This window comes from Saimiri boliviensis, chromosome 2, assembly GCF_048565385.1.
Source record: "Saimiri boliviensis isolate mSaiBol1 chromosome 2, mSaiBol1.pri, whole genome shotgun sequence".
Classification (NCBI taxonomy): Eukaryota; Metazoa; Chordata; class Mammalia; order Primates; family Cebidae; genus Saimiri; species Saimiri boliviensis.
The window spans coordinates 110,006,128-110,078,216 of record NC_133450.1 but is presented as its reverse complement, the minus strand read 5'-3'; the positions used below and the strand labels follow the sequence as shown (position 1 = coordinate 110,078,216).

The following is a 72,089-nucleotide window of genomic DNA, read 5'->3' as shown; positions in this document are numbered from 1 at the left end:
CATCTAGTCTAGATGTACAGCGTACATCTAGTCTAGATGTACAGCGTGCCGAGCTGATGTACATCTAGTCTAGATGTACAGCGTACATCTAGTCTAGATGTACAGCGTACATCTCGTCTAGATGTACAGCGTGCCGAGCTGATGAACATCTAGTCTAGATGTACAGCGTACATCTAGTCTAGATGTACAGCGTACATCTAGTCTAGATGTACAGCGTACATCTAGTCTAGATGTACAGCGTACATCTAGTCTAGATGTACAGCGTACATCTAGTCTAGATGTACAGCGTACATCTAGTCTAGATGTACAGCGTGCCGAGCTGATGTACATCTAGTCTAGATGTACAGCGTACATCTAGTCTAGATGTACAGCGTACATCTAGTCTAGATGTACAGCGTGCCGAGCTGATGTACATCTAGTCTAGATGTACAGCGTACATCTAGACTTTGGGAGGCTAAGGCAGGGGGACTGCTTGAAGCCAGGTGTTTGAGACCAGCGTGCATAACATAGAGGGACCCAGTCTCTACAAAAAACACAAAAAAATTAGCCAGGCATGTTGGCATGGTCTTGTAGCCAGCTACTCACGAGGCTGAAGGGGGAGGATCGTTTGAATCCAGGGAAGGTGGAGGCTGCAGTGAGCCATTATGTCACTTCTGCACTCCAGCCTGTGTGCAGTAATACAGTCAGAACTCAGCACAGCCTGCACCTCCACAGAGCGAGACCCTCTCTCAAAAAAAAAAAAAAAAAAAAAAAAAGCTGTGGCTCATGCCTGTAATCCCATCACTTTGGGAGGCTGCGGTGGGCAGATCATGAGGTCAGGAGATCGACACCATCCTCCCCAACATGGTGAAACTCCATCTCTACTAATAATACAAAAAAAAAAAAAATGGTGGGCATGGTGGTACACACCTGTAGTCCTAGCTACTTGGGAGGCTGAGGCAGGAGAACTACTTGAACCCAGGAGGCAGAGATTGCAGTGAGCCAAGACTGAACCACTGCACTATAGTCTGGGATTACAGGTGTGTGCCACCAGGCCTGGCTAATTTTTGTATTTTAGTAGAGATGGGGTTTCACCATGTTAACCAGGCTGGTCTCCAACTCCTGATCTCAGGTGATCCTCCCACTTTAGCCTCCCAAAGTGCTGGGATTGCAGGTGTGAGCCACTGTGCCCAGTCTGATTTTTTTCAAGTATTTAAAAATATAAAACCAATAAACATTCTTGGGCAGCTCATGAGCTGTATAAAAACAGATGGTGAGCTGGGCGCAGTGGCTCAAGCCTGTAATCCCAGCACTTTGGGAGGCCGAGGCGGGTGGATCACGAGGTTGAGAGATCGAGACCATCCTGGTCAACATGGTGAAACCCTGTCTCTACTAAAAATACAAAAAATTAGCTGGGCATGGTGGCACATGCCTGTAATCTCAGCTACTGAGGAGGCTGAGGCAGGAGAATTGCCTGAACCCAGGAGGCGGAGGTTGCGGTGAGCCGAGACAGCGCCATTGCACTCCAGCCTGGGTAACAAGAGCGAAACTCCGTCTCAAAAAAAAAAAAAAAAAAAAAAAAAAAAAAACAGATGGTGGGATCTCTATGTCTCCTGTGTAGATACTATATGCCATGGTTTCCAGAGCCCTGGCTAGATGTTTGTTTGTTTGAGACAGGGTCTCCCTCTGTTGGCCAGGCTGATGCAATGGTGTGATCTCAGCTCACTGCAACCTCCACCTCCAACGTTCAAGCAATTCATGTGCCTCAGCCTCCCTAGTAGCTGGGATTACAGGCACTACCACACCCAGATAATTTTTTTGTATTTTTAGTAGAGATGTGGTTTCAGTACGTTGGGCAGGTGCTCTCAAGCTCCTGGCCTCAGGTGATCATCCTACCTTGGCTTCCCAAAGTACTGGGATCACAGGTATAGGTGATTCTGGCTAAGTACATTTAAATACTAAGTACATTTAAGTACTAAGCCCTGGCTAGGTACCATTAAGGTATAATGGCATATGGAGGCTGAGGTGGGAGGATCACTGGATGCCAGGAGATCAAGGCTAGTCTGAGTAACATACCAACCAGAGAGATCTTATCTTTACAAAAAAAAAAAAATTTATATTAACTGGGCATGTTGGTTATAGTGTGCACCTATAGTACTAACTACTTGGGAGGCTGAGGCAGGAGGATCCCTTGAGCCCAGCAGTTCAAGGTTTCAGTGAACTGTGATCACGCCACTGAATTCCAGCTCTGAGACAGAGCAAGACACTCTTTCTAAAAATAGTAAAAAATGTTTTATTTTCTTGAGACAGAGTCTGGCTACATCACCCAGGCTGGAGTGCAGTGGTACAATCTCAGTTCACTGCAACCTCTGCCTCTTGGGTTCAAACAGTTCTCCAGTCTCGGCCCCCTGAGGAGCTGGGATTATAGGCGTGTGCCACTGGGTTTGGCTCATTTTTGTATTTTTAGTAGACACCAGGTTTCACCACGTCAGCCAGGCTGGCCTCCAACTCCTGACCTCAAATGATACACCCATCTTGGCCTCTCAAAGTGCTGAGATTACAGGTGTGAGCCACTGCGCCTGACCTTGTGAAAATGTTAGTGGCATTTTGATTATAATTGAATACTTTTTAAAAAATCAAATGCGCATACATATGATTGTTTTTGGCAGGACTAGGGGCCAGGACTTTTTTCTAATTCCTTCACCTTGTATTCTAGGGCCTTGCAAACATTAGGTGCTTAGCAAATGCAATAGAAGGCACTCAGACAGTGATTGATGTGTAGTGCATACTTGTCTTCATTAGGAAGAAAGAGACAGACAGGAAGAACAAGGGAAAATTCAGGGCAATTGATCAGGTCGACACCATCATTGCTAAAATCAGAGGAGACCAGGCTGTGTGTGGTTGCTCATGCCTGTAATTTCAGCACTTTAGGAGTCTGAGGCAGGTGGATCACTTGATGTCAGGATTTCAAGACCAGCCTGGACAACATGGCAAATCCTCATCTCTACTGAAAATACAAAACTTAGCCAGGCATGGTGTGGCAGGCCCCTGTAATCCCAGCTACTAAGGAGGCTGAGGCAGGAGAATCAGTTGAACCCCGGAGGTGTAAGTTGCAGTTAGATGAGATTACACCACTGCACTCCAGCCTGAGGGACATTGCAAGACTCCACCAAAAAAAAAAAAAAAAAAATCAGAGAAGACCAAGATACCTGCAGATAATGCACTGTGTCACTTTCCCTGTGCATTTTTCCTGCCTCTTGGTAGACAGCTCCGAACATCACCATGAGATCCTGGTGAAGGAGGTGTGGATACTGGGGTTGCTACAGTTTATTGAACCATTTTTTCTCCCAGAGATGCTAATCTTCTGTCAGATTCCTTTGAGTGTTTTTCCGATCCCTGCTGCGGGCAGTTTACCCTCAGGGCACTTCTCCATGGAGCCACCAGCTGGCTCCATTGCTGCTTAAGTGAAACTGACTCAAGATTAGAAAGTAGTGTTCCATTGTCTTTGAGCTGGGTGGGGTGGGTCAAACCTGTAATCCCAGTACTTAGGGAGGCTGAGATGGGTAGTTCACTTGAGGCCAGTAGTTCGAGACCAGCCTGGCAACATGGTGAAACCCTATATGGTGAAACCCTAATTTTTATACTAAAAATATAAAAAATAGCCAGGCATAATGATTCACGCCTATAATCCCAGCTACTCGGGAGGCTGAGACAGCATTGGTTGGGAAGCAGAGGTTGCAGTGAGCCAAGATCGGGACACTGCCCTTTAGCCTGGGTAACAAAGCGAGACTCCAGTTTTTTTTTAAAAAAACAGTATTCTTAAGGACTGAGAGGGGAAACTGAGGCATGCAGACTGGAGTTGGGGTGGGGCTTGGGCTTGGCAAGAGAATGGGTTCAAGTAACATGTGAAGGACTCTCAGAAAGTCACAGCAACTTCAAAATCATTTATTCTACCTCCCACTTCCACATTTTCCAGATATAGAAACCAAAGCTGAGAGCGGGAGATAACTATCCCAAAAGTACCACGTCGGTGGGGAGCCGGGTTGCCAGAGAAAACACAGGACATCCAGTGAAGTGTGAGTTTTGGACTCTTCGTGTATGTCTCAAATAATGCACGAGACTTAAACTAAAACCTTATTTACTCTTTGTCTTCGAAGGTAACTGTGCATCTGTATGATGCTTTGCTAAGTCTGACAACCCTCATGAGGGTAAAATGAAGATTAGGGAAATAATTAAATGTAATAAGCAAACATGCAAAATAAAGACAACTCTGTTCCCATTGTACAGACCAGAGAATTGCACATTAGGGAGGTGGCTTGCCCCAAGGCCACACTCACAAGCGTCAGAGTCAGGATTTGAACCTGGTCCTGATTCCAGAGGTCCCAATTTCACTGTTGTGGCCAGGAACATCTCATAGTCTGCCATGTGCGTGCATGTTCTGTCTTGAATATAACCCTCTCCCCATCGTGTAAGTGGACCATTCCCCTCCCTGACATTGAAGAACCCCATATTCAGCAGGTGCCTCCTGACCCAGCAGACCCCCATGAGCCCAGATCCCTGAGACCTGGTGGCTGCCATTATGACATTCCCCGACTGCATCTTAGGACCCAAGTCTGACCCCCTGCAGGATCTGCAGCTGTGTTACAGGAAAGGGGACCCGATCCAGACCCCAAGGGAGGGTTCTTGAATCTCGTGCAAGAAACAACTCGGGGTGAGTACATAAAGTGAAAACACATTTTTTTTTTTTTTTGGTTGGTTGGTGGTTTTTTTTGTTTGTTTGTTTTTCAGATGGAGTCTCACTCTGTTGCCCAGGCTAGATAGAGGGCAGTGGTGTGATCTTGGCTCACTACAACCTACTCCTCTGGGGTTCAAGTGATTTTTCTGCTTCAGTCTCTTAAGTAGCTGGGATCACAGGTGCTTGCCACCACACCTGGCTAATTTTTATATTTTTAGTAGAGATGGAGTTTCACCATGTTGGCCAGGCTGCTCTCAAACTCTTGACCTCAGGTGATCCGCCTCCCTCAGCCTCCCAAAGTGCTGGGGTTACAGGTGTGAGCCACAGAGCAAGTTTATGCTTTCCTAGACAAGCAAGTTTTTTAGGAAAGTAAAGATAGAATGGTTACTCCATAGAGCAGCCCAGAGGGCACTGGTGCCCATCTTTAGGGTTATTTCTTCATGACATGCTGAATGGGGGGGTAGATTATTCATGACTCCCCTTTTTTAGATCATACAGGGCAACTTTCTGATATTGCCATGACATTTATAAACTGTCAAGGCACTGGTGGCAATGTGGCAGCGAGGACGACCAGAGGTCACTCTCCTGGCCATCTTGGTTTTGATGGGTTTTGGATTGGCTTCTTTACTGCAGCCTGTTTTATCGACAATGTCTCTGTGACCTGTATCTTGTGCTGACCTCCTATGTCATCCTGTGACTTAGAATGCCTTCCCCGCCTGGGAACGCAGCCCAGTAGGTCTCAGCCTCCTTTTACCCATCTCCTATTCAAGATGCAGTTGCTGTGGTTCACACACCTCTGGCAGCTGGGCTCCTTGGGATCTCCTGACATTCTGTGCCCTCTGTGCCCTCCTCCCTCACTGCCATCGCTGTCTTCCTGAGCCTCCTCCTTCTGAATTTCTTCATCACCAAGAAGAGGAATCGCTGTTAGGTTTGGCTTTTGGGAAAGGGATGGACCAGGCAGGCAGTAGGGAGGGAGACACAGGCCCTGGCATGGGCGATGGGGAGGGGAGAGCTGAGTGGGAGCCGGTGGGTCTGTCTTTGTTCTTGTCTCTGTGAGTTGCCCATTGTGCAGATCTGCCCCGCTCCTTCCCCATCGCAATGGATGGGGACTCCTCTCTCTAGTGTTCAGGCCCTGGGCCCTGGGTCAGATCAATGCCTTTTTCTCCTGCACTCCGTTAGTCAGAAGATGTGCTTGGCATCACCTTGAAAATGCATCCAGAAGCAAGGCCCTGGCTCACTCCCTACTTCTGTCCCAGCCTCTCTGCCCTTCCAGCCACAGGAGACCTGTGTGAGCTGAATCCATTGCACCCTCCTCTGCTCAGACCCACAGCGGCCCCATTTTTCTCGATCTGAGCCAAAGGCCCCAGAGTGGCCCACCAGGCTCACCCTGGGCTGCCTCATTGCCTCCAGCCTCACCTTCCACCAGTCTCCCTCCGTTTTCCACCTACCATTCTTCCCCATCCTCACACCTGCCTGATGTTCACACATCCCTCCAGGCATCTGCTTTAGCTGTTCCCTCCACCTGGACCACCCTCCTTCCAGAAGACCATTGTCCCCTCCAGCACCCCCTGCAGTCAGGGCTGCCTCCCTCACCACCATCCAGCAAGGACATGGCCCGCCCATCCCTCTCCTCCCAGCAGCTCCCTTCCTTGGCCTGTCCTGGGTTTGTTTTTGCTTTTCCCCAGCACTTCGCACTTCCTAAAGGGCCCTGCAGGAGGCTCCTGGCAGGGGCCGATGGCCTCGCTCTCCTTAGACTGGAAGCTCCACAGCAGCACGGGCCACTCCCTGTGGCAGACTCAGTATCTAGTTAGTGCTCCTCATGCAGAAGGTGCTGGATCAGTGTTTGAGAACTACAGAAGATAGGAGGGTGGAGAGAAGGGAGGGAGAGATGAAGGGAAGAAAGGAGGGAGGGGAGAAAGGAGAGGAGGGGAGGAGTGAAGAGGAGGGAGGCAAGGACACATAGGAAAGGGGAGGACAGATGGAGGGAAGGAAAGAGTTGAAGGAGGAAGAGAAGGAATGAGGGAGAGAAGGAAGAGAGGGGGGAGGGAGGAAAGGAAAAAAGGGAAGAAAGAAAGGGCGGGAGAGCAGAAGAAAGGAGTAGGGAAGAAAGGAAAGAAAGGCGGGAGAGAGGGAGGGAGGCAAGGGGCATGAAGGGAAGGAGTTTATTTCCTCTCTATGCCCAGCTGTCCCAATGTCCATCTGTCACTTGGACTGTTTCTCCAGCCTCCTGCGTGGCCTCCTTCAGGCATGGTGGCTCACACCTGTAATCCCAGCACTTTGGGAGGTGGAGGCAGGCGGATCACCTGAGATCAGGAGTTCAAAAGCAGCCTGGCCAACATGGCAAAATGCTATTTCTATTAAAAACTACAAAGATTATCTAAGCATGGTGGCAGGCACCTATCATCTCAGCTACTCCAGAATCTCAGGCAGGAGAACCGCTTGAACACAGGAGGCGGAGGTTGCAGTGAGCTGAGATTGCATCACTACACTCCAGCCTGGTAAGAGCAAGACTCCATCTCAAAAAATAAAAATTCTTCTCCAGGCAGCTGCCTTCTGATGATGCCCCCCTCACCCAGTGAAGCACAGGAGACCCCAAATTCCTGCCTGACCCGAAAGTGCCAAGTGACCCTTCCCACACACTCCTCTGGCCGCACTGTGTCCTCTGAGTCATGCTGTTCCCTGTCTCAAAGCCTCCCCTCCCTCTTCCCAGCCCCATCCTCTGCCTTCCTGGTGTCCACCTCCTGGTCATTTTATGTGTAGCTCAGGCTGTAATCCCAGCACTTTAGGAGGCCTAGGGCAGAGGATCACTTGAGCTCAAGAGCTTGAGGCCAGCCAGAGCAACATAGTGAGATCTCCCCCCTCCCCAAACCCCACCAAAAATGTGAAAGGAAGAAAAAAAGATGTAGCTCAGGCATTACTCACCTCCAGGTAGCCTTTCTGATAGTGCCATCCACAGGTGGGCTCAGGGGCAGCCTCTGTTCTCTGGGCATCAGAAGCTGCCTCCCTGGGGAAACGCTCCTGGGTCAGCTCCTGCAGGAGTCCAGACACAGGATAACGGTGGATGGATCAGGACTGAGGGTCAGAGATGCGGAGAGGCAGGCAGCTTTGGGACACACTTGGTGAGATCAGTGGGATTTTCTGCAGGGTGACTGTCAGGGTGCAGCGGATAATTCTAGACCAGCCGTGTCTTCATCTCTCTCTCCCCTCCAATCCCAGGAGAGCAAATGAGGCAGAAGGACTTGAGGGCCCGGCTCAGCAGCTCCATCCTCAGGAACTTGAGGACTATCAAGTTCCATGGCTGGTGAGGTCTGCTGTTCTGAGAGTTCCAGGCTTTTACCGATGTGGGGAGGAGGGTTCAGGTGCAGGTGGGCTGCAGAGGTAGAATCCAGGGTCTGAGTGGCCATATTGGCCAAGCTGGTCTTGAACTCCGAATGTTAAATGATTTGTCCGTCTCAGCCTAGCAAAGTGCTGGGATTACAGGTGTGTGTCACCATGAACTGGCTAATTTGGGCATTTTCAGTAGAGAGGTGGTTTTGCTATGTCGTCCTTGCTGGTCTTGAACTCCTGGAGTCACATGATGCACCTGCATCAGCTTCCCCTTGTGCTGGGATTACAGGCATGAACCACCATGGCCATGCTTTCTTTTTTGAGACAGGATCTTATGCTGGCACCCAAGCTGGACTGAAGGTGTGTGCCACTATGAACTGGCTAATTTTTGTATTTCCAGTAGAGAGGTGGTTTTGCTTTGTCATCCTTGCTGGTCTTGAACTCCTGGAGTCACGCAATGCACCTGCCTCAGCTTCCCCTTGTGCTGGGATTACAGGCATCAACTGATGTGCCCAGCTAGTTTTTTTTTCTTTTTGAGGAATTACCGAACTATGTGAAACACAGGATGCACCGATTTTGTTCCCTGTACAGTATTTAAAGATTGTGGTTTCTCTCTCACCTTGCCAACACTTGTTAATTAACATTTGTTGGATTATATCCTTTCTAGTGTGTGTGCGGGAGTATGTCATAGTTTCAGTTTAGATGGCCATAGTCATGATAGTGATCATCTTTTTATGTGCTTGTTTTCCATTAACATGTATTTTTGGCAAAGCGTGTGTATGTCATTGTGTATGACATTGAGTATGTCATACAGTTAAGATGGCCCTAATGATAATGATATTACCCATCTCTTATGTGCCTGTTTTACATTTCAGTGTTTTATTGGCGGAGTGTGGGTTCAGCTGTTTCTCCATTTAGTAATTTGGTTGTTTTTGTTGTTGATTTATACAAATAACACATCGTGGCTAACAGACTGTTAGACATGTAATGCACAAATATTTTCTTCCTTTCTGTGGGTTGTGTTCCACCTATCTTTTTTTTTTTTTTTTTTCATGAGATGGACAGAGTCTAGCTCTGTTTCCCTGGCTGGAGTGCAGTAGTGTGATCTCGGCTCATGGCAACCTCTACCTCCTGGTTTCAGATGATTCTCCTGCCTCAGCCTGCCAAGTAGCTGACATTACACACTCCCAGTACCATGCCCAGCCAATTTTCTGTATTTATTTATTGATTTTTGAGATGGTGTATTACTGTTGCTGTGTCACCCAGGCAGGAGTGCATTAGTGCAATATCGGCTCACTGCAACTTCCACCTCCAGGGTTCATGCGATTCTTCTCCCTGAGCCTTCTGACCAGCTGGGATTACAGACCTGTGCCACCACGCCCGGCAAATTTTTTGTATTTTTTATAGAGATGTTGTTTCTCCACAATGGTCAGGCTGGTCTCAAACTCTCAACCTCAGTTGATTTGCTTGCCTCAACTCCCCATAGTGCTGGGATTACAGGCGTGAGCCACTGCACCTGCCACTCCTAGGTATTTTGGTTTTCTTTCTTTTTTATTTTGAGATAGGTCTTGCTCTGTCTGCCGGGCTGGAGTGCAGTGGCCTGACAACTACTCACTGGAACCTCTGCCTCCTGGGTTCAAGCAATTCTTGTGCCTCAGCCTCCCAAGTAACTGAGATTACAGGTACCGGGGTTTCACCATGTTGGGCAAGCTGGTATCGAACTCCTGACCTCAAGCGATCTTTCTGCTTCGGCCTCCCAAAATGCTGGGATTACAGGCATGAGCTGCCATGCCCGGCCTTTCTTTTTTGAGACGGGGTCTTGTGCTGTCTCCCAGGCTGGAGTGCAGTGGTGTAATCTCGGCTTACTGCAACCTCCACATTCTGGGCTCAAGCAATCCTCCTGTGTCAGCCTCTCCAGTAGCTGTGACTACAGGTGTGTGCCACCATGCCTGGCTAATTTTTGTATTTTTAGTTGAGATGGGGTTTTGCTAAGTCGTCCTGGGTTATCGTCAACTGCTGGACTCAACGTGATTTACCTGTCTCGGCCTCCCAATGTGCTGTGGTTGCAGGCATCAGCTATTGTGCCCAGACTATTTTTCACTTGTGAGTAAATACGAAACTATGTTAAAAATAGGCTGCACCATTTTATATTCACATGTGGTATTTAAGTATGGTGATTTCTCTCTGACCTTGCTAACACTTGTTATTTTCTATTTATTTGGATTATAGCCTTTTGAGTGTGTGTTAAAGGAGTTTATCATTGTGGTTTCCATGTAGATTGCCATAATGAGAGTTATATTGATCATCCTGTTATGTGCTTGTTTTCCATTTGCATGTCATATTGTTGAAGTGTGTGTTCAGCTGTTTTTAGATTTTGTAATTTGGTTGCTTTTGTTGTTGAGTCAGACAAATTATACACTGTGGTTAACAGACTGTTGTTAGATATATAATGCACTGTGTGCTGTCTTTTCACTTTCTTTTTTTAATTTGAGATGGAGTCTTGCACTTTTACCCAGGCTAAAGTGCAGTGGTGCGATCTCGGCTCACTGCAACCTCCCACTCTTGGGTTCACATGACTCTTGTGTCTCACCTTTCGAGTAGCTGAGATTACAGGCTCCTGTTAACATGCCCAGCTAAGTTTTTGTATTTTTTTTTTCTTTTGGAGATGGAGTCTCGCTCTGACACCCAGGCCTGGAGTGTAGTAGCACAATCGGCTTACTGCAACTTCCACCTCCCAAGTTCAAGTGATTCCTCAGGTGAGCACCACCACGCCCAGTTAATTTTTGTATTTTCAGTAGAGACGAGGTTTCTCTATGTTGGTAAGGCTGGTCTCAAACTCCCAACCTGAGGTACATGCTCGTCTCAGTCTGCCAAAGTGCTGGATTATAGGCGTGAGCCACTACACTCCTCCAGTCCCAGGCATTATGGTTTTCTTTTCTTTTCTTTCTTTTTCTTTCTTTCTTTTTTTTTTTTTTTTTTTTTTTTGGTGCGATCTTGCCTCTCTGTTGGCCAGGCTGGAGTGCAGTGGCCTGATATCAGCTCACTGGAACCTCAGTCTCTTGGGTTCAAGCAATTCTCCTGCCTCAGCCTCCAAAGTAGCTGGGATTACAGGTGCATACCACCACACCCGGATAATTTTCATATTTTTAGTAGAGACCGGGTTTTGCCATGCTGGCCAAGGTGGTTTTTAACTGCTGACTTCAAGAGATCCTTCTGCCTCCACCCCTCAAAGTGCTGGGATTACAGGTGTGAGTCACCATGTTTGGCCTTTCCATTTTGAGATGAGGTCTTGTGCTGTCTCCTAGGCTGCAGTGCAGTGATGCAATCTCAGCTTACTGCAGCCTCCACATTCTGGGCTCACGCAATCCTCCTGTCTCAGCCTCCCATGTAGCTGGGACTACAGGTGTGTGCCACCATGCCTGGCTAATTTTTGTATTTCTAGTAGAGGTTGGGTTTTGCTGTGTCATCCTGGCTAGCTTTTAACTCCCGGGCTCACGTAATCCACCTGTCTCTGTCTCCCAGTGTGCTGTGATTATAGGCATTAGCTATCATGCCCGGCGTATTTTTAACTTTTTGAGGAATCAGCAAACTGTGTTAAAAATAGGCTGCAGTAGAGAAATGCAAATCAACACTACATTGAGATACCATCTCACGCCAGTTAGAATGGCCATCGTTAAAAAATCTAGAGACGACAGATGCTGGAGAGGATGTGGAGAAATAGGAACACTTTTACACTGTTGGTGGGAGTGCAAATTAGTTCTTGTGGAAGACAGTGTGCCAATTCCTCAAGGACCTAGAAATAGAAATTCCATTTGACCTAGCAATCCCATTACTGAGTATATATCCAAAGGATTATAAATGGTTCTATTACAAGGACACGTGCACACGAATGTTCATTGCAGCATGGTTTACAATAGCAAAGACTTGGAACCAACCCAAATGCCCAACGATGATAGACTGGACAGGGAAAATGTGGCACATATACATAGAAAACGACGAGTTCGTGTCCTTTGTACGGACACGGATGAACCTGGAAAGCATCAATCTCGGCAAACTGACAGAGGAACAGAAAATCAAACACTGCATGTTCTCACTCATAGGCGGGTGTTAAACAGTGAGAACACATGGACAAAGGGAGGTGAGCATCACACACTGGGGTCTGTGGAGGGCATGTAGTGGGAGTTGGGGAGGGATATCATGGGGACAAATGCCAGATATAGGCGATAGGGAGAAAGGCAGAAAACCACATTGCCAAGTATGTACCTATGCGACAATCTTGAATATTCTTCAAATGTACCCCAAAACCTAAATCGCAGTAACATACATGTTTAAACAAAAAAGGCTGCACTATTTTATATTCCCCATACGGTATTTAAGGATGGTCATTTCTCTCAGACCTTGCTAACACTTGTTATTTTACATTTCTTTAGATTATAGCCTTTCTAGTGTGTGTCAAAGGTATATGCCATTGTGGTTTCGGTGTAGATGGTCGTAATGGTAATGATACTGATCATCTTGTTATGTGCCTGATGTCTGTTTGCATGTCTTATTAGTGCAGTGTGTGTTTAACTGTGTCTCTATTTTCCTTTGCAGATGAAGTCTTGCACTGTTGTCCAGGTTCGAGTGTAGTGGGGCGATCTCAGTTTACTGTAACCTTCATTACCTGGGTTCAAAAAAGTCCCCTGCCTCAGCCCCCTAAAGTAGTTGAGATTAGTCTCCTACTACCATGCCTAGCTTTTTTTTTGTATTTTTCCTTTTTGAGACAGAGTGTAGCTCTGTTGCCAAAGGTGGAGAGCATTAGCACAATCTGTGCTCATTGCAACCTATACTTAACGTGGTTAGGCTCAGGGTTAGGGTTAGGGGTTAGGGATTAGGGGTGGGTTGGGGTTAGGGGCATGTGGTGCATCGTCCCAGCGCCGGCTTGCGTGGTGTGGCATCCAGGCCCTGGCGTGCATCACGCGGCATCCTGCCGGTCTGCGGGGTTGCAGTCTTCTCAGTATATGTCTGTTGGGAACCGTGAGTGTGGAGCTGCATGCTCCATGGCACAGGCCTAGCGGGCATAGCCTCGCTACAACTCTGGGCCACGTCTACAGTGAGTAAATTCCTTCCTGTTCGCAGCCCTTCAATGCTTAGGGTCAGAGACTGGTAAGATCTCGGTATGGAAAACTGGACACCGAAAGCTCCTCTGAATCCTTCGCACCTAGGTTCTCCCCGCCCGAGGCCCGGTGGCTGCAGTGCAAGTTTTAATAATCAACACTGACATATCAGTGCAAACATAGAAACTAACGTATCGTTAGAGTTTAGGGTGAGGATTAGGGATAAGGGTTACGGTTAAAAGTTAGAATTTAGGGGTTAGAAGAATTTTAGGCAAATTTGAAGGAAGGAATGATGCTTGAATCGTGCCTGAAGCACCAGAGTGAGAAACAGGGTTTGGGTCTTCCAGCTCTCAGCGGTGGCTGCTGAGTGAGGTTTCTCATTGGCTCCAGTTGGGCGACCGCCGGTTGTGGGGATAGTTCCCTCAGCGTCAATAGTCATACAGCCAGCTGGCAGCTGGGTATTTTGTCATTGACTGGTTGTTTGGTTAACGTTTTTAAGTCAGTTCGCATGCCTCGAAGTTCGGTTTCGTTTGCTTAGGGAAGACCTCAGGCTAACAGCTTTCCCCTTTTTTGCTTTAACATGTCAAAACCATGATTCATATTCATTTTACTTTCCTGGCATTAATAGAAGAAAGTTTACATTTTTGTTGTCATTCAGAAAGTTGGTTTAATTGGCAGCCTATTTGTGATGTTGCATAAAATAATGTGTGTTAATTATTAGCATCTTAGATTAGGTGAAATATGTTAACTCTATTAAGCTTTGTTATTAAACCATAACAGGAGTTCAGTTGCTTTTTTTTTTTTTTTTTTTTTTTTTTTCCCTCCTAGGCTTTAACCATTTAAAATACACTCAAGCGTCTCCTAACAACGTGGATACTTTCTAAGAAATGTGTCCTTAGTGATTTCATCTTTGTGCACACACCATCAAGTGTCCTTGTAAAACCTGGATGGTGTAAGTGATATGGTATAGCTTCTTGCTTTCAGGCTACATACCATACCTGTATAGCTCATCTCTGTACTGAATGCTGTAGTCAAATGTCACACCATGGTGATTGTGGATTGTGATCCCTAAATATCTGAGTCAGGTCTCAGTCAAGTAGAAAGCTTATTTTGCCAAGGTTATGGACATACCCATGACAGAGCCTCAGGAGATCCTGACAACATGGGCCCAAGGTGGTCAGGGTAGAGCTTGCTTTTATATATTTTAGAGAGACATGAGACACCAATCAATATGTGCAAGATGTAAAGTCATTCGGTTTAGTGAGGTGGAACAACTGGAGGTAGGAAGGCGGGGTGGGGGGTGGTTCTAGGTAAGAAGTAGATAAAACAAAAGTTACATTCTTTTGAATTTTTTGATCAGCCTTCCACTGAATACAATTTAGTCTGGTTCAGTGAATTTGCATTTTTACACATACAGTAGGGCAGAGGAATGGTGTGATCTTGGCCCAGCACACCCACCTCCTCCCTGGTTTAAGCGATTGTCTTGCCGCATCCTCCCCAGTAGCTGGGATTACAGGCATGCACCACCAAGCCTGGGTAATTTTTGTATTTTTAGTAGAGATGGGGTTTCTCCGTGTTTGTCAGGCGGGTCTCGATCTCCCTACCTCAGATTATCCACCTACTTTGGCCCCTCAAAGTGTTGGGATTATAGTCATGAGCCACCGTGCCTGGTCAGGAAGCTTATTTTGATTCTGATATTGTCAACTGTATTTCAGGTATAACTTATTTTCCTTGGAGCGTTAAATACTGCATTGGTATTGTATTACGGAAATAAAACACAGATCCCTTTTTATCACCTTCATTGCTAGTGATATTGACAACTAAATTTAGATGCATTCCAGAGTCTGGGTTTCCAGTCATTCTTAGCAATCCTCTAAAGGTAAATTACTTTTTCTCACGAGACACAGTGACATCTAAAGTCGCATTGATTGTCCTGCCACTTTTGTTTCTCTAGTTTCATCGATTACTTCAAAGCATCTTTGGGGGGATAACTTTGAGTAACCCTTTTAACTTTTCAGTATTAGAAAGCATCATCATGAAACATTGAATAATTGTGCTCACAAATTCCCTTTACAGTCTTTCTTTGAATATTTTTTTCCAGTGGCAAATATTTGCTTTTGTTGTATTGTAGCTAAAAGGAATGCTGGGAAACAAAACAAAGACAGGCATTCATTATAATAAGTGATTCAGTCACTATCAATTGCTATTTTAATTTTTTTTAAGTTATACTTTTGAAAACGTCCTGCTGTAAATTGAAATAGTGTCCAAAATCTGAAGTCTTTCCTTGGTTCTAAGGTGACCAGATTTCCTAGAAAGTGAACCACACCACAAGAAAAAATATATGATAAATATGTTTACATGGATGTGTTATTTTAACATAAATCTTGTAAAATAGGCATTTCTTTGAAATTACATATGTTTGCATAAATTACTTTGCAGCATCATGAATGCCCTTGTTTTGAAAAGTAGGAGTAGTGTCAATTACTGCTTCTTATTAGTACAAATAAGTAAGGAGATATTTTTAAAAATTACAATTTTTAAATAAAGGTTTTATTTTAAATTAGTTTTAGAATCACACCGAAATTGGGAGGAAAATGCAGATTTCCTGTGTAGACCCGAACTAGTTTCCCCTCGTATAAACATATCAACATGTATGAGATGTGTTGTTAACAGTATATATATATATATATATATATATATATATATATATATATATATACATATATATATTTTTGAGATGGAGTCTTTCTTGCTCTGTAACCCAGGTTGGAGTGCAATGACACGATACTGGCTCATTGCACCCTCCACCTCCCATGTTTAAGCGATTCTCCTGCTTCAGCCTCCCAAGCAGCTGGGATTACAGGTGCCCACCAGCACACGTGGCTAATTTTTTGTATTTTTAGTAGAGACGGGTTTCGCCATGTTGGCCAGGCTGGTCTGGAACTCTGACCTCAGAATATTTACCCGTCTAAGCCTTCGAAAGATGTGGGGTGACAGGCATGAGCCACCATGTCCTGCCTGCTATCAGTATATTTGCTTCGGTTAGGTATCTGTTCAGATATTTACCCAGTTTTAAAATCACGTATGTGTTTTGTCATTATCTTCTCGCATCTCTCTTTTCTTTTTGTTCTCTGCATACAGTTTTGCACAGTAGAATACTTAGTTTTATGAAGTCCATTATCAATATTTTCATGAATTGGCATTTGATGTTTTGTGTTACAAGTCAACACCAAACTCAACGTCATATAGATTTTCTTTTAGATTTTTTATAGTTTTGCATTTAAAATTACAGTCTCTGGACTATTTTGAGTAGGTTTTTGTTTTTCTTAATTTGTGTATATATTCATTTGATTCTACATGGCTTCCAAAGTCTTCCATCACCGTCTTTGGGAAGGAATGGCTACAGTGGGCTTCATTTTGGTTTGAATTTCTAAAATTATTACATTGAGTAAACTCAATATTGAATTTTATAGGTATTTCAGGACAGCCAGGCGGGGGTGCACGTCTGCTGAGAAACTGAGCAAGAGTATCTGTGCTGAGCTCTGGTGCCACCAGAGGGCGCACGAACCCACCCCTGACCAACTTCCCTCTGAGGTGCCCGAAGACTTCCTCGGGGCAGCACGACGGTGGTGTCAACTAAGTCTTGTTCATTGGTGAGTAAAAAGCTTCCTTTCCACGGCCTTGAGTGCAGAGAAGAGAGTCTTTAGAGTACTCAGCAAAGGAAGAAATTCATCTAGAAAAATGAAATCCCCAAATCCCATCATTACGACTACATCCTGATATCATTGTCAATATCCAGACACAGTGGCTGCTAAGATATGTTCTCACAGTGGCCTCTAATATAATAATCACACCGTGCCCTAACATTACTATGATATCCATACCGTACCCTAACACCAACATAATATCCACACCAATATAATATTCTAACGCTAATCTGACATCCACACTGTTGCTTCCAATGCTAATGTAATACTATCCGTATGGTTCCCTGATGTTAATGTAATATCTGCACTGTTCTACAACACCAATATAATATGTACACTATGCCCTAACACTAATATCCACACTGTGCAGTAAAACTAATGTGTCCACACAGCAGCCTCTAATACTAGTAAGTATAATAATATCTACTAAGTGGAGTTGGTTGACATTGAGGCTTTTATAAGGGTTCACAGCTTTGGATGAAGAGTAGCCTCTGTAGTGGATTTTGGTGACGTCTCTGCTTTTCTGGCATAGTATTGATATGGTTGTTTTAAAAAGTAATTTACTTTTTAATAATGTCATACTTCTAGGAAACTTCCAGTAGCAGTGCAAAATATAACCTGTTTCTTTTCTTAGAGTCCCCACCAGTTATTGCTGTGCCAGATTTACAACATCCCACAAAATACTCCGGTATATTTTATCCAAAGTGTGGAAACTCTCCTAGGTTACCACCGCATAACCCCTAGATCAAGAAATCAGCATGGTTCCTACATGGTAATTCAGTTCACAAACTCATTTACCTTTTACCTCTTGCCCCGCTTGGGAGTAAAATATGTTTTTTCATTCTGATCCAGTTTTCCTGACACTGTTTCCAAGACTTTCCTGCATATTTATGATCTTGACACATTTAAAGAGCATACAAGTTTTTGTTTGAACACCTGTTTTCAGGTCTTTGGGGCATATAGCTAGCAATGGAATCACTGAGTCATACGGTAAATCTACTTGCAACCATTTGAAGAAACTTCAAATTAGTTCCCAGGGCTCATCCCTCACTTCTATCACATTCACAGAGAAGGCTTCCCTGATTATCTTATCCGCCACCAACACCGCACCCCTGCTCATGCTAGTGTGCATTACACCCACATCTGATTTTGCTTTCCTTTCCTTTCCTTTCATTTTCTTTCTTCTTTCCTTTCGTTTCCTTTCTCCTTTCCTTTCCTTTCCTTTTTCTGGTGTTTTATTTTATAAGAACACCTTATTTTATAAGGACACTAATCTCATCAGGCCAGGGCCCAACCCTATGACTTCATTTAACTTGACTGACTTCCTTAGAGACCCCATCTCTAAATACAGACACACTGTGGGGTTAGGACTTGGACATATGAATTTGTGGGAGATACCCACATTCTATCTGTAGCACATGAAAACTTTTCAGAAATGTTAAATCTTGGGATTTACCATGAAACTACTGTGTCAGAAACCCTAGGATTTGGTCTCAAATATCTCTTTCAATCAGGCTTTTCGGTGTGTCTGAGTTTGAGACCCAATAAGAGTCAATACAGGAAGTGGATGGAGGGGAGATGAAAGAAGTAGATTGTCAGCAGAACGTGGAGAACTTTGAGGCTCAAGAATGCAAAGGCTGCTCTTAGTCAGTGGGACGCCTAGAAGGAGAGGAGCTAAATCATTTCTTTTGCCATCTGTTTGTGGAAGGAAGGGGAGGAAAGAAAGGAGGAGAGAAGGAAAAAAGGACGGAATTAAGAGAAAGGGAAGAAAGAGAGGGAGGGAATAAGAAAGGGACAGAAGAAGGCCTTTTGGAAAACAGTTTCCCATTTCCGGTGTTTACATTCTAAATACAGTAATGGAGAAATGGATAAATATGATATATATTATGAAAATCTATAGCTCATTCCAGGGTCAAGCCAGCAAAGGAGAAAGGGGAATCAGGGTAACTTGTAGATCTGTGCAACCTCCCACTGACAAAAATGTGGACGCTCAGATAGGAAGCTGATGTGAGGCACACATTCAGTTTTATTTATTTGTGCTGATGTTAACAGGAGGACATGTAAGTGACTGTGTTTACTAAGATAGAGATATAGCTAAGAGAGCAGTCAGTTCTGAAACTACCTTCAGAAGGTGATTACTGAATCTTGTGGATTCTCTGCAAGTTTGAGGAAGGGCACACAGTGAGAGAGGATAAATAAGGTCACAGAGAAAGCGACTGTTTCAAGGAAAGCAAAGACCCAGAATGAGGGTGAAGATGAGGGCAGGGTAAATCGCAACGACATTTAACTTATTTTGCCAGTTAGCACCTCAAAAGGCATCCCGGTCTGAGCTCTGCAGAAGGGACGTGTTTGCAACTCATTGTGAGTCCTCTGGGTGAATCACTGACTGTGTCTATGAACAGGACCAACTGGCCAAAACTGTGAATTGTGATGACCACCACTGTTGTTAGGCTGAACCCTTGTTAAACAGGATGGTGGTTTTCAGTACCAGCTAAAAGAATTTTAAAATGTTGACCATTTATATTATTTAAGTAATGTGCTACCATTTATAGTCATTTATATGACATTAATATACCATTTATATCACATATGCCATTAAGTAAAATAAAGTCAACATTTATATTACTGAAGCAATGTGCTACAGAAACCCTAAAGGGGTTTCTGTAACATTAAATTGATGGCTCTCTAGTGCAGTCCAGAATCACCTGTAGGGCATGTTGGGCCACAGATTGCTGGTTTCCACTCAGAGTCTCTTATTCAGTAGGTCTGGGTGGGGTCTGAGAATCTGCATTTATAATAAGTTCTCAGACACAACTGATGCTGCTGGTTCGGGAACCACAATATGAGAACTATGGTTAAGCCTCACGCCACAGCATTCCTATAGCAAGAGCCACCTGTGCTAATTCAGGGTAACTTGTTGGCTGCAAACTGTAACCATACGCAACTTCTTTAGCAATATAAACCTCTAGATAAAAGAAACACTCGACAGTCATAGTAGAAACATATATGGTCAATGAAATATCTTTTTTCCAAATGGGAACATGTGTCTTACAGCCTCAAAAGAATATTTTCACCTAGACTGCACTAAAGTAACAAGATCAATCTGAAACTAAAACTTAAAACGGCCTTTATGAACAGAAACACTTTGACACCTCAGGTAAAGGGCTACATATTTCCCTCTCTATTTTCGTATCTTAGCTTTAAGATGAAATGACATTGTCATTTTACTTATAATAGGAGAACCTACGAATAGGAGAACTTAAATAACATTGTCATTTGACTTAAAACAGGACAACCTAGAAACTTGATTCCCGCTTATTAGTGCAAACCAAAGGGGTTACTTCCAAATATTTTCAGTTTAGTTTTTGTTCATGTGTAATATAAATGATTTAAAAGCCAGGTTTCGGGGAAAGCTGCCATAAATGTGTTTAATAGTTGCTGCCTCAGCATCCATTTTCAGACCTGACCTAAGTTGTCTGAAGCCCAGTCTCACTGTATCCCCTCCGATCTGGGTAACCCTCCCCCTCCCTGAGTGGTCGTGATGCGGCCCATCCCGCTGAGTCAGAACCCACCCATCACACAGCTGCTGGTCATGATAAAACCTAATGGTCGACACCAGAGCCCTGTAAATAAGCCCAGCTCCACGTGTTCTCTTAAATCAGCAAAGCCACACCCTCACGGGAAAGCCCGAGAAGAAAGCTTCAGGCCCTCCCTCTGCTCTCTGGTTCCTCACGGCCTTCAGACTGCCCCTCGTCCTCCAGACGCTCCCCGACCTTCTCCAGGATGTGTAAGTTAGAGATTTCTTCTGTTCCTGTGTTTTGGTGTTGCCTCCTCCTTGTGCCTTACCTGACTGACACCCCAGAGCCTTCCTTTCCTCCTGGCCAGGGCTCTCCTGGAGATGGGCTGGCTTCTGGCCTCCTTTAAAGAGAGACCTCAACCAAATTAGAGAGAAACCTAAATAAATAAATCACAACAGAAAGCTTGGTTTTTTACTTAAAATCCATATTTATAACATAAAATGTGTTTATGCTAGATTTAGAACACACTAGGCCTGTTCTAGCTCTAAATTGCACTGCTATCTTGTAGTATGCAGTTATTCTTCATTTTATTTTCCACTTGAAGTCATTGTATTTCCTCAGTTTATAAACACCTTGAATTCTTGAGCTGAAAAGACAGGGTAACTTGATAGGGCATCTCCCTTAGGAACCATAACCCCCAATGCAGAACAAATTAAATGTGCAAAACTGTGAGCACCATGTCCTATGTTATTAAAGATAGAATATAATGCTGAAAGGCAAGAAAGTCTTTATGAAGAAGTTTAAAGGAGTAGAAGAATGGACAGATGAACTGGAAATGGAAAGATCAGTTCTCCTTTCCTTTAGGAGTAAGCCCCTTTGGAAACTAGCTGGTAAATGTCAGTCCCTTTAGATGGCAAGGTTAGTGAATACTAAGAAAACACTAGGGTACAAGTGTTCATCACGCAAAGCACACCTGTAATATTTCATCTGGTCTCTCAGTGACCCTAGAAGAAACAAGAGATGTTTTCAGATGAGGAGATTGGGCTTCAGGGTGAAATTAGGAGACTGGTAAGACTCACAGAGAGAGTCAGGGGTGGAACGGAGTTCAGATCCACATTCTTCCAACTGCAAGCACAGGGCATTTTCCACTAATCAGTGCACTAACCCAAGAAATCTAATTTTTCCAAACATTTAAAATGATGCTATGGCCATCTGAGTAAAACCACTTTTGGCCTCTACTTCTGATTCCTCATTACCAGCCTACCATTGTTTATCTGATATGGGCAGCAGAATTAAGATGTAATGAAGTCTAACAGAACCCCTCATTACCTGTGTAGATACAGTAGTAACAGAGATGGTGATATCATTTGAATGTTTGGGCCCTTCAAGTCTCATGTTGAAATGTGATCCCCAGTGTTGGAGGTAGGGCCTGCTGGGAGGGAGGTGTTGGCTCATCGGGCAGATCCTTCCTGAATGGCTTGGTTCCCTCCTCACAGTAATGGCTGAATTCCTGCTCTCTTCACTCACTGAGATCTGGTTGTTAAAGTGTGATACTGCCCCCGTCTCTCTCTTGCTTCCTCTCTCACTATGTTAGATGCCAGCTCCCCTTTGCCTTCTGCCATGGTTGTAAGCTCCCTGAGGTCTCACAAGAAGCAGATGCTGGTGCCATGCTTCTTGGACAGTCTGCACAACCATGAGTCTAATCACCCTTATTTCCCTATAAATTACCCAGCCTCAGGTATCCCTTTATTACAGCAATGCAAATTGGACTAATACAGATGAAGAGATAAAGTATTAATTTAGAAGATGTTTATATACATATATATATAAATATATATATATACATATACATATGCATATATATGTATATATGTATATATGTTTAACATTCTCACTGAGACTGGGAGGTGTTAGAGACACATAATTGAAAACGAAATCTCCCCCCAACCAAGAAAACTTCTCCACGAAGGTAGAAGAGAAAGAAATACTATTATTACACTTTAATTTCCGGGGTACATGTGCAGAACGTGCATTTTGTTACATAGGTATCCACACGTCTTGGTGCTTTGCTGCATCTGATCCTCCCATCAACTACACTAGGTATTTCTCGTGTTATCCCTTCCCAATCCCCCCACCCCTGCCTGTTCCTCCCCACCCCTCCCCCACCACCCACAAGCCCCAGTGTGTGATGTTCCCCTCCCTGTGTCCATGTGGTCTCATTGTTCACCATCCACTTATATTTTAGAAAAAAATATTATGTTTTAAGTTCTGCAATACATGTGGAGATCATGTAGGCTTGTTCAATAGGTATACACATGCCATGGTGGTTGTTACTTCATCCATTGCCCCGTCATCTACATTAGGTATTTCTCCTAATGCTATCCCTCCCCAATTCGCCCACACCCTGCTATTCCTCCCCTAGCCCCTCAGCCCCTGGGCCCCAGTGTGTGATGTTCCCCTACTTGTGTCTGTGTGTTCTCATTATTCAGCACCCACTTATGAGTGAGAACATGCAATGTTGGGTTTTCTGTTCTTGTGTCAGTTTGCTGAGAATGATGGTTTTCAGCTTCATCCATGTTCCAGCAAAGGACATGAAGTTATTTTTTATGGCTGCACAGTATTCCATGGTGTATGTGTGACATATTTTCCTTGTCCAGTCTATCTATGATGGGCATTTGGGTTAGTTCAGAGTCCTTGCTATGGTAAACAGTGCCACAATAAACATATGTGTACACGTGTCTTTATAATTGAAAGTGTTATAATCCCTTGGGTACATATCTAATAATGGGATTCCTGGGTCCAACAATATTTCTATTTCTAGATCCTGAAGGAATCACCACACTGTCTTCCACAATGGTTGAACAATTTACACTCTCAACAGCAGTGTAAAAGCATTCCTGTTTCTCCACATTGTCTCCAACATCTGTTGTCTCCAGATTTTTTAATGATTGCCATTCTAATTGGCATGAGATGGTACCTCAAAGTGGTTTTGATATGCATTTCTCTAGTTATCAGTGATGATGAGCTTTTTTTTTCATGTTTGTTGGCTGCATGAATGTCTTCTTTTGAAAAGTGTCTCTTCATCTCTGTCACAAAATTTTTTGCCCATTCTTTTGGTTGCCAGTTCACTCTAATGCTAATTTCTTTTGCTGTGCAGAAGTTCTTAAGTTTAGATCTCATTTGTCTGTTTTGGCTTCTGTTGCCATTGCTTTTGCTGTTTTAGTCATGAAGTCCTTGCCTATGCTTATGTCCAGAATGGTACTGCCTAGGTTTTTTACGGTGTTAGGTCTTATCTTTAAATCTTGAATCCATCCGGAGTTGATTTTTATATAAGGTGCAAGGAAGGGATCCAGTTTCAGCTTTCTGCATGTGGCTAGCCAGTTTTCCAACACCATTTGTTACCTAGGGTATCCTTTCCCCATGGCTTGTTTTTGTCAGGTTTGTCAAAGATCAGACAGTTGTAGCTGTGTGGTGTTACTTTCGAGGCCTCTGTTCTGTCCCGTATGGTCTACATTGGTACCAGTACCATGGTGTTTTTATTACTGTGGTCTTGTAGTACAGTTTGAAGTCAGGTAGTATGATGTCTCCATAATTGTGTGCTTAGGATTGTCTTGGCTATGTAGGTTCTCTTTTGGTTCCGTATAAAGCTTAAGGTGTTTGTTTTCCAATTCTGTGAAGAAAGTCATTGGTAGCTTATGGGGATAGCATTGAATATGTAAATTATTTTGGGCAGTATGGTCATTTTCACAATATCGATTCCTCCTGACCATGCGTATGAAATGTTTTTATATCTGTTTCTGTCCTCTCTTATTTTCTTAAGCAGTGGTTTGTCCTTCTTTTGGAAGAGGTCCTTCACATGTTTTGTTAGTTGTATTTCTAGGTATTTTATTCTCTTTGTAGCAACTGTGAATGGGAGGTCACTCATGATTTGGCTCTCTGTGTGTCTGTTGCTGATGTACAGGAATGCTCATAATTTTTGCACATTGTTTTTGTATCCTGAGACTTTGCTGAAGTTGCTTATCAACTTAAGGAGATTTGGGCTGAGACAATGGGGTCTTTTAAATATACAATCATGTCATCTGCAAATAGAGACAATTTGACTTCCTCTTTTTCTAATTGAATAACCTTTATTTCTTTTAGCATGAAACCAAAGTGAGATGCACTTCTCAGGAAATCAGCTCAGCAGTTGCAAAGACAGAAAAAAAAAAACAAAAACCAACTCTCACCTTTTTATATAAAAAGCAGATACAACCTTTAACATACAAATTCTCAAGGTAAGCAATAACTTGTCCTCAAGGGGACTTTACAGTCCCATTTGTCACACACCTTTCATTTTAAACGTTCTTAGCAATTGGGGTAACCGTCTCTGTTAGACAATTGGCTTTTCCAAAGAAAAAAATAAACTTCTTATGTCTTTATAAAAGGAGGTTGTCTTGCAACTTGGAGTAAGATACCTGCGGAACATACCCTCCCAGCCTCCTACTGAACCTGAGAAATGGAGGTGTTATCTTCCTTGATAATTTTCAAAGTGTTGATTCCCAGGCTTTCAGAACAGCATCTTTGGGTCTTAAAATTAATGAGACTAAGTTATCTTTTAAGACTATTTACATACATTTCAATATGACAAAGATGTACAAGCTTTCTAAAATAAACGCCCTAAGCAAAAGGTGCTTCTTTTCTTATTTTTAACATGGAGAATATATGAGTCAGTTAGTAATTATAGGCTTCTAACAAAATACTACAGATTGGGTAAGTTAAACAACAGATATTTATTTCCTCACTGTTCTTGAGGCCGAAAGTCTAAGACGAAGGTGCCAGTGGGGTTGGCTTTTGGTGAGACTGCTCTTCCTATCTTGGAGACAGTTACCTTTTCACTCCCTCCCATGTGGCCTTTTCCCCATGCACAGGGAGAGAGATCTCTTGTGTCTCTTTCTCCTCTTAGAAGAACACCAGTCTTATCACACTGAAGCCCAATCCTTGTCATCTCATCTAACCTTAATTAACTCTTTAAAGGCCCTCTCTTCCAATAAAGTCACACTGGAGGGTAGGACTTCCACATGCAAATTTAGTGTGGGGCACAATTCAGTCCTTTACATAGAGTCGAGCTTCTTATTTTTAGTTGGCCTTTGTCCTTATGGGAATAACAAGCCAGGCTGAGTCCTTCTCATCATGGGGCATGTATTGGAAGAAGAGATGATGAAAAGCAAGTACATTTATCACTTGCAAGTAATAATCAAGGAAAGAAACAGTGATGAGTGAAGGCCCTTGGCTCAAGGATGAGAAGATACCTGTGAGCTCCTGGTTAGCCAGGTAGTAAATCAAGCATTCCTGATGATTTGGAAAGAATGGAGCTAGAAAAACCAATTCAGGAAAGCAAAATCATCTAGATAGTCAGTGATATAACTAAGTCGTATGTACTATTTAGGCCATCGATCAATAATTTATCAACATTCCACTTACATATTAGCTCATTTGTTTATGCACTTAACATTTAATCACCCCTAGATTCATTGTACACATCAGTATGGCTGAAAACTACCCAGATAATTTTTTCCTTCCTGCAATCACTTACTACCACTGTAGATTTTATGAAACTATTAATCAGGTTTGAACTTAGATTTCAATTTCAAGCTGTTGTCATGTTGATTTTACACAAAGAATTATGAGGTGACATGTCAGAATTCTCTTCCTACCAGTACAGTTCACAAAACCCATGAAACATTTATATGGCTTGAAGCATCATATGTGCTCAGTTTATGGTGAGAAAACAGTTATCTGCATTTCTTCCCAGTTTTAAAAAAAACAACCATCAACTAATTGAAAAAGCATAACTCACTCAAAATAACTGAAAGATGGTCTAAATAAATTTACAAGATTATGTAGTCTGATAACATCCACAGATAGATAGTAAACTTACATCGAAGGAGTTTGGGATGAGTCTTCACTCATGAAGTACTGAGTTTCAGAACTCAGTACTTCCCTATTCTCAATGTATGGCCATTCTGTTGGTAGGGTGGATTTTCATCACTGGAAGCAGATGTTACACTGCTCCTCCCGTCAGGCAATCTGGCTTAGAGGAAGGCAAGTGAAGGCCAGATGAGACTGAGCCTGCACCCAGCTCCCCATGCCCATCCAACCCTCTGATTCTCTACCCTGCGCATCTTGAAGTCAAGTTAGGTATGTTTTAATGACTGTGTCATAGTTTAAAGAGATGAAAGCGATGATGATTCATTGTGCATTTGTTAAACCAAGTTTCAGACATGATTAACGTGGGCCCTGGACACCAAGCATGGGTGAATTATTTTAGTCTCAGGAAGACAGGTTTTGTAATGTATTTTGTATTAGGCAGAATGAGAAAGTAGAGAGATTGGAGAGTCCTAGATAAGCTCATAGAGAATGGGTAGGACCCCACTGGCACCTTCTCACCCTTCTCCTGACCAGCAGACTGCTGGTTAATCACGGCTTTGTTCTCGCCTAGCTTCCTACGTGGTTCATCAGTGGCAGTGAGGCACAATGCATTATCTGCTGAAACACAAAGAAAATGCTGATGCATTTCACATTTATTTCCTCAAGTCAATTGAACTTTCCCCTAAAATACGGTCACATTATTAATTACTTTAAATCTTGTCTTTGCCACATATTATGTGTAACATTGAGTAAGCAATTTAACTTTTCTACGTCTCATTCCCTCATCTGTAAAATGAGGTTGACAATAGTGTCCCCTGAGGGTGGTTGGTGAGAATATTAAATAAATCAATATATGTAAACCTCTTAGAACCATGCCTAGTGCATAACAAATACTTCATAGAAAGATTCTTTGTTATTTTATTTTATTTTCCACAAGTTATTGGGGTGTGCAGGTGGTATTTGGTTACATGAGTAAATTCTTTAGTAATGTGTGAGATCCTAGTGCACCCATCGCCTGAGCAGTATACACGGCATTGTATTTGTTGCTTTTGTCCCTTGTGCCTCCCCCCCTCCACCAAGTCATCGAAGTCCACTGTGTCATTCTTAAGCCTTTGTGTTCTCATAGCTTAGTTCCCGCATATCAGTGAGAACATACAATATTTGGTTTTCCATTCTCGAGTGGCTTCACTTAGAATAAGTCACCAATCTCATCTAGGTTATGGCAAATGCTGCTAATTTATTCCTTTTTTGGCTGAGTGGTATTCCATCATGTATATGTATGCCAGTTTCTTTATCCACTCATATATTGATGGGTATTTGGGTTGGTCCCATGATTTTGCAGTTGTGAATTGTGTTGCTATAAACATGCATGTGCAAGTATCTTTTCTCAAATAATGACTTTTTTTCTGAGTAGATATCCAGTAGTGGTATTGCTTGATCAAATGGTAATTCTACTTTTAGTTCTTTAAGGAACTCCGCCCTGTTTTCCGTAGTGGCCATACTAGTTTATATTTCTTCTAGCAGTGTAGAAGTGTTCCCTAATTGCCACAACCATGCCAACATCTACTGTTGTTGTTGTTGTTTTTACATTCTTTGATTATGACCATTCTTGCAGGAGTAAGGTGGTATTGCATTGTTGTTTTGATTTACATTTCCCACATCATTAGTGATGTTGAGCATTTATTAAATTATTTGCTAGCCATTTGTATGTCTTCTTTGGAGAATTGTCTATTCATGTCTTAGCCCACTTTTGGATGGGGTTGATTGATTTTTTCTTACTGATTTGTTTGAGTTTGTTGTAGATTCTGGATATGAGTCCTTTGTCAGAAGTATATATTGTGAACATTTTCTCTCACTCTGTGAGTTAACTGTTTATTCTGCTGACTGTTATTTTTGCCATGCAAAAGCTCTTTAGTTATCTCTCAGCTATTTATCTTTGTTTATATTGCAATTGCTTTTGGGTTTTTAGTCATAAAATCTTTGCCTAAGCCAATGCCTAAAAGGGTTCTTCCAGTGTTATCTTCTGGAATTTTTATAGTTTCAGGTTTTAGGTTTAAGTCTTTAATCTGTCCTGAGTTGATTTTTGTATAAGGTGAGAGATGAGGATTCAGCTTTATTCTCCTACATGTGGCTGGCCAGTTATCTCAGCACCATTTGTTGAAAAGGGTGTCCTTTCTCCACTTGATGTTTTTGCTTGCTTTACTGAAGATCAGTTGGCTGTAAGTATTTGGTTTTATTTCTGGATTTTCTATTCTGTTCCCATTAATCTATGTGCCTGTTTTTATACCAGTACCATGCTGTTTTGGTGACCATGGCCTTATAGTTTGAAATCAGGAAGTGTGATGCTCCAGATTTGTTCCTTTTACTTAGTCGTGCTTTGGCTATGTTGGCTCTTGTTTGTTTCCATATGAATTTTAGAACTGCTTTTCTTGAACTCCCGACCTCAGGTGATCCACCCGCCTTGGCCTCCAAAATGCTCGGATTACAGGCATGAGCCACCACGCCCGGCCTTAGAACTATTTTTCTAACTCTGTGAAGAATGATGGTAAAATTTTGATGGGAATTGCATCGTGTTTATACATTGCATGTATTTGTACATTGCAGTATGCTCATTTTTACAATATTGATTCTACCCATCCAGGGCCATGTGATGTGTTTTCATTTCTTTGTGTCATCTATGTTTTCTTTCATCCGTGTTATGTAGTTTTCCTACTAGAGGTCTGTCCACCCTTTTGTTAGATATATTCCTAAGTATTTTTTTTTTCTTTTTTTTTTCTTTTTTGGCGGCAATGGTGAAAGGGTTTGAGTTCTTGATTTGGTTCTCCATTTTGTCACTGTTGGTGTATAGAAGAGCTGATTTGTGTACATTAATCTCGTATTGGGAAATCTGCTAAATTATTTTATCAGTTCTGTGAGCTTTCTTGGGGAGTCCTTTGGGTTTTCAAGGTAGATGATCATATTGTTAGCAAACAGAGACAGTTTGACTTCCTCTTTATCTGTTTGGATGCCCTTTATTTCTTTCACTTGTCTGATTGCCCTGGCTAGGATTTCCAGTACTATGTGGAAGAGGAATGGTGAGAGTGGCCATCCGTGTCTTGTTTCCATTCTCAGGAGGAATGCTTTCAACTTTTCCCCATTCAGTATTCTGTTGGCTGTGGGTATGGCATAGATGGCCTTTATTACATTAAGGTATGTCCCTTGTGTACCGATTTTGCTGAAGGTTTTAATCAGAAAATGATGCTGGATTTTGTTAAATGCTTTTTCTGCATCTATTGAGATGATCATGTAATATTTGTCTTTAATTCTGTTAATGTGGTACAGCACATTTATTGACATGCTTATGTTACCCCATCCCTGCATCCCTGGTATGAGTCACTTGATCATGGTAGATTATCTGTTTGATATGTTGTTTGATTTGCTTAGCAAGTATTTTATTAAGAATTTTAGCATGTATCTTTATCAAGGACATTGCTCTGTAGTTTTCTTTTTAGTTGTCTCCTTTCCTGGCTTTGGTAATAGGGTGATGCTGGCTTCATAGAACGGATTAAGGAGGGTTCCTTCTTTCTCTGTCTTGTGGAATAGTGTCAAAAGGATTGCTGCCAATTCTTCTTTGAATATCTGGTAGGATTCTGTGGTGATTCCATCTGCTTCTGAACTTTTTATTGTTGGTAATTTTTAATTTACCATTTCAGTCTTGCTACTTGTTATTAGTTTGTTTGGGGCATCTAATTCTTTCTGATTGAAGCTAAGAGGGCTGTATTTTTCCAGGAATTCATCCATCTCTTCTAGCTTTTCTAGTTTATTTCTGTCAAGGTGTTCGTAATAGCCTTGAGTGATCTTTAGTATTTCAGTGGTGTGAGTTGTGATATCTTCCATTGTGCTTCTCAGTGAGGTTATTGGGATGTTTCTCTCTTCTCTTGGGTAATTCTGCTAATGGTCTACCAGCTTTATTTATCTTTTCAAAGAACCAGCTTTTTGTTTCATTTATCTTTTGTATTTTTGTTCGTTTGTTTCTATTACATTTAGTCTGGTGTTGGCTATTTCCTTTCTTCTGGGTTTGGGTTTGGGTTTGGTTTATGTTTTTCCTCTCATTCCTTGAGGCACGACCTTAGATTGTCTGTTTGTGCTCTTTCAGACTTTTTGACGTAGGTGTTAAGGGCTATGCAGTTTTCTCTTAGCACCTCCTTAGTTGTAGCTCAGAGGTTTTGATAGGTTGTGTAATTTAAATATGTCATTGAGTTTGACAAATTTTTACATTTCTATCTCAATTTGCTTTGGGACCCAGTGCTCTTTCAGGAGCAGGTTATTTAATTTCCATGTATTTGTGTGGTGTTGAAGGTTCCTCTTTGAGTTTATTTCCAGTTTGATTCCACTGTTGGTATGATAGAGTGCTTGATATAATTTCAGTTGTCTGAAACTTCCTGAGGGTCGTTTTATGGCCTATCATATGGTCTATACTGGAGAAAGTTCCATGTATTGTTGAACAGAATGTGTATTCTGTGGTTGTTGGATGAAGCGTTCTGTATATATCTGTTAAGTCTATTTATTCCAAGGTATAGTTTAAATCCATTGTATCTTTCTTGACTTTCTGTCTTGATGACCTGTCTAGTGCTGTCAGTGGAGTATTGAAGTCCCCCGCTCTTATGGTGTTGCTGTCTACCTTATTTCTTAGGACCGTTCGTAATTGTTTTATAAATTTGGGAACTCCAGTGTTAGCCGCATATATGTTTAGGATCGTGGTATTTTCCTGTTGGACAAGGCCTTTTACCATTATGTACTATCTCTCTTTGTCTGTTTTAACTGCTGTTGCTTTAAAATTTGTTTTGTCTGATCTAAGAACAATTATCCCTGCTCAGTTTGGTGTCCTTTTGTATGAAATGCCTTTTTCCAGCCTTTTACTTTAAGTTTCTGTGAGTCCTCATGTGTCAGGCAAGACTCCTGAAGGCAGCAGATGGTTGGTTGGTGAGTTCTTACCCATTTTGCAGTTCCGCATCTTTTAAGTGGAGCATTTGGGCCATTTACATTCGATGTTAGTATTGAAATGTGAGGTATCATTGCAGTCATCATGCTCTTTGTTGCCTGCATAGTCTGTGTTGTTTTGTTTTCGCTTTTTACCTTGTAATTTTGTTTTATTGGTTTTGTGTGATTTATGCGTTAAAGAGATTCTGTTTGCGTGTGATTCCAGGATTTTGTTTCAAGATTTAGAGCTCCTTTTATAGCGGTTCTTGTAGTGGTGGTTTGGTAATGGTCAATTCTGTCAGTGTGTGTTTGTCTGAAAATGACTGTATCTTTCCTTCTTAAATAATGCTTAGTTTCACTGGATGCAAAATTCTTGGCCGCTAACTGTTTTGTTTGAGGAGGCTGAAGATAGGACACCAATCCCTTCTAGCTTGTAGGGTTTATGCAGGTAAATCTGCTTTTAATCGGGTGACTTTGGTTTTACAGGTTACCTGGTGCTTCTGTCTCACAGCTCTTAAGAGTCTTTCTTTCCTCTTAACTTTGGATAATTTGATGGCAATATGCCTAGGCAAAGACCTTTCTGTGATGAATTTCCCATGTCTTCTTCATGCTTCTTGTATTTACATGCCTAGGTCTCTATCTGGGCCAGGGAAGTTTTCCTCAGTTATTTCCCTAAATATGCTTTCCAAACTTTTAGAATTTTCTTCTTTCTCAGGAATACCAATTATTCTTAGGTTTAGTCATTTAACATAATCCCATAATTTGTGGAGGCTTTGTTCATAATTTCTTATTCTTTTTTCTTTGTCTTTGTTGGGTTGGGTTAATTCAAAGTCCTTATCTTTGAGCTCTGAATTTCTCTCTTCCACTTGTTCAATTCTATGGCTGAGACTTTCCAGAGCATTTTACATTTCTAAAAGTATGAACAAATTTTCCTGAATTTTGGATTTTTTTTTTCTTGAAGCTGTCTGTTTCCTTTAATATTTCTCCATTCACTTCTAGTATCATTTTTTGGATTTTTTTCCCACCCCCACAGGGCTTTGCCTTTCTCTGGACCCTCCCTGAGTAGCTTAACTAACCTCCTGAATTCTTTTTCAGGGGAATCAGGGATGTCTTCTTGGGTTGAATCCATTGCTGGTGAACTAGTGTGATTTTTGTGGGGTGTTGACACGCCTTGTTTTGCCATATTACCAGGGTTGGTTTTCTGGTTCTTTCTCATTGGGCTAGGCTGTGTTAGAGGCAAAGTCTAGGGCTGAAGGCTGTTCTGATATTTTTTGTCCCATGGGGTGTTCCCGTGGTGTAGTGTTCTCCCTGTTCTCCTGTGGATGTGGCTTCCTGTGAGCTGACTGCAGTGATTGTTGTCTCTTCTGGATCCAGCCACCCAGTGAGTCTATCTGGTTCTGGGCTGGTACTGGGGATCGTTTGCACAGAGTCCTGTGATGTGAACCATCTATGGATCTCTCAGTTGTGGATACCAGTGCCTGTTCTGGAGGAGGTGGTGTAGGGTGCAGCAAACCCATGAGGGTTCTTAACTTTGTTGATTGAGAGGTCTATGTTTGTGCTGATTGGCCTCCTGCCAGGAGGTGGCACATCCCAGAAAGCATCAGCTGTGGTATTGTGGAGAGAAATCATTGGTGGGTTTCTCTCCCAAGATTATATGCCCTTTGTCTTTCCCTACCAGGGTAGGTAGGGAAGGACCGTCATGTAGGGCAGGGCCAGGTGTGTGTGAGTTCAGACTCTCCTTGGGCAGGTCTTGCTGTGGTTGCTGTGGTGGGTGGGGATGAGACTCCCAGGTCACTGGCATTGTGTACCTAGGATTATGGCTGCCTCTGCTGGATCTTGCAGGTTGTCAGGGAAGTGGGGGAAAGCTGGCAGTCACAGGCCTCACCCAGCTCCCAGGAAACCTGAAGGGCCAGTCTCACTCCCACGATGCCCCCTGCAGCATCCCTGAGTCTGTTTCCAGGTGAATGACGAATCAGGCTCGGAAACTTGCCGGAGGGTTTCCTTCTTTCAGCTTCAGCTTCTCCATTGGGGACGTTTTCCACTTCCACAGCTGGGTCTCTCATAGTATTTGGGGTGTCTCTGGGGTCCTGAGGAAAGAGTCTGTTTCCTTCAGAGGGTCTGTCAGTCATCTCAGTATTGCTGGTTTGTTCTTGGAGTCAATCTGGAGCAAAAATTCACAGTGGAAGCCTCCACATGCTGCTCTGACTGGAGCTGCCACCTACTCCTGCCTCTCGTCTGCCTTGATCCATAAGTAGATTCCTAATTATGGAATTTGTGATTATTTTAAGTTATTTAAGGCAATTGTGTTCAGATCTTATTTTGCCACTAAAACTGCCTTGGAAATACGTTCTCTGCCACTCATGCTAACAGTGGTTATAGTGACACAATGGCATAACAGTTTCTCCAGAAATAATTCAGAATTCTCGGACAGTTTTTATTTGTGTCATTCTTTGGTTTATTTGGACAGATTCCGTTTTCCCGTGAATTACATTTGACCTTGTACAGAAATGTAACCAAATAATTGGAAAGTAATTTTCTATTCATTATACTAGTTATTTAATCTCTTAAATGATTATATAAAATAAATTTCTTCAGAGCATAAGAAATAGTGCATATAAAAATGCCTTTAAGAACTTGAAAAAAAATGTTTTCCAGAGGAGTTTTGGTTGTCTGCTTTAGCTTGGTTTGTTTTTACTAAGCTCATCGGTAATTTCTGTCCAACACCCAGCATGACGGAGTCTAGTTGAGTTGGACAGGGTTTGTGTACTGAGTCTGAAGGTTAAAATCAAAAATACATGTTGACTTCCATCTCAGAGGAGGTTATATGAACCACAAAGTTGTATGTTTTTCATGGCGTATAATATGCTTGTCCCAAGTGTGGGTATTCTTTCTACCAAAAGCACTACATTAAAAAGGATCATTTCTATATCCCATGCCAAACATGCCTCCCTGTGAATTTTAGATGACTCATTTCCCACAAGGGAGGTGGCTATGGAGGCCAGCTTTGTTGTTTTTAGTTTCATGGGATTTTCTTCCAGGAACTGGAATGTAAAGAGTATGGCCATGATGCAAACTTAAATGACGATAAGTCCCAGGCTTGCTTTGAGGAGTTACCACTGATATGCATATGCACACACCCACGTGCAACAAAAACTTCAGAGGCCGAATGACAGCACCAGCAGCTTTATGTATGACCCTGATTGGAGGCACTGCACAGGTGTGAGAACTGGGGATATTGTTTGGATGTTTTGTCTTTTCTGACTCTCATGATGACACGTGATTCACCCAGTGTTGGAGGTGGGGTCTGGCGGGAGGTGTTTGTGTTATGGGAGCAGATCTCTCGTGAATGACTTGATGCCCTCCCCAGGGAAATGAGTGATTTATTGCTCTATTAGTTTAGCTGGTTAAGAGTCTGGGACCTCCCTCTTCTCTTGCAATGTGAAACACCAGCTTCCCCTTTGCCTTCCACCACGAGTAAAAGCTCCCAGAGGTCTGACCACTAGTTGAGCAGGTGGTGGTGCCATGCTTGTATTGCCCGCAGAACTGTGAGCCAAAGAAACCTCTTTTCTGAATAAGTTACCCAGTCTCAGATATTCCTTTACAGCAATACAAAATGGACTAACACAACTGGGAAGTCCCATCCTTGGGAAGAGCTGTCCCTAATCTTTTTGACAACAGAGACTGGTTTCCGTCTTGGGCAGCTTTACCCCAAAACCAGTTGGGATGGTTTTTGGATGAAACTGATCCACTTCAGATCATCAGGCAATAGTTAGATTCTCATATGGAGTGCACAAGCTAGATCCCTCACATGTGCAGTTGACGACAGAGTTTACGCTCCTGTCAGAATCTAATGCTGGCTGATGTAACAGGAGGCAGGTCTCAGGTGGTAATGCTCACTTGCCTGCCACTGACCTCCTGCTGTACAGCCCAGTTCCTAGCAGGCCGCAGACCAGTCTCAGTCCACGGCCTGGGGAGTTAGGAACCCCTGCTCAGGAAGGTCAGAGCCAAAGACAATTGTAGTGCCAGCAAAGAATTCTACCAGGTGCATCAGGAGATGGCTTAACACCTTTGGAATCCAGGGTCCTCTGGTAGAAGGACATTCTACCGAACCTGCAGGCCAACGTTTCTGTGCATGTAAGGGGCTTATTTTAGGTAGCCCAGGGGTTGTGGTCCTCCACTTATGAACCCCAAATATGTCTGGGGTAACATATGGAAGGAGAGGGAAGATTGTTGGGCATGGAGAATTGCCTCTGAGATGCTACAGAAGAGGCAAGAGAGTCACCCCTGTGTAACACATAAAAATTACGATAAAGAATTGAATTTTGATCTTTTTCATGGACTGGTAATCTACACGACACATACTAAGAATGTAAAATATTTGAGTAAATTAATTAGTAAATACTGTATTCACATAATGTAAGAGATGAGGAGACTACTAACATTAATGATAATTTCAGGCGTTAAAAAGCAAGTATGTACGTATTTTATTCTGAGGGTCTAAAAATACATTATGTCCAGCTAATAATGTAAAAAATTTTCCAGTTCTACCTAATTTTGATGGAGGACAATAATGACTTTTTTTTTTCCAAAATTGAGGCATTAAATGTGTTCCAGAAATACGGACTTTGTCTTAATATTTTACCAATGATATAATCGTTTGGGCTACCTAATGAAAGACTATGATGCCTTTTTTTTTTTTTTAGATGTTTACATAATAGAAGGGAGTCTAGCTTTTAGACAGGGCAAAATTGTCCATGAATATTTTGTAAGACTCCTAGAATGAGTGGAAGATTTTAACCTCTAAGGTCCTTTTGTAATTCTAAAATTCTATGATATTGAAGTGGGATTTAAAAGTTGAGTGAAAAGCTGTTCATGTACAGGGAGAGTTCGATGCTCTCCAGAGGCACATCCAGGCGCAGCACATATGATTTGGGTGGATTAAAGTTCTGTTGAATCAACCTGAGGGAAGCAACACTAGTAAGGGTTGAAGTTTTCTCAAAAGAATTCAATCGATATTGATTTAGTTCAAGCACCGTAAAATTTAAGTTGTAAAAACTGAGTCAATTTCTATTAATTTGATGTCATAACTTTTACTGAGCATTCTAAATTTTCTATCTTTTTAAAAGAAAACCTGGGCTCTTTCCATGTCAGAAAATAGTTTAAGCAAAAAGATTGAGCTCTGAGTGTTTATATGAAAATATTCATGCACTTGTTGTCTAGCCGGCACTCAGGAAATGTTAGCTGTATTGTACTGAGGCACAAACATGTATTTGACAAGAGTTTGCTTTCCTTCAGTCACTGCAGGAGTATTTGTTTTGTTTATTTCTCTACCCTGGAAACCTGGTACTCAACAAGTATTAAACGGAAAATCGGCAATTGTGCTGTGGTAAAATAATAATAATAGAGTAAAATACTATTCTAATCATATTCTACTTTCCCCACCAAATTTCCCATAATAATCATACATTTCAGTAATAGCTCACTTTACTTTAGCAAATATGTTCATATTCATGACAGCATCTGGTCGCACCTATATAGGTAGATAAGTATTCTCATTCTCATCTTATGAATGGCGGAAAAACAGAGGTTCAGGGAGACTAAATAATCCCATTAGTGACTAGGATACACATCCCTACTTCAAGATTCCCTGCTGAGGACATTTCTAATAAACATGAGGGTTTATGCCAGCTTCAGAGTACAGATCAAGAAAAGAGAAAGGCTGAACAATTTCTTCTCCATTTGATGACATTTTGCTTGCTTTTGCTTTGACTTTGTGTCTTCTATAAACCTGCAGTGTAATCTCTATTTCTTCAGTACCTACTTGCAATCATTGTTACATTTTTATGTTATTTGTGAATAAAAATGGTAAGAACTATTTCTTTCACTCCAGTAAGACTATCCAACTTTCTAAATGTAAGATATTTCCAAAGACACTTGTTCATGATGGATCTAGGGCAGGGGGAGGAGAGTCAAGAAAGCGATTGTTCCTATAGTAGTAAAATGTTCCAATGAATGGAAAGACATCGTTGTCTACGTGGTTTTTGAAATTTCCTTTAAGAAGCTTGCTTCAGTGGTTAGCTGTGCAGTGAAAAATTCTTCCCCACGTATAAACAAATTTTCTCTCAGTCTGTGTGAAGCCTATTACATCACATATTTCTGGTCTGTATGGAAACGAAGGACATCTGCTTCTTTGCTTCTTGAGTAGTACTTAGAACATTAAAAAATTGCATTCTCCTCACTCGTCTTTCCTCCGACCTCTTCCGAAGAATTGCACTACAACTTGAAGAGAGTAGTCATTACCTAGGCCACTGAAATTAAAGACATTAGGAAGATTAACCTCTTCTCTTGCTTTTGTAGTAATTGTTTTAAGTACTTTGTTTTTTTTAGGAAGAATTTTTTTAGGTCTAAAATAGCAAGTATATGACCATTTATTAACCTCTTATTCAACCAGGTGATTTGGAACAAAGAGAACAATGGACACCATTCTTCCTCCAGAATAGTTTATGATCTAATTTGGCAGGGCACAATAAACAAGTGTGGTACAGTGAGAGAGTCATTTCATGGTAATACATATTTGTGTGAGAACGTGGCAGGTCCGGGACTGTTTCTTGATCTTATCTAAGTGAGACCTCTCTCAATTCTGCAAGAATAGTATTGTCATCTAGGGAACACTGTGAGGAAAAGGTGTATCTAGGGAGGGATTTTAACGGAGGCATATGATTTAGGAATTAGAGGATTTTTCCATGAACATCAAAAGGTGTCACCAAAGGCAAAGACGTATGAATGAGCAAGCTGTATTCAGAGTGTAGGGAAGTGGGCCACATAAGCTGGAGTCGAAGGTCCAATTTGAGAACAAGATGAACTCAGCTAGCTTATGTTAGATTATAGGGGGCCTTTGAGATTCCTTTGCCCCTGTGGTACTGTCCTATTGCTAAATGCACAATAATTTTCAGATTTTAATGTTCCCTGTAACTCACTTTTTTGTACCTGATTTTTCAGATATTTATCGATCAATAACATGTCTGAATTATGTGCCAAATCAGTGTTTGGTTTCTATCTTTTCTATACAAATTGTGTTTTACCTTTGAAAACAAGTCTTTTTTGCTCTGCATTGATCCCTATTTTATTTATTTATTAATTTTATTGTACTTTAAGTTCTGGGATACACGTACAGATCTTGCAGGATTGTTGTAAAGGTGCACACGTGCCATGGTGGTTTGCTGCCCCCATCCCCCCATCACCCACATCTGGCATTTCTCCCAATGTTATGCCTACCCAGCCTCCCCACTCCCTGCTGTCCCTCCCCTAACTCTGCACCCCCCAACAGAACCCAGTGTGTGATGTTCCCCTCCTGTGCCCATGTGTGCTTATTGTTCATCACTCACCTGTGAGTGAGAACATGGGGTGTTTGGTTTTCTGTTCTTGTGTCAGTTTGCTGAGAATGATGGTTTCCAGATTCATCCATGAACATATGTGTGCATGGGTATTTATAATAGAATGATTTATAATCCTTTGGGCATATACTCAATAATGGGATTGCTGGGTCAAAATGAATTTCGATTTCTAGATCCTTAAGGAATCGCCATACTGTTTTCTACAGTGGTTGAACGAATTTACACTCCCACCAACAGTGTAAAAGTGTTCCTATTTCTCCACATCCTCTCCAGGATCTGTTGTCTCCAGATTTTTTAATGATCACCATTCTAACTGGCCTGAAATGGTATCTCAGTGTAGTTTTGATTTGCATTTCTCTAATGACCAGAGATGATAAGCATTTTTTCAGGTATTTATTAGTCTCATCTATGTCTTCTTTTGAAAGGTGTCTGTTTATATCCTTTGTCCACTTTTGAATAGGTTCGTTTTTTCTTGTAAACCTGTTTTAGTTCTTTGTAGATTCTGGATAGCAGTCCTTTGTCAGATGGGTAGGTTGCAAAATTCCTTTCCCATTCTGTTGGTTGCCAGTTCACCCTAGTGATTGTTTCTTTTGCTATGCAGAAACGCTTCAGTTTAATTAGATCCCATTTGTCTATTTTGGCTTTTGTTGCCAGTACTTCTGATGTCTTAGTCATGAAGTCCTTGCCTGTGCCTATGTCCTGAGTGGCTTTGCTTAGGCTTTCTTCTAGGGTTTTTATGATGTTAGGTCTTATGTTTAAATCTTTAATCTAACTGGAGTTAATTTTTGTATTAGGTGTAAGGAAGGGGTCCAGTTTCATTTTTCTGCACATGGCTAGCCAGTTTTCCCAACACCATTCATTAAACATGGAATCCTTTCCCCATTGCTTGTTTTTGTCAAGTTTGTCAAAGATTAGATGGTTGTAGATGTGTGGCATTACTTCTGAGGTCTTGGTTCTGTTCCATTGCTCTATATCTCATTTTTGGTACCAGTACCATGCTGTTTTGATTACTGTAGCTTTGAGAATGGTTTGAAGTCAGGTAGCGTGATGCTTCCAGCTTTGTTTATTTTGCTTATGATTGTCGTTTTATGGGCTCTTTTTTTTGGTTATATATGAAGTTTAAAGTGTTTTTTTTTTTTTTTTTTTTTCCTAGTTCTGTGAAGAGGGTCAGTGGTAGATTGATGGGGATAGCACTGAATCTATAAATTACTTTGGAAAGCAGGGCCATTTTAACCATACCGATTTTTCCTGACCATAAGCATGGAATGTTTTTCCATCTGTTTGTGTCCTCCCTTATTTCCTTGAGTAGTGGTTTGTAATCCTCCTTGAAGAGGTCCTTCACAGCCTTTGCTAGTTGTATTCCTAGGCATTTTATTTTCTTTGTGGCAATCGTAAATGGGAATTTACTCATTATTTGGCTCTCTGTCTTTTACTGGTGTATAGGAATGCTTGTGATTTTTGCACATCGATTTTGTATTGTGAGACTTTGCTGAAGTTGCTTAGCAGCTTAAGGAGATTTTGGGCCGAGACAATGGGATCTTCTAAATATACAATCATGTCATCTGCAAATAGAGACAATTTAACTTCTTTTTTTCCTAATCGAATACCCTTTATGACGTTTTCTTGCCTGATTGCTCTAGATAGAACTTCCAATACTATGTTGAATAGAAAGGGTGAGATAGAGCACCTTTGTCTAGTGCCAGTTTTCAAAGGGAATGCTTCCAGTTTTTGCTCATTAAGTTAGATGTTGGCTGTGGGTTTGTCATAAATAGCTTTTTTTAATTTTGAAATGTGTTCCATTGATACCTAGTTTATTGAGAGTTTTTTTTTTTAATTTTTTTTATTTTTTTTATTTTTATTTATTTATTTATTTTTTTTAGCATCAAGGGCTGTAGAAGTTTGTTGAAGGCCTTCTCTGCATCCTTTGAGATGATGTTTTTTTTTTTCTTTGTTTATGTGATGGATTACATTTATAGATTTATGTATGCTGAACCAGGCTTGCATCCCCGTGGTGAAGCCTACTTGATTGTGATGGATAAGCGTCTTGATGTGCTGTTGGATTCAGTTTGCCAGTATTTTATTGAAGATTTTTGCATCAATGTTCATCATGGCTATTGGCCTGAATTTTTTTCTTTTAGTTGTATATCTGCCAGGTTTTGTCTGAGGATGATGATGGTCTCGTAAAATATGTTAGGGAGTATTCCTTCTTTTTGTATTGTTTCGAAGCGTTTTAGAAGGAGTGATATGAACTCCTCTTTGTACATCTGGTAGAATTCTGCTGTAAATCCATCTGGGCCTGGAATATCTTGGTTGGTAGGCTATTAATTACTGCCTCAACGTCAGTCCTTATTGTTGGTCTATTAAGGGATTAACTCCTTCTTGATTTAGTCTTGGGAAGGTGTAAGTGTCCAGGAGTTTATCCATTTCTTCCAGATTTACTGGTTTATATGCATAGAGTTGTTTGTAGTAATCTCTGATGGTAGTTTGTATTTCTTTGGAATTGTTGGTGATACCCTTTTTATCATTTTGTATTGCATCCATTTGAGTCTTCTCTCTTTTCTATGTCATTAGTATGGCTATCTTGTCTATTTTGTTGACCTTTTCAAAAAACCAGCTGCTTGATTTACCGATTTCTTGAAGAGTTTTTCTTTGCCTCTATCTCCACTTCTGCTCTCATCTTAGTTACTTCCTGTCTTCTGCTAGGTTTTGAACTTTTTTTGATCTTGCTTCTCTAGCTCTTTCCATTTTGATGATAGGGTGACGATTTTACATCTTTCCTCACTTCCAATGTGGGCATTTATTGCTATAATTTTTCTCGTAGTCACTGCTTTAAATGTGTCTCAGAAATTTTGGTATGTCGTGTCTTTGTTCTCATTGGTTTCGAAGAACATCTTTATTTCTGCCTTCATTTCATTGTTTATCCTGTTGCTGTTCTGGAGCAAATTGTCCCGGTTCCACGTACTCGTGTCGTTTTGAGTGACTTTCTTAATCCTGAGTTCTAATTTGATTTCACAGTGTTCTGAGAGATTGTTAGGATTTTCGTTCTTTTGCATTTGCTGAGGAGCGACTTACTTCCAATTATGTGGTCAGTTTTAGACTAGGTATCATGCAGTGCTGAGAGGAATATATATTCTGTGGATTTGGGGTGGAGATTTCTGTAGATGTCTGTTAGGTCCACTTGGTCCAGATCTGCGTTCAAGTCCCGGATATCCTTGTTGATTTTCTGTCTTGTTGATCTGTCAAATAGTGACAGTGGAATGTTAGTCTCCCACTATTATTGTTTGGGAGTCTAAGTCTCTCTGTGGGTCTTTGAAAACACCGCATGTTCTCACGCATAGGCGGGTGTTGAACAGTGAGAACACATGGACACAGGGAGGGGAGCACTACGCACTGGGGTCTGTCGGGGAGAAACAGGGGAGGGACAGCAGGGGGTGGGTAGTTGGGGAGAGATAGCATGGGGAGAAATGCCAGATACAGGTGAAGGGGAAGAAGGCAGCAAATCACACTGCCATGTTGTAGCTATGCAACAATCTTGCATGTTCTTCACATGTACCCCAAAACCTAAAATGCAATTTAAAAAAAGGGAGTATTCCTTCTTTTTGTATTGTTTCAAAGAGTTTTAGAAGGAGTGATCTGCTTTACGTATCTGGGTGCTTCTGTATTGGGTGCATACATATTTAGGATACTTAGCTCTTCTTGCATTGATCCTTTTACCGTTATGTAAAAGACCTTGTCTCTTTTGATCTTTGTTGGTTGAAAGTCCATTTTATCAGACCAGGATTGCAACCCCTGCTTCTTTTTGCTCTCCATTTGCTTGGTAAATCTTCTTCCATCCCTTTATTTTGAGTCCATGTGTGTATTTGCACATGAGATGGGTCTCCTGAATACAGAACAACAAAGGATCTTGACTTTTTATCCTGTTTGTCTGTGTCTTTCAATGGGTGCATTTAGACCATTTATATGTAACATTAATATTGATACGTGCCAATTTTATCCTGCCATTTTGTCACTGGTTGGTGGTTTTGCCCGTTAGTCGATGCAGTTTATTCGTTATGTCCTTGGTCTTTACCTTTTGATACGTTTTTGTAGTGGCTGGTAGTGGTTGTTCCTTTCCGTGTTTAGTGCGTCTTTCAGGAACTCTTGTAAGGCAGGTCTGGTGGTGATAAAATCTCTCAGCAGTCGCTTGTCTGTAAAGGATTTTATTTCTCCTTCACTTATGAAGCTTAGTTTGACTGGATATGAAATTCTGTGTTGAAAGTTCTTTTCTTTAAGGGTGTTGAATATTGACCCCCACTCTCTTCCGGCCTGTAGGGTTTCTGCTGAGAGATCCACTGTAAGTCTAATGGGCTTCCGTTTGTTGATGACCCAACCTTTCTCTTTCTAGCTGCCCTTAACATTTTTTCCTTCATTTCAACCCCGGTCAGTCTGATGATTATGTGCCTTGGGGTTGCACTTTTTGAGAAATATCTTTGTGGTGTTCTCTGTATTTCCAGAATTTGAATGTCAGCTTGCCTTGCGAGGTTAGGGAAGTTCTCTTGGGTAATATTCTGAAGTGTGTTTTCCAGCTCGGATTCATTCTCCCTGTCACATTCAGGTACGTCGATCGTGCATAGATTTGGTTTCTTCACATAATCCCATAGGTCTTGTAGTCTTTATTCATTTTTGTTCACTCTTTTTTTTCCTCTAATGTGGCCTTCTCATTTTATTTCATAGAGTTGATCTTCAATTTCTGATATTCCTCCTTCCACTTAATTGATTAAACTACTAAAATTGGCGTGTGCTTTGTGAAGTTCTCCTGCTGTGTTTTTCAGCTCCATTAAGTCGTTTATGTTCTTCTCTAAGCTGGTTATTCTAGTCAGAATTTTGTCTAACCACATTTCAAGCTCAGCGCCTGGATTGTTGAGTAAATTTATCAATCGGAACTTTCATAAACCTATGGTTTTGAACTAATTTTATTACCTGAACTGGAAATTGACACACAAAATTGACAGTGCATGGAAAAGATGATAAGCAGTTTTCTAGAATTAAAATAGAACGTGATCTTTACTTACTCAAAGAATGCTCAACTCAAGGGGACAGAGATCACTCACTTTGACTGCATGAGCTACGGGAGGTAGAGACAACTTTTTGAAAATACAGAGCTAAAACTGTCCGTGCTTTGAATGCTAGACAAGATTTTCAGAATACACAGCTAAAACGGTCCCCGCTTTAGCTCTGTATTTTGAAAAAGTTGTGTGCTCTTCAAAGAGAAAGCTACATTTGCTGTGACTTTGGCTTTGAGGGGAAATGGGATGATGAGTGAGAGGGTGGTCACTGAAACCAGCTCATTTCACACTGACCACTGAGGCCACATCTCTCAGGTGAGAAGCAAAGTGAGAATTTGAACCAGGCACATTCTCCTTAGAGACAATGAGCCAAAGACAGGTCCGATGGAATCTAATGTCTTTTCATGATGACATCAATCACATCAAGCTCTCGTTAAGCCATTGAAGTGTCACATTGGGTCTGGGGGAGGCGGTGCACACTGTGGAATTACACGTCCGAAGATTTGGATTTGATTTCCAGCACTCTGCCAGTCAGTCTGCCAGGAACTTTCAAGCGACAAGCCTTAGACGAGGACATTTCTGTCTCTGATTCCAAATTATTTCACAGGGATTTATGTGGGCCTTAAGGCCCACTGGGGAAACATCCCTCTGCCAGCTCAGTGCCTGCTTTCTTGGTTTGACTTGTCAATCTGGACTGAATACACCTTTGGTTTTGGATTGACTCTATTACCTCTCCTAGAAATTAACACACAAAACTGACAGCTGATTGACAAGATGAGAAGCAGTTTTCCAGAATTCAAATTGAACTTAATCCTTTCTTAATAAAAGAATGCTCAATTCAAGGGGACAGAGATCACTAGTTTTGACTTCATGAGCTATGGCAGGTAGAGACAACTTTTTGAAAATACACAGCTAAAACTGTCCGTACTTTGAATGCTAGACAAGGTTTTCAGAATACTGCTGTGTATTTTTAAAAGTGGCGTGCTCTTCAAAGAGAAAGCTACTTTTTCTGTGACTTTGGGTTCGAGGGGAAATAAGAGTCCTCTTCAGTCAGCAGGGACGACACCTGAGTCCTTTGCAGTTCCCTTGTCTGCCTCTGAGGGTGAAATGAGAGTGGTCACTGTCATCATGAGCCGTGTCTGAAAGAATTATTCACATTTCCTACGAGAATAGACGGCTGAAATAGAGAAAGGCGTGTGTTTTTTTGGAGCATGGACTGGTTCAAAGCCCACCTCAAAACACTAAGTATTTTGCTGAACACGAGAAGTGGTGTGTGCGGCCTGTGTTTGGGTGTTTTTTGTGTCACTGTGTGTGTGTGTGTGTGTGTGTGTGTGTGTGTGTGTCTGTCTGTCTGAGGGTCTGTGTGTCTGTGTTTCTGTCTCCATTCCTGAGCAGCAAATCTTTTTTCCTCTTTTAGCATGTTACTCAGAATTGTGGATGAAGCCCAGCACTCCTGAAAACACTATACATGTATGGTTGAAGGAAATTTTCTTGATGATGAGTGAGAGGGTGGTGACTGAAACCAGCTCATTTCCCATTGACCACTGAGGCCACATCTCTCAGGTGAGAAGCAAAGTGAGAATTTGAACCTGGCACATTCTCCTTAGAGACAATGAGCCAAAGACAGGTCCGATGGAATCTAATGTCTCTTCATGTTGACATCCATCACTTCAAGCTCTCCTTAAGCCATTGAAGTGTCACATTGGGCCTGGGGGAGGCGGTGCACCCTGTGGAATTACACGTCCGAAGATTTGGATTTGATTTCAAGCCCTCTGCCAGTCAGTCTGCCAGGCCCTTTCAAGTGACAAGCCTTAGGCGAGTCCCTTTCTGTCTCTTTCCCGATTCCTTCACAGGGATTTATGTGGGCCTTAAGGCCTACTGGGAAAAGATACCTCTTCTGACTCAGTGCCTGCTTTCTTGATTTGACTTGTCAATCTGGAGTTGAATACACCTTTGATTTTGGATTGATTCTATTACCTCTCCTGGAAGTTAACACACAAAACTGACAGTTGATTGACAGGATGAGAAGCAGTTTTCCAGAATTCAAATAGAACTTAATCCTTTCTTACGAAAACAATGCTGAACTCAAGGGGACACAGATCACTCGTTTTGACTTCAAGAGCTATGGCATGTAGAGACAACTTTTTGAAAATACACAGCTAAAACTGTCCGTGCTTTGAATGCTAGACAAGTTGTTCAGAATACACAGTTAAAACGGTCCCCGAATTAAGTGATTTAGTATTTGTATTTTTGAAAATATCACAGCTTTGGGGTTTATTTGTATTATATTCAAAAAAACAACTAAGAGTCGTATTTGTATTTTTGAAAAAACCACAGCTTGGGGGTGTATTTGTATTATTTTCAAAAATACAACAGAGAGTTGTATTTGTATTTTTGAAAATAACACAGTTTGGGGGTGTATTTGTATTATTTTCCAAGGTACAGCTAAGGGTTGGATTTGTATTTGTAAAAATAACAGAGCTTGGGGGTGTATTTGTATTATTTTCAAAGATACAACTAAGGGTTGGATTTGTATTTTTGAAAATAACACAGCTTGTGGGTGTACTTGTATTGTTGCCCAAGATAGAGCTAAGGGTTGTTTTTGTCTTTTTGAAAATAACACAGCTTGGGGGTGTATTTGTATTTTTTTCCAAGTTGCAGCTAACTGTTTTATTTGTATTTTTGAAAATAACAGAGCTTGGGGGTTATTTGTATTATTTTCCAAGATAGAGCTAAGGGTGGTATTTGCATTTTTGACAACAACACAGCTTGTGGGTGTTTTTGTATTATATTCCAAGATACAGCTAAGGGTTGTATTTGTATTTTTGAAAATAACACAATTTGGGGGTGTATTTGTATTATTTTCCAAGATACAGCTAAGGGTTTTATTTGTATTTTTGAAAATAACACAGCTTGTGGGTGTATTTGTATTATTTTCCAACATACAGCTAAAGGTTGTATTTGTATTTTTGACAATAACACAGCTTGGGAGTGTATTTGTATTATTTTCCAATATACAGCTAAGGGTTGTATTTGTACTTTTGAGAATAACACAGCAAGCGGGAGTATTTGCATTATTTTCCAAGATACAGCTAAGGGTTGTATTTGTATTTTTGACAATAACACAGCTTGGGGGTGTATTTGTACTATTCTCCAAGATTCAGCTAAGGGTTGTATTTGTCTTTTTGAAAATAACACAGCTTGGGGGTGTATTTGTATTATTTTCCAAGATACAGCTAACGGTTGTATTTGTATTTTTGACAATAACACAGCTTGTGGGTGTATTTGTGTTATTTTCAAAGATAGAGCTAAGGGTTGTATTTGTATTTTTGAAAATAACACAACTTGGGTGTGTATTTGTCCTATTTTCCAAGATACAGCAAAGGTTTGTATTTGTATTTTTGAAAATAACACAGCTTGTGGTTGTATTTGTATTATTTTCCGAGATAAAGCTAAGGGTTGTATTTGTATTCTTGAAAATAACACAGCTTGGGGGTGTATTTGTATTATTTTCCAAGATACAGCTAACGGTTGTATTTGTATTTTTGAAAATAACACAGCTTGGGGGAGTATTTGTATTATTTTCCGAGATACAGCTCTGGGTTGTATTTGTATTTTTGAAAATAATACAGCTTGTGGGTGTATTTGAATTTTTTTCAGAGATACATTTAAGGGTTTTATTTGTATTTTTGAAAATAACCGAGCTTTTGTGTGTATTTGTATTATTTTCTGAAATACAACTAAGGGCTGTATATGTGTTTTTGAAAATAACACAGCTTGGGGGTGTATTTGTATTATTTTCCGATATACAGGTAAGGGCTGTATTTATATTTTTGAAAATAACACAACTTGGGGGTGTATTTGTATTATTTTCCGAGATACAGCTAAGTGTTGTATTTGTATTTTTGAAAATAACACAGCTTGGGGGTGTATTTGTATTATTTTCCGAGATACAACTCAGGGTTGTATTTGTATTTTGCAAAATAACACAGCTTGTGGGTGTATTTGTATTTTTTTCCGAGCTACAGCTAAGGGTTGTATTTGTATTTTTGTAAATAAACGAGCTTGGGGGTGTATTTGTATTATTTTCTGAGATACAGCTAAGGGCTGTATTTGTATTTTTGAAAATAACACAGCTTTGGGGAGTATTTGTATTATTTTCCGATATACAGCTGTGGGTTGTATTTGTATTTTTGAAAATAACAGAGCTTGGGGGTTTATTTTTATTATTTTCCGATATACAGCTAAGTTTTGTATTTGTATTTTTTAAAATAACACAGCTTGGGGGTGTTTTTGTATTATTTTCCAAGATACAGGTATGGGTTGTATTTGTATTTTTGAAAATAACACAGCTTGGGCGTGTATTTGTATTATTTTCCGAGATACAGCTATCGGTTATATTTGTATTTTTGAAAATAACACAGTTTGGGGGTGTATTTGTTTTATTTTCCGAGATACAGCTAAGGGTTATATGTGTATTTTTGAAAGCAACACGGCTTGGGGGTGTATTTGTATTATTTTCCGAGATACAGCTCAGGGTTGTATTTGTATTTTGGAAAATAACACAGCTTGGGGGTGTATTTGTATTATTTTTCGATATACAGCAAAGAGTTGTATTTGTATTTTTGAAAATAACACAGCTTGGGGGTGTATTTGTATTATTTTCCGAGATAGAGCTATAGGCTGTATTTGTATTTTTGAAAATAACACAGCTTGGGGGTGTATTTCTATTATTATCCGAGATACAGCTCAGAGTTTTATATGTATTTTGGAAAATAACACAGCTTGGGGTGTATTTGTATTATTTTCCGAGATAAAGCTAAGAGTTGTATTTGTATTTTTGAAAATAACACAACTTGGGTGTGTATTTGTATTATTTTCCGAGTTAAAGCTCAGGGTTGTATATGTATTTTTGAAAATAACACAGCTGGGGTGTATATTTGTATTATTTTCCGAGATACAGCTAAGGATTGTATTAGTATTTTTGAAAATAACAGACCTTGGGGGTGTATCTGTATTATTTTCCAAGATACAGCTAAGGGTTGGTTTTGTATTTTTGAAAATAACACATCTTGGGGGTGTATTTGTATTATTTTCCGAGATACAGGTCAGGGTTGTATTTGTATTTTTGAAAATAACACAGCTTGGGGTTGTATTTGTATTATTTTTCGACATACAGCTATGGGTTGTATTTGTATTTTTTTAAATAACCGAGCTTGGTGGTGTATTTGTATTATTTTCCGAGATACAGCTAAGGGCTGTATTTGTATTTTTGAAAATAACACAACTTGGGGGTGTGTTTGTATTATTTTCCGAGATACAGCTAACTGTTGTAATTCTATTTTTGAAAATAACACAGCTTGTGTGTGTATTTGTATTATTTTCCGAGACACAGCTAAGGGTTGTATTTGTATTTTTGAAAATGACACAGCTTTTGGGTGTATTTGTATTAATTTCCGAGATACAGTTAAGGGTTGTATTTGTATTTTTGAAAATAACACAGCTTTGGGGTGTATTTGTATTATTTTCAAAGACACAGCTAAGGGTTGTATTTGAATTTTTGAAAATAACATATCTTGTGGGTGTACTTGTATTATTTTCCGAGATACAGCTATCGGTTGTTTTTTTATTTTTGAAAATAACACAGCTGTGGTGTGTATTTGTATTATTTTCCGAGATACAGCTGTGGGTTGTATTTGTATTTTTGAAAATAACACAGCTTGGGGGTGTATTTCTATTATTATCCGAGATACAGCTCAGGGTTGTATTTGTATTTTTTAAAATAACATAGCTTGGGGGTGTATTTGTATTATTTTCCGAAACACAGCTAAGGATTGTATTTGTATTTTTGAAAATAACACAGCTTGGTTGTGTATTTGTATTATTTTCCGAGATACAGCTATTGGTTGTATTTGTATTTTTAAAAATAACCCAGCTTGGGGGTGTATTTCTATTATTATCCGAGATACAGCTCAGGGTTGTATTTGTATTTTTGAAAATAACACAGCTTGGGGGTGTATTTGTATTATTTTCCAAGATACAGCTATGTGTTTTATTTGCATTTTTGAAAATAACAGAGCTTGGGGTTGTATTTATATTATTTTCCAAGATAGAGCTAGGGTTGTATTTGTATTTTTGAAAATAACACAGCTTGGGCGTGTACCTGTATTATTTTTCCAGATACAGCTAAGCTTTGTATTTGTATTTTGGAAAATAACACAGCTTGGGGGTGTATTTGTATTATTTTCCGAGACACAGCTATGTGTTGTATTTGTATTATTGAAAATAATAAAGCTTGGCTGTGTATTTGTATAATTTCCCGAGATAAAGCTAAGGGTTGTATTTGTATTTTTGAAAATAACACTGCTTGGGGGAGTTTTTGAATTATTTTCTGAGATACAGCTCAGGGTTGTATTTGTATTTTTGAAAATAACACAGCTTGGGGTTGTATTTGTATTATTTTCTGAGTTACAACTCAGGGTTGTATTTGTATTTTTGAAAATAACACAGATTTGGGGTGTATTTGTATTATTTTCAAAGACACAGCTAAGGGTTGTATTTGCATTTTTGAAAATAACATATCCTGTGGGTGTACTTGTATTATTTTCCGAGATACAGGTAAGGGTTGTATTTGTATTTTTGAAAATAAACGAGCTTGGGTGTGTATTTGTATTATTTTCAAAGATACAGCTAAGGGCTGTATTTGTATTTTTGAAAATAACACAGCTTCGTGGTGTATTTGTATTATTTTCCGAGGAACAGCTGTTGGTTGTATTTGTATTTTTGAAAATATCAGAGCTTGGGTGTGTATCTGTATTATTTTCCAAGATACAGCTAAGGGTTGTAAATGTATTTTTGAAAATAACACATCTTGAAGGTGTATTTGTGTATTTTCCAGGATACAGCCAAGGGTTGTATTTGTATTTTTGAAAATAACACAGCTTGGGGGTGTTTTTGTATTATTTTCCGAGATACAGCTAAGGTTTGTATTTCTATATTTGAAAATAACACATATTGGGGGTGTATTTGTATTATTTTCGGAGATACACCTAAGGGTTGTATTTGTATTATTGAAATTAACAGAGCTTGGGGGTGTATTTGTATTATTTTCCGATATATAGCTAAGGGTTGTATTTGTATTTTTGAAAATAACACAGCTCGGAGGTGCATTTGTATTATTTTCCGAGATACAGCTACAGGTTTTATTTGTATTTTGGAAAATAACACAGCTCGGGGGTGTATTTGTATTATTTTCCAAGTTACAGCCAAGGGTTGTATTTGCATTTTTGAAAATAACATATCTTGTGGGTGTACTTGTATTATTTTCCAAGATACAGCTATCGGTTATATTTGTATTTTTGAAAATAACTCAGCTTGGGGGTGTATTTGTTTTATTTTCCGAGATACAGCTAAGGGTTATATTTGAATTTTTGAATTACACAGCCTGGGGGTGTATTCGTATTATTCTCCGAGATAGAGCTAATGGTTGTATTTGTATTTTTGAAAATAACACAGCTTGGGGGTTTATACGTATTATTTTCCTAGATACAGCTCAGGGTTGTATTTGTATTTTTGAAAATAGCAGAACTTGGGAGTGTGTTTGTATTATTATCCGAGATACAGCTAAGGGTTGTATTTGTATTTTGAAAATAACACAGCTTGGGGGTGTATTTGTATTATTTTCCAAGATACAGTTAAGGGTTGTATTTGTATTTTTGAAAATAACACATCTTGGGGGTGTATTTGTATTATTTTCCGAGATACAGCTAAGGGTTGTATTTGTATTTTTGAAAATAACACAGCTTGGGGGTGTTTTTGTATTATTTTCCGAGATACAGCTAAGGTTTGTATTTCTATTTTTGAAAATAATACATATTGGGGGTGTATTTGTATTATTTTCCGAGATACAGCTAAGGGTTGTATTTGTATTATTGAAAATAACACCTCTTGGGGGTGTATTTGTATTATTTTCTGAGATACAGCTAAGGGTTGTATTTGTATTTTTGAAAATAACACAGCTTGGGGGTGAATTTGTATTATTTTCCGAGATACAGCTAAGGGTTGTATTTGTATTTTTAAAAATAACACAGCTTGGGGGTATTTTGTGTTATTTTCTGAGATACAGCTCAGGGTTGTATTTGTATTTTTGAAAATAACGCAGCTTGGGGATGTATTTGCATTATTTTCCGAGGTACAGCTCAGGATTGTATTTGTATTTTTGAAAATAGCACAGATTGGGGGTGTATTTGTATTATTTTCCGAGATATAGCTAAGGATTGTATTTGTATTTTTGAAAATAACACAGCTTGGGGGTGTATTTGTATTATTTTCCGATATACAGCTGAGGATTGTATTTGTATTTTTGAAAATAACACAGATTGTGTGTGTATTTGTATTACTTTCCGCGATACAGCTCAGGGTTGTTTTGGTATTTTAGAAAATAACACAGCTTGAGGGTGTATTTGTATTATTTTCTGAAATAAAGCTAAGGGTTGTATTTGTATTTTTGAAAATAACACAGCTTGGGGGTGTATTTGTATTATTTTCCGCGATACAGCTAAGGGTTCTTTTTGTATTTTTGAAAATAACACATCTTGGGGGTGTATTTGTATTATTTTCCGAGATACAGCTAAGGGTTGTATTTGTATTTTAGAAAATAACACAGCTTGGGGGTGTTTTCGTATTATTTTCCGAGATACAGCTAAGGATTGTATTTGTATTTTTGAAAATAACACAGCTTGGGGGTGTATTTGTATTATTGTCCGAGATACAGCTATGGGTTGTATTTGGATTTTGAAAATAACACAGCTTGGGGGTGTATTTCTATTATTATCCGAGATAAAGCTACGGGTTGTATCTGTATTTTTGAAAATAACAACCTTGGTGGTGTATTTGTATTATTTTCCAAGATACAGCTATGGGTTTTATTTGTATTTTTGAAAATAACACAGCTTTGGGGGGTATTTGTATTATTTTCCGAGATAATCCTATGAGTTTTATTTGTATTTTTGAAAATAACACAGCTTGGTGGTGTATTTGTATTATTTTCCGAGATACAGCTCAGGGTTGTATTTGTATTATTGAAAATAACAGAGCTTCGGGGTGTATTTGTATTATTTTCCAAGATACAGCTAAGGGTTGTATTTGTATTTTTGAAAATAACACAGCTTGGGGTTGTTTTTGTATTATTTTCCGAGATACACCTCAGGGTTGTATTTGTATTTTTGAAAATAACACAGCTTGGGGGTGTATTTGTATTATTTTCGGAGTACAGCTCAGGGTTGTATAAATATTTTTGAAAATAACACAGCTTTGGGGTATATTTGCATTATTTTCCGAGATACATCTAAGGATTGTATTTGTATTTTTGAAAATAACACAGTTTGGGGGTGTATTTGTATTATTTTCCGAGATACAACTAAGGATTGTATTTGTATTTTTGAAAATAACACAGCTTGGGGGTGTATTTGTATTATTTTCCGAGATACATTTATTGGTTTTATTTGTATTTTTGAAAATAACACAGCTTGGGGGTGTATTTCTATTATTATCCGAGATACAGCTCAGGGTTGTATTTGTATTTTTGAAAATAACAGAGCTTCGGGGTGTGTTTGTATTATTTTCCAAGATACAGCTATGGGTTTTATTTGTGTTTTTGAAAATAACACAGCTTGGGGGTGTATTTGTATTATTTTCCGGGATACAGCTGAGGGTTGTATTGGTATTTTAGAAAATAACACAGCTTGAAGGTGTATTTGTATTATTTTCTGAAATAAAGCTAAGGGTTGTATTTGTATTTTTGAAAATAACACAGCTTGGGGGTGTATTTGTATTATTTTCCGCGATACAGCTGAGGGTTGTATTGGTATTTTGGAAAATAACACAGCTTGAGGGTGTATTTGTATTATTTTCTGAAATAAAGCTAAGGGTTGTATTTGTATTTTTGAAAATAACACAGCTTGGGGGTGTATTTGTATTATTTTCCGCGATACAGCTAAGGGTTGTAATTGTATTTTTGAAAATAACACATCTTGGGGGTGTATTTGTATTATTTTCCGAGATACAGCTAAGGGTTGTATTTGTATTTTAGAAAATAACACAGCTTGGGGGTGTTTTCGTATTATTTTCCGAGATACAGCTAAGGATTGTATTTGTATTTTTGAAAATAACACAGCTTGGGGGTGTATTTGTATTATTGTCCGAGATACAGCTATGGGTTGTATTTGGATTTTGAAAATAACACAGCTTGGGGGTGTATTTCTATTATTATCCGAGATAAAGCTACGGGTTGTATCTGTATTTTTGAAAATAACAACCTTGGTGGTGTATTTGTATTGTTTTCCAAGATACAGCTATGGGTTTTATTTGTATTTTTGAAAATAACACAGCTTTGGGGGGTATTTGTATTATTTTCCGAGATAATCCTATGGGTTTTATTTGTATTTTTGAAAATAACACAGCTTGGTGGTGTATTTGTATTATTTTCCGAGATACAGCTCAGGGTTGTATTTGTATTATTGAAAATAACAGAGCTTCGGGGTGTATTTGTATTATTTTCCAAGATACAGCTAAGGGTTATATTTGTATTTTTGAAAATAACACAGCTTGGGGTTGTTTTTGTATTATTTTCCGAGATACACCTCAGGGTTGTATTTGTATTTTTGAAAATAACACAGCTTGGGGGTGTATTTGTATTATTTTCGGAGTACAGCTCAGGGTTGTATAAATATTTTTGAAAATAACACAGATTTGGGGTATATTTGCATTATTTTCCGAGATACATCTAAGGATTGTATTTGTATTTTTGAAAATAACACAGTTTGGGGGTGTATTTGTATTATTTTCCGAGATACAGCTAAGGATTGTATTTGTATTTTTGAAAATAACACAGCTTGGGGGTGTATTTGTATTATTTTCCGAGATACATTTATTGGTTTTATTTGTATTTTTGAAAATAACACAGCTTGGGGGTGTATTTCTATTATTATCCGAGATACAGCTCAGGGTTGTATTTGTGTTTTTGAAAATAACAGAGCTTCGGGGTGTGTTTGTATTATTTTCCAAGATACAGCTATGGGTTTTATTTGTATTTTTGAAAATAACACAGCTTGGGGGTGTATTTGTATTATTTTCTGGGATACAGCTGAGGGTTGTATTGGTATTTTAGAAAATAACACAGCTTGAAGGTGTATTTGTATTATTTTCTGAAATAAAGCTAAGGGTTGAATTTGTATTTTTGAAAATAACACAGCTTGGGGGTGTATTTGTATTATTTTCCGCGATACAGCTCAGGGTTGTATTGGTATTTTGGAAAATAACACAGCTTGAGGGTGTATTTGTATTATTTTCTGAAATAAAGCTAAGGGTTGTATTTGTATTTTTGAAAATAACACAGCTTGGGGGTGTATTTGTATTATTTTCGGAGTACAGCTCAGGGTTGTATAAATATTTTTGAAAATAACACAGATTTGGGGTATATTTGCATTATTTTCCGAGATACATCTAAGGATTGTATTTGTATTTTTGAAAATAACACAATTTGGGGGTGTATTTGTATTATTTTCCGAGATACAGCTAAGGATTGTATTTGTATTTTTGAAAATAACACAGCTTGGGGGTGTATTTGTATTATTTTCCGAGATACATTTATTGGTTTTATTTGTATTTTTGAAAATAACACAGCTTGGGGGTGTATTTCTATTATTATCCGAGATACAGCTCAGGGTTGTATTTGTGTTTTTGAAAATAACAGAGCTTCGGGGTGTGTTTGTATTATTTTCCAAGATACAGCTATGGGTTTTATTTGTATTTTTGAAAATAACACAGCTTGGGGGTGTATTTGTATTATTTTCTGGGATACAGCTGAGGGTTGTATTGGTATTTTAGAAAATAACACAGCTTGAAGGTGTATTTGTATTATTTTCTGAAATAAAGCTAAGGGTTGTATTTGTATTTTTGAAAATAACACAGCTTGGGGGTGTATTTGTATTATTTTCCGCGATACAGCTCAGGGTTGTATTGGTATTTTGGAAAATAACACAGCTTGAGGGTGTATTTGTATTATTTTCTGAAATAAAGCTAAGGGTTGTATTTGTATTTTTGAAAATAACACAGCTTGGGGTGGTATTTGTATTATTTTCCGAGATACAGCTAAGGGTTGTATTTTTTTTTTGAAAATAAACGAGCTTGGGGGTGTATTTCTATTATTTTCTGAGATACAGCTGTGGGTTGTATTTGTATTTTTGAAAATAACAGAGTTTGGGGCTGTATTTGTATTATTTTCCGAGATACAGCTAAGGTTTTTATTTTTATTTTTGAAAATTACACATTTTGGGGGTGTATTTATATTATTTTCCGAAATTCAGCTAACGGTTGTATTTGGATTTTTGAAAATAACACAGCTTAGGGGTGTATTTGTATTATTTTCCGAGATACAGCAATGGGTTGTATTTGTATTTTTGAAAATAACACAGCTTGGGGGTGTATTTCTATTATTATCCGACAAAGAGCTCAGGGTTGTATTTGTATTTTTAAAAATAACACAGATTGGCGTTATATTTGTATTATTTTCCAAGATATAGCTATGGGTTTTATATGTGTTTTTGAAAATAACACAGCGTGGAGGTGTATTTGTATTATTTTCCACGATACAGCTCAGGGTTGTATTTGTATTTTTGAAAATAACACAGCTTGGGGGTGTATTTGTATTATTTTCCAAGACACAGTTATGGGTTGTATTTGTATTTTTGAAAATAACACAGTTTGGGGGTGTATTTGTATTATTTTCCAAGATAGAGCTCAGGGTTGTATTTGTATTTTGCAAAATAACACAGCTTGGTGGTGTATTTGTATTATTTTTCGAGATACAGCTAATGCTTTTATTTGTATTTTTGAAAATTACACATTTTGGCGGTGTATTTGTATTATTTTCCGAGATACAGCTAATGGTTGTATTTGTATTTTTGAAAATAACACAGCTTGGGTGTGTATTTGTATTATTTTCCGAGATACAGCAATGGGTTGTATTTGTATTTTTGAAAATAAAACAGCTTGGGGGTGTATTTCCATTATTATCCGAGATACAGCTAAGGGTTGTATTTGTATATTTGAAAATAACACAGCTTGGCGGTGTAGTTGTATTATTTTCCAAGATACAGCTATGGGTTTTATTTGTGTTTTTGAAAATAACACAGCGTGGGGGTGTATTTGTATTATTTTCCGCGATACAGCTCAGGGGTGTATTTGTATTTTGGAAAATAACACAGCTTGGGGGTGTATTTGTATTATTTTCCGAGATACAGCTAAGGGTTTTACTTGTATTTTTGAAAATAACACAGCTTGTGTGTGTATTTGTATTATTTTCAGAGATAGAGCTCAGGGTTGGATTTGTATTTTGCAAAATAACACAGCTTGGGGGTGTATTTGTATTATTTTCCGAGATACAGCTAAGGGTTTTATTTGTATTTTTGAAAATAAACGAGCTTGGGGGTTTATTTCTATTATTTTCTGAGATACAGCTGTGGGTTGTATTTGTATTTTTGAAAATAACAGAGTTTGGGTGTGTATTTGTATTATTTTCCGTGATACAGCTAAGAGTTTTATTTTTATTTTTGAAAATTACACATTTTGGTGGTGTATTTGTATTATTTTCCGAGATACAGCTAAGAGTTGTATTTGTATTTTGAAAATAGCAGAGCTTCGGGGTGTATGTGTATTATTATCCGAGATACAGCTAAGTGTTGTATTTATATTTTTGAAAATAACAGAGCTTTGGGGTGTATTTGTATTGTTTTCCGAGGTACAGATAAGGGTTGTATTTGTATTTTTGAAAATTACACAACTTGGGGGTGTATTTGTTTTATTTTCTGAGATACAGCTAACGTTTATATTTGTATTTTTGAAAATAACACAGCTTGGAGGTGTATTTGTATAATTTTCCATGACACAGCTAAGGGTTGTATTTGTATTTTTAAAAATAACACAGCTTGGGGGTGTATTTGTATTATTTTCCGAGATACAGCTAAGGGTTGTATTTTATTTTTGAAAACAACACAGGTTGTGCGTGTATTTGTATTATTTTCGGAGGTACAGCTAAGGGTTGTATTTGTATTATTGAAAATAATAGAGCTTGGGGGTGTATTTGTATTATATTCCGTGATACAGCTAAGGGTTTTATTTTTATTTTTGAAAATTACACATTTTGGGGGTGTATTTGTATTATTTTCTGAGATACAGCTAAGAGTTGTATTTGTATTTTTGAAAATAACACAGCTTGGGGGTGTATTTGTATTATTTTCCGAGATACAGCAATGGGCTGTATTTGTATTTTTGAAAATAACACAGCTTGGGGGTGTATTTATATTATTTCCGAGATACAGCTAAGGTTTGTATTTGTATTTTTCAAAATAACACAGCTTGGGGGTGTAATTGTATTATTTTCCGAGATACAGCTAAGGATTTTATTTCTATTTTTGAAAATAACACAGCTTGGGTGTTTATTTGTATCATTTTCCGAGATACAGCTAAGGGTTGTATTTGTATTATTGAAAATAACAGAGCTTGGGGGTGTATTTGTATATTTTTCCGAGATACAGCTAAGGGTTGTATTTGTATTTTTGAAAATAACACAGCTTGGGGGTGTTTTTGTATTATTTTCCGAGATACAGCTCAGGGATGTATATGTATTTTTGAAAATAACAGACCTTGGGGATGTATTTGTATTATTTTCTGAGTTACAGCTCATGGTTGTATTTGTATTTTTGAAAATAACACAGCTTAGGGGTTTATTTGTATTATTTTCCCAGATACAGGTAAGGGTTGTATTTGTATTTTTGAAAATGACACAGCTTGAGGGTGTATTTGTATTATTTTCCGAGATACAGCTCATGGTTGTATTTGTATTTTTGAAAATAAAACAGCTTGGGGGTGTATTTGTATTATTTTCCGAGATACAGCTAAGGGTTGTATTTGTATTTTGGGAAAAAACACAGCTTGTGGGTGTATTTGTATTATTTTCCAAGATACAGCTCAGGGTTGTATTTGTATTTTTGAAAATAACACAGCTTGGGGGTGTATTTGTATTATTTTCCGAGATACAGCTAAGGGTTGTAATTGTATTTTTTAAAATAATCGAGCTTGGGGGTGTATTTGTATTATTTTCCGAGATACAGCTAAGGGCTGTATTAGTATTTTTGAAAATAACACAGCTTAGCGGTGTATATGTATTATTTTTCGAGATAGAGCTAAGGATTTTATTTGTATTTTTGAAAATAACAGTGCTTGGGGGTGTATTTGTATTATTGCCTGAGATACAGCTAAGGGTTGTATAAGTATTTTTGAAAATTACACAACTTGAAGGTGTATTTGTATTATTTTCCGAGATACAGCTAACGTTTGTATTTGTATTTTTGAAAATAACACAGCTTGCTGGTGTATTTGTATTATTTTCCGAGATACAGCATTGAGTTGTATTTGTATTTTTGAAAATAACACAGCTTCGGGGTGTATTTCTATTATTATCCGAGATACAGCTCAGGGTTGTATTTGTATTTTTGAAAATAACACAGATTGGCGGTATATTTGTATTATTTTCCAAGATACAGCTATGGGTTTTATTTGTGTTTTTGAAAATAACACAGCGTGGGGGTGTATTTGTATTATTTTCCACGATACAGCTCAGGGTTGTATTTGTATTTTTGAAAATAACACAGCTTGGGGGTGTATTTGCATTATTTTCCAAGATACAATTATGGGTTGTATTTGTATTTTTGAAAATAACACAGCTTGGGGGTGTATTTGTATTATTTTCCAAGATAGAGCTCAGGGTTGTATTTGTATTTTGCAAAATAACACAGCTTGTGGGTGAATTTGTATTATTTTCCGAGATACAGCTAAGGGTTTTATTTGTATTTTAGAAAATTACACATTTTGGGGGTGTATTTGTATTATTTTCCGAGATACAGCTAATGGTTGTATTTGTATTTTTGAAAATAACACAGCTTGGTGGTGTATTTGTATTATTTTCCGAGATACAGCAATGGGTTGTATTTGCATTTTTGAAAATAACACAGCTTGGGGGTGTATTTCTATTATTATCCGAGATACAGCTAAGGGTTGTATTTGTATTTTTGAAAATAACACAGCTTGGCGGTGTAGTTGTATTATTTTCAAAGATAGAGCTATGGGTTTTATTTGTGTTTTTGAAAATAACATAGCGTGGGGGTGTATTTGTATTATTTTCCGCGGTACAGCTCAGGGTTATATTTGTATTTTGGAAAATAACACAGCTTGGGGGTGTATTTGTATTATTTTCCGAGATACAGCTACGGGTTGTATTTGTATTTTGAAAAAGTTGTGTGCTCCTCAAAGAGAAAGCTACTTTTGCTGTGTCTTTGGGTTCGAGGGGAAATGGGAGTCCTCTTCAGTCAGCAGGGACGACACCTGAGTCCTTTGCAGTCCTCTTGTCTGCCTCTGAGTGTGAAATGAAAGTGGTCCCTGTCATCATGAGCCATGTCTGAAAGAATTATTCACATTCCCTACGAGAATAGACGGGTGAAATAGCAAAATGTGTGTCTTCCTTTGGAGCATGGACGGGTTCAAAGCCCACCTCATACCACTAAGTATTTTGCTGAACACGAGCAGTTGTGTGTGTGGCCTGTGTTTGGGTGATATTTGTGTCATGTGTGTGTGTGTGTGTGTGTGTGTGTGTGTGTGTGTGTCTGTATTTCTGTCTCCATTCCTGAGCAGCAAATCTTTTTTCCTCTTTTAGCATGTTACTCACAACTGTGGATGAAGCCCAGCACTCCTGAAAACACAATCCATGTATGGTTGAAGGAAATTTTCTTGGTGATGAGGGAGAGGTTGGTGACTGAAACCAGCTCATTTCCCATTGACCACTGAGGTCACATCTCTCAGGTGAGAAGCAAAGTGAGAATTTGAACCAGGCATATTCTCCTTAGAGACAATGGGCCAAAGACAGGTCCGATGGAATCGAATGTCTTTTCATGTTGACATCCATCTGGTCAAGGCCTCGTTAAGCCATTGAAGTGTCACATTGGGCCTGGGGGAGGCGGTGCACCCTGTGAAATTACACGTCCGAAGATTTGGATTTGATTTCCAGCCCTCTGCCAGTCAGTCTGCCAGGCACTTTCATGTGACAAGCCTTAGGCGAGTCCCATTCTGTCGCTGATTCCCGATTCCTTCACAGGGATTTATGTGGGCCTTAACGCCCACTGGGAAAAGATCCCTCTGCCAGCTCAGTGCCTGCTTTCTTGGTTTGACTTGTCAATCTGGACTTGAATACACCTTTGGTTTTGGATTGACTCTATTACCTCTCCTAGAAATTAACACACAAAACTGACAGCTGATTGACAAGATGAGAAGCAGTTTTCCAAAATTCAAATTGAACTTAATCCTTTCTTACTAAAAGAATGCTCAAATCAAGGGGACACAGCTCACTCGTTTTGACTTCATGAGCTATGGCAGGTAGAGACAACTTTTTGAAAATACACAGCTAAAACTGTCCGTGCTTTGAATGCTAGACATGTTTTTCAGAATACACAGCTAAAACGGTCCCCGCTTTAAGTGCTAAAGCACTTTTGAAAAAGTTGTGTGCTCTTCAAAGAGAAAGCTACTTTTGCTGTGTCTTTGGGTTCGAGGGGAAATGGGAGTCCTCTTCTGTCAGCAGGGACGACACCTGAGTCCTTTGCAGTCCTCTTGTCTGCCTCTGAGGGTGAAATGAGAGTGGTCCCTGTCATCATGAGCCATGTCTGAAAGAATTATTCACATTCCCTACGAGAATAGACGGGTGAAATAGCAAAAGTTGTGTCTTCCTTTGGAGCATGGACGGGTTCAAAGCCCACCTCATACCACTAAGTATTTTGCTGAACACGAGCAGTTGTGTGTGCGGCCTGTGTTTGGGTGATTTTTGTGTCATGTGTGTGTGTGTGTCTGTGTGTGTGTGTGTGTGTGTGTGTGTGTCTGTGTGTGTGTGTCTGTATTTCTGTCTCCATTCGTGAGCAGCAAATCTTTTTTCCTCTTTTAGCATGTTACTCACAACTGTGGATGAAGCCCAGCACTCCTGAAAACACAATCCATGTATGGTTGAAGGAAATTTTCTTGGTGATGAGTGAGAGGTTGGTGACTGAAACCAGCTCATTTCCCATTGACCACTGAGGTCACATCTCTCAGGTGAGAAGCAAAGTGAGAATTTGAACCAGGCACATTCTCCTTAGAGACAATGGGCCAAAGACAGGTCCGATGGAATAGAATGTCTTTTCATGTTGACATCCATCCCGTCAAGCCCTCGTTAAGCCATTGAAGTGTCACATCGGGCCTGGGGGAGGCGGTGCACCCTGTGATATTACACGTCCGAAGATTTGGATTTGATTTCCAGCCCTCTGCCAGTCAGTCTGCCAAGCACTTTCATGTGACAAGCCTTAGGCGAGTCCCTTTCTGTCTCTGATTCCCGATTCCTTCACAGGGATTTATGTGGGCCTTAACGCCCACTGGGAAAAGATCACTCTGCCAGCTCAGTGCCTGCTTTCTTGGTTTGACTTGTCAATCTGGACTTGAATACACCTTTGGTTTTGGATTGACTCTATTACCTCTCCTAGAAATTAACACACAAAACTGACAGCTGATTGACAAGATGAGAAGCAGTTTTCCAAAATTCAAATTGAACTTAATCCTTTCTTACTAAAAGAATGCTCAAATCAAGGGGACACAGCTCACTCGTTTTGATTTCATGAGATATGGCAGGTAGAGACAACTTTTTGATGATAGACAGCTAAAACTGTCCGTGCTTTGAATGCTAGACATGTTTTTCAGAATACACAGCTAAAGTGCTAAAGCACTTAAAGCGGGGACCGTTTTAGCTGTGTATTTTGAAAAAGTTGTGTGCTCTTCAAAGAGAAAGCTACTTTTGCTGAGTCTTTGGGTTCGAGGGGAAATGGGAGTCCTCTTCAGTCAGCAGGGACGACACCTGAGTCCTTTGCAGTCCTCTTGTCTGCCTCTGAGGGTGAAATGAAAGTGGTCCCTGTCATCATGAGCCATGTCTGAAACTATTATTCACATTCCCTACGAGAATAGACGGGTGAAATAGCAAAAGGTGTGTCTTCCTTTGGAGCTTGGACGGGTTCAAAGCCCACCTCATACCACTAAGTATTTTGCTGAACACGAGCAGTTGTGTGTGCGGCCTGTGTTTGGGTGGTTTTTGTGTCGTGTGTGTGTGTGTGTGTGTGTGTGTGTGTGTGTGTCTGTATTTCTGTCTCCATTCCTGAGCCGCTAATCTTTTCTCCTCTTTTAGCATGTTACTCACAACTGTGGATGAAGCCCAGCACTCCTGAAAACACAATCCATGTATGGTTGAAGGAAATTTTCTTGGTGATGAGTGAGAGTTTGGTGACTGAAATCAGCTCATTTCCCATTGACCACTGAGGTCACATCTCTCAGGTGAGAAGCAAAGTGAGAATTTGAACCAGGCACATTCTCCTTAGAGACAATGGGCCAAAGACAGGTCCGATGGAATCGAATGTCTTTTCATGTTTACATCCATCCCGTCAAGCCCTCGTTAAGCCATTGAAGTGTCACATTGGGCCTGGGGGAGGCGGTGCACCCTGTGAAATTACACGTCCGAAGATTTGGATTTGATTTCCAGCCCTCTGCCAGTCAGTCTGCCAGGCACTTTCATGTGACAAGCCTTAGGCGAGTCCCTTTCTGTCTCTGATTCCCGATTCCTTCACAGGGATTTATGTGGGCCTTAACGCCCACTGGGAAAAGATCCCTCTGCCAGCTCAGTGCCTGCTTTCTTGGTTTGACTTGTCAATCTGGACTTGAATACACCTTTGGTTTTGGATTGACTCTATTACCTCTCCTAGAAATTAACACACAAAACTGACAGCTGATTGACAAGATGAGAAGCAGTTTTCCAAAATTCAAATTGAACTTAATCCTTTCTTACTAAAAGAATGCTCAAATCAAGGGGACACAGCTCACTCGTTTTGACTTCATGAGCTATGGCAGGTAGAGACAACTTTTTGAAAATACACAGCTAAAACTGTCCGTGCTTTGAATGCTAGACATGTTTTTCAGAATACACAGCTAAAACGGTCCCCGCTTTACGTGCTAAAGCACTTAAAGCGGGGACCGTTTTAGCTGTGTATTTTGAAAAAGTTGTGTGCTCTTCAAAGAGAAAGCTACTTTTGCTGTGTCTTTGGGTTCGAGGGGAAATGGGAGTCCTCTTCAGTCAGCAGGGACGACACCTGAGTCCTTTGCAGTCCTCTTGTCTGCCTCTGAGGGTGAAATGAGAGTGGTCCCTGTCATCATGAGCCATGTCTGAAAGAATTATTCACATTCCCTACGAGAATAGACGGGTGAAATAGCAAAAGGTGTGTCTTCCTTTGGAGCATGGACGGGTTCAAAGCCCACCTCATACCACTAAGTATTTTGCTGAACACGAGCAGTTGTGTGTGCGGCCTGTGTTTGGGTGATTTTTGTGTCGTGTGTGTGTGTGTGTGTGTGTGTGTGTGTCTGTGTGTGTGTGTCTGTATTTCTGTCTCCATTCCTGAGCAGCAAATCTTTTTTCCTCTTTAAGCATGTTACTCACAACTGTGGATGAAGCCCAGCACTCCTGAAAACACAATCCATGTATGGTTGAAGGAAATTTTCTTGGTGATGAGTGAGAGGTTGGTGACTGAAACCAGCTCATTTCCCATTGACCACTGAGGTCACATCTCTCAGGTGAGAAGCAAAGTGAGAATTTGAACCAGGCACATTCTCCTTAGAGACAATGGGCCAAAGACAGGTCCGATGGAATCGAATGTCTTTTTTGTTGACATCCATCCCGTCAAGCCCTCGTTAAGCCATTGAAGTGTCACATTGGGCCTGGGGGAGTCGGTGCACCCTGTGAAATTACACGTCCGAAGATTTGGATTTGATTTCCAGCCCTCTGCCAGTCTGTCTGCCAGGCACTTTCATGTGACAAGCCTTAGGCGAGTCCCTTTCTGTCTCTGATTCCCGATTCCTTCACAGGGATTTATGTGGGCCTTAACGCCCACTGGGAAAAGATCCCTCTGCCAGCTCAGTGCCTGCTTTCTTGGTATGACTTGTCAATCTGGACTTGAATACACCTTTGGTTTTGGATTGACTCTATTACCTCTCCTAGAAATTAACACACAAAACTGACAGCTGATTGACAAGATGAGAAGCAGTTTTCCAAAATTCAAATTGAACTTAATCCTTTCTTACTAAAAGAATGCTCAAATCAAGGGGACACAGCTCACTCGTTTTGATTTCATGAGATATGGCAGGTAGAGACAACTTTTTGATAATAGACAGCTACAACTGTCCGTGCTTTGAATGCTAGACATGTTTTTCAGAATACACAGCTAAAGTGCTAAAGCACTTAAAGCGGGGACCGTTTTAGCTGTGTATTTTGAAAAAGTTGTGTGCTCTTCAAAGAGAAAGCTACTTTTGCTGTGTCTTTGGGTTCGAGGGGAAATGGGAGTCCTCTTCAGTCAGCAGGGACGACACCTGAGTCCTTTGCAGTCTTCCTGTCTGCCTCTGAGGGTGAAATGAGAGTGGTCCCTGTCATCATGAGCCATGTCTGAAAGAATTATTCACATTCCCTACGAGAATAGACGGGTGAAATAGCAAAAGGTGTGTCTTCCTTTGGAGCATGGACGGGTTCAAAGCCCACCCCATACCACTAAGTATTTTGCTGAACACGAGCAGTTGTGTGTGCGGCCTGTGTTTGGGTGATTTTTGTGTCATGTGTGTGTGTGTGTGTGTGTGTGTGTGTGTGTGTGTGTGTGTGTGTCTGTATTTCTGTCTCCATTCCTGAGCCGGTAATCTTTTCTCCTCTTTTAGCATGTTACTCACAACTGTGGATGAAGCCCAGCACTCCTGAAAACACAATCCATGTATGGTTGAAGGAAATTTTCTTGGTGATGAGTGAGAGTTTGGTGACTGAAATCAGCTCATTTCCCATTGACCACTGAGGTCACATCTCTCAGGTGAGAAGCAAAGTGAGAATTTGAACCAGGCACATTCTCCTTAGAGACAATGGGCCAAAGACAGGTCCGATGGAATCGAATGTCTTTTCATGTTTACATCCATCCCGTCAAGCCCTCGTTAAGCCATTGAAGTGTCACATTGGGCCTGGGGGAGGCGGTGCACCCTGTGAAATTACACGTCCGAAGATTTGGATTTGATTTCCAGCCCTCTGCCAGTCAGTCTGCCAGGCACTTTCATGTGACAAGCCTTAGGCGAGTCCCTTTCTGTCTCTGATTCCCGATTCCTTCACAGGGATTTATGTGGGCCTTAACGCCCACTGGGAAAAGATCCCTCTGCCAGCTCAGTGCCTGCTTTCTTGGTTTGACTTGTCAATCTGGACTTGAATACACCTTTGGTTTTGGATTGACTCTATTACCTCTCCTAGAAATTAACACACAAAACTGACAGCTGATTGACAAGATGAGAAGCAGTTTTCCAAAATTCAAATTGAACTTAATCCTTTCTTACTAAAAGAATGCTCAAATCAAGGGGACACAGCTCACTCGTTTTGACTTCATGAGCTATGGCAGGTAGAGACAACTTTTTGAAAATACACAGCTAAAACTGTCCGTGCTTTGAATGCTAGACATGTTTTTCAGAATACACAGCTAAAACGGTCCCCGCTTTACGTGCTAAAGCACTTAAAGCGGGGACCGTTTTAGCTGTGTATTTTGAAAAAGTTGTGTGCTCTTCAAAGAGAAAGCTGCTTTTGCTGTGCCTTTGGGTTTGAGGGGAAATGGGAGTCCTCTTCAGTCAGCAGGGAGGACACCTGAGTCCTTTGCAGTCCTCTTGTCTGCCTCTGAGGGTGAAATGATAGTGGTCCCTGTCATCATGAGCTATGTCTGAAGGAATTATTCACATTCCCTACGAGAATAGACGGGTGAAATAGCGAAAGGTGTGTCTTCCTTTGGAGCATGGACGGGTTCAAAGCCCACCTCATACCACTAAGTATTTTGCTGAACACGAGCAGTTGTGTGTGCGGCCTGTGTTTGGGTGTTTTTTGTGTCACGTGTTCGTGTGTGTGTGTGTGTGGGTGTGTGTGGGTGTGTCTGTGTGTGTGTGTCTGTGTTTCTGTCTCCATTCCTGATCAGCAAATCTTTTTTCCTCTTTTTGCATGTTACTGAGAACTGTGGATGAAGCCCAGCACTCCTGAAAACACAATCTATGTATGGTTGAAGTAATTTTTCTTGGTGATGAGTGAGAGGTTGGTGACTGAAACCAGCTCATTTCACATTGACCACAGAGGCCACATCTCTCAGGTGAGAAGCAAAGTGAGAATTTGAACCAGGCACATTCTCCTTAGAGACAATGGGCCAAAGACAGGTCAGATGGAATCGAATGTCTTTTCATGTTGACATCCATCCCGTCAAGCTCTCGCTAAATCATTGAAGTGTCACATTGTGCCTGGGGGAGGCATTGCACCCTGTGAAATTACACGTCCGAATATTTGGATTTGATTTCCAGCCTTCTGCCAGTCAGTCTGCCAGGCACTTTCATGTGACAAGCCTTAGGCGAGTCCCTTTCTGTCTCTGATTCCCGATTCCTTCACAGGGATTTATGTGGGCCTTAACGCCCACTGGGAAAAGATCCCTCTGCCAGCTCAGTGCCTGCTTTCTTGGTTTGACTTGTCAATCTGGACTTGAATACACCTTTGGTTTTGGATTGACTCTATTACCTCTCCTAGAAATTAACGCACAAAACTGACAGCTGATTGAGAAGATGAGAAGCCATTTTCCAGAATTCAAATTGAACTTAATCCTTTCTTACTAAAAGAATGCTCAACTCAAGGGGACACAGATCACTCGTTTTAACATCATTAGCTATGGCAGGTAGAGAGAACTTTTTGAAAATACACAGCTAAAACTGTCCGTGCTTTGAATGCTAGACAAGTTTTTCAGAATACTTAGCTAAAACGGTCTTTATATATATATATATATATATATATATATATATATATATATATATACTGAATCTTGCTCTGTCACCTAGGCTAGCGTGCAGTGGCATGATAGCTCACTGCAACCTCTGCCTCATTGGTTCAAGGGATTCTCCTGCCTCAGCCACCCAGGTATCTGTGATTACAGGCACCTGCCACCACACCCAGCTAATTTTTGTATTTTTCATAGAGATGGGGTTTCTTTTTTTCTTTTTCTTTGAGACGGAGTTTCTCTCTTGTTACCCAGGCTTGAGTGCAGTGTCATGATCTCAGCTCACCACAACCTCTGCCTCCTGGGTTCAGGCAGTTGTCCTTCCTCTGCCTCCCGTGTAGCTGGGATTACAGGCATGCGCCACCATGCTTAGCTAATTTTTTGTATTTTTCGTAGAGACGGGGTTTCACCATGTTGTCCAGGATGGCCTCGATCTCTTGACTTTGTGATCCGCCCACCTCGGCCTCCCAAAGTGCTGGGAGTACAGGCTTGAGCCACCGTGCCCGGCCCAGAGATGGTGTTTCACCATATTGGCCTGTCTGGTCTTGAACTGACCTAGTGATCTGCCCACCTTGGCCTCTGATAGTGCTCGGATTGCAGGCATGAGCCACCACGCCTTGTACCTAATTCCTATTCACTGGTCGTGGATGGGAGCTATGGAATCTCTTCCTACAAAACATCCTGGCCGCATCAGAATGTGAGAGTTAAGTTTTCTAAGAGATGGTTCCTCTGTTTGTGCTCCACACCCAAATAATCGATCTTACTTCACTGTCAGACAACTTCCAGTTATTACAGTGGCTGTAGTCTAGCTGGAAAAACGCTAAGTAGACCCCCGGGACTCTCTTGACTCAGCCACTAACAACTTAGTGTGGCTCTGGGAAACAAAGAAGCTGGAGCAACCACGCCTGCAATCCCAGCACTTTGGGAGGTTGACGTGGGAGGATTGCTTGAGCCCAGGAGTTTGACAGCAGCCTGGGCAACATAGCAAGACCCCATCTCTACAAAAAAAAAATCAAAAAAATTATTGCGGTGTGGTGGTGTCACCCTGTAGTCCCAGCTATTCAGGAGGCTAAAGTGGGAGGATCACTTGAGTCCCAGAGGTCAAGACTGCAGTGAGCCAAGATCATGCCACTGCCCTCAAGCTTGGGCTTCAAAGTGAGACACTGTCTCAGGAGGGAAAAAACAAAACAAAACAAAACAAAAAAACTGGAGCTTTTGTTTTCTCATTTGTTAAAGGTGGATGATATTATCTCCTTCATGGAATTACTGTGAGGATGGAAGTACAATTTTTTTCCCCTTTCCTTTTAGAAATACAATGAGATAGGCATAGTGGCCAGGTGAGGTGGCTCATGCCTGTAATCCCAGCACTTTGGGAGCCTGAAGCAGGTGGATCACCTGAGGTCAGGAGTTCAAGACCATCCTGGCCACCATGGTGAAACCCTGACTCCACTAAAATTACAAAAATTAGCCTAGCGTGGTGGCACGTGCCTACAATCGCAGCTACTCAGGAAGCTGAGGCAGGAGAATGGCTTGAACCTGGGAGGTGGAGGGTGTAGTGAGCAGAGATCATCCCATGGCACTCCAGTCTGGACGACAGAGTGAGACTCCATCTCAAAAAAATAAAATGCCAGATGTGGTGGCTCATGCCTGTAAACCCAGCACTTTGGGAGGCAGAGGAAGGTGGATCACCTGAGGTCAGGAGTTCAAGACCAGCCTGACCAACATGCAGAAACCCCATCTCTAATAAACATATAAAATTCGCCAAGCATGGTGGCACATGCCTGTAATCCCAACTATTTGGGAGGCTGAGGCAGGAGAATCGCTTGAACCTGGGAAGTGGAGGTTGCAGTGAGCCAAGATTGCACTCCTGCATGGACGAGAAGAAGGAAACTGTGTCTCAAAAACAATAATTAGATAGGCATAGTGCACAAGATAATGTCAGGTGACACGTGCACTACCACTTAGTACCACTGTGAGTCCGGACAGATGACATAGGTCTCCGTGCCTCAGTTTTTCCACCTGTCAAATAGGAACCATATGAGGATGTACTCGTAAGATGATGCTCAAGGCTAAATAATGTAATCCATGAACGTGCTTAGACCAGCACCTCCTGCATTTTAAATACTCTTCCCTTTTGGCTGCTGTTGCTACTATTTTACAACTGGGTTGATTTCTAGCCTGCAAAAAAAAGGATCACAAGTTTGTGAACAAGACCATTATTCCTTACCAAATGATTCATAACCCCAATTTTTCTTTTGCTTTTTTGTTTGTTTGTTTGTTTGTGTTTTTGGAAACAGAGTCTCACTCCCACTCCCAGGCTCAAGTGATTCTCCTGCTCAGTCTCATGAGTAACTGGGATTAAAGGTACCCACAACTAGGCCCAGCTAATTTTTGTATTTTTAGTACAGATGGGGTTTCACCATGTTGGCCAGGCTGATCTCAGACTCCTGACCTCACGTAATCCATCCACCTCGGCCTCCCAAAGTGCTGGGATTATAGGCGTGTGCCACCCCACCAGCCTATAACCCCAGTTTCTTTTTACCAACTTAGATTATGGAACTTGGCATGATGCCCAGATTCCCATAATGCAAATTGTCCTCCCCAATTATAACTACCAGTTTTTTTCCTCTAAGAAAAACAAAACAAAAATTGAAATGCTGGTCATTTTTGTGGACAAAAAGATAAGTATGGCCAGGGGTAGTGGCTCAGGCCTGTAATTCCAGCACTTTGAGAGGCTGAGGCGGGAACATCACTGGAAGCCAGAAGTTCGAGACCAGCCTGACCAACACGGTGAATCCCCCTCTCTACTAAAACTACAAAAATGAGCCACGTGGGCTGGTGTGCGCCTGCAGTCCCAGCTACTCAGGAGGCTGAGGCAGGAGAATCACTTAACCCAGGAGGTAGAGGTTGCAGTGAAAAGAGATCATGCCACTGCAGTCCAGCTTGGGCAACAAGATCAGAACTCCATCTCAAAAAACAAACAAAAACAAGTAATGCGACTGCTATTTTCTGGTTATAATCACAGAGTTCATGTAGAAAAGCTAAGCAATATGAAAAAATACAGAGTTAAAGTTTTTAAAAATTACCCCAAATTGGATCAGCAAACTTTTTTTTTTTTTTTTTCCCTCTTGAGACAGACTAGGTCTTGCTGCTGCCCAAGCTGGTGTACAGTGACACAATCACAGATGACTGCAGCCTCGACCTCCTGGACTGGCTCTGTGCTCCTGCCTCCCAAGGAGCTGGGACTACAGGTGCATATTCCTATACCCAGCTAATTTTTTTTTTAATTGGTTTTGTAGAGGTGAAGTCTCACTATGTTGCTCAGGCTGGTCTCGAGCTCTGGCCTCAAGTAATCCTCCCGCTTCAGCCTTCCAAAGTGCTGGAATTACAAGCATGAACTTATTTGGAGACTGGGTCATTACAGAGGTCATCAAGTTAAAATGGGTCATGAATGTGGGGCCCTGATGCTATATAACTGTTGTCCTTACTAAAAGAAAAATTTGTTGCCTGTGAAAGAAAAAGAAAGAATAAAATATTTTTTCCTTGAGACAGGTCTTGTTCTGTCACCCAGGCTGGAGTGAAGTGGTGTGATCTCAGCTCACTGCAGCCTCATCCTCCCTGACTCAAGCAATCCTCCAACCTCAGCCTCCTGAGTAGCTTGGGAACACAGGTACATGCAACCATACCTGGCTTTTTTTTTTTTTTCCCGAGTTGGATTCTTGCTCTTTCCTCCAGTCTGGAGTGCAGTGGTGCAATCTCAGCTCACTGCAACCTCCACCTCTGGGTTCAAGCAGTTCTCCTGCCTCAGCCTCCTGAGTAGCTAGGATGGCAGGCGTGCACCACCACAGCCAGCTAATTTTTATATTTTTAGTAGAGATGGGGTTTCACCATGTTGGCTATGCTGGTCTCAAACTCCTGACCTCTTGATCTGCCAACCTCAGCCTCCCAAAGTGCTAGGATTACAGGTGTGAGCCACCACTCCCGGCTGTATTGTTTTTAGTACAGGTGGGGTTTCATCCTGTTGGCCTGGCTGGTATTGAACTCCTGACCTGAAGTTATCCTCTCACTCATGCTCCCAAAGTACAGGGATTACAGACATGAGCCACGGCATCTGGCCTGAGACAATAAATTTGTCTTATTCTAAGCCACTTAGTTGGTGGCACTTTGTTACAGCATCCCCAGCAAAGTTATATCCAACGAATAATCCATTTCATTGTTGTTGTTGTTGTTGTTGTTGTTGTGGTTGTGGTTGTTGTTGTTTTTGAGACGGAGTTTCGCTCTTGTTACCCAGGCTGGAGTGCAATGGCACGATCTCGGCTCACCGCAACCTCTGCCTCCTGGGTTCAGGCAATTATCCTGCCTCAGCCTCCTCAGTAGCTGGGATTACAGGCACGCACCACCATGCCCAGCTAATTTTTTGTATTTTTAGTAGAGAGGGGAT

The 72,089-nt window shown here is 40.6% G+C and overlaps 1 long non-coding RNA gene across 2 annotated transcripts; it reads left to right on the top strand.

Moving 5' to 3' along the window:
• The first annotated feature begins 16,623 nt into the window (after positions 1 to 16,623).
• LOC141583639 (uncharacterized) lies at positions 16,624 to 45,655 on the top strand. Of its 2 annotated transcripts, XR_012516396.1 has the most exons (4): positions 16,624 to 16,790; positions 24,503 to 24,636; positions 26,375 to 26,539; positions 45,085 to 45,655. It is a non-coding gene; the product is annotated as an uncharacterized LOC141583639 (long non-coding RNA). The 2 variants fall into 2 exon arrangements; XR_012516397.1 differs by lacking the exon at positions 26,375 to 26,539.
• The last annotated feature ends 26,434 nt before the right edge of the window (positions 45,656 to 72,089 follow it).